Below are 72089 nucleotides of genomic sequence, written 5' to 3'. Positions count from 1 at the left end.
GACTCAGTTTGGACTCCATAATTCCTTACAGTCTGATAACTGACCAGCTTTTATTTCTAAGGTTACTCAACAGGTGGCACAAGCCCTTGGCATTTCTTGGAAGCTCCACATCCCATATTGATCATGGTCATCAGGAAAGGCAACTCCTTAGAGAACATGCTGACTTATATCTTTCCCAACTTGGGACCAAAGAAGCAGCTCCACACCTGGCAGCCAAGGCCCTTAAGCCAGGAAGCCAAGTCCTCCTCAACTCGCTTCAACAAAAACATTTCCAACCACGGTGGACTAGGCCTTTTACAATAATCCTCACCATACCTATTACAGCCAAACTGCTGGGGGACCCGACTGACATCACCTTACTCAGCTAAAAAGGGCTCTGTTACTACAGCCTCATGATAAATTCTCCTGTATAGTGTTGAGGCTCACTAAGTTTTGTTTTTCTCATCATAATTCTCTTTAATGTTTTTATTTCAGCAGGCCCACTTGTTTATTTCTGGAAATTCACTGTGCAAGTGATCTATTTGCCTCCCCTTCATAAAATATTGGACAGATCACAAGGTGGAATCAGTACAGTACTCTCCCTCTCTGGATGCCAGACAGCCATAAGTATGAAACTCTCCAAAATCCATTACTGAATCTCCTGACCCAATAGCATGTTTTTCATTTGACCATACTGACCCATACTTACTCACTCCTGAAAAGGGTGGTGTGTCTTTCTCAGGGAAAATACTGCTATTGCATTAATGAGTCTGGTCTAATGAAGAAAACTGCTGAAAAGGGTGGTATATGTCTTTTTCTCAGAAAAAAATTCTGCTATTATACTAATAAATCTGGTCTAACAGAGGAAAATATCTAAGCTCTGACCACATTAAGCAAGAATCTAAAGACATGATGTTGACAGTCTATCTCATATCTGGAAGTGGTCCAGGGCCAGTAGCTGCTTGGCTCCTACCCCTCCTGGCAATGGCCAGTAGCTGCTGGGCTCCTTCTGCTCCTGGGGCCCATTCTTATCATTTGCCATTCTCATGATTTGCCTTTTCTTTTAATAGCTCCTTGTCTGCTAAAGTTCATTAAAACGTGTATTACAGAGCCATCCAGGGTAACCTCCAATCAACTCCTGCTGTAGCCATACTCCAACCTGCCCACTTTTGAGTGACCCACCCTCTCCTGGCCATGGTGCCCCCTACAACTAAGTAGTTATGGACTTGGTCATTGCCCAATATCACCAGAAGGTCGGGATGATAGGTCGGGTCCCTCACTTCCCCCACAGGACCCCACAGCAAGGACAGGAGGTGGAAAGAGTGAAGTTGCTGTGAAACTCTGAAATTGCAGGGCAGATTCCAGAGGTTGCAAGTCCCCAGATGTTGCAAGAGGACTGACTGACATTCCCATGCTGCTAGCTCCACCCCAAGATGCCAGCTGCAGAAATATCCTCACTTCATCTCTACCGTGTGACTCTACTGACCATGTGACTCTGCTGCTCAGTCATCAGTCCCTTCCTCCACGGTCGGCAGACTTTTTCCAAAGGTGCCAGGTTGATTAAAGAGGCCTTTAATAACTTGGCTGGTGTTTGCCTTTTTTTTTTGAAATGCCCAATTCAATTTCAACATTGCATTTACCTTTCATTATGAAAGCTTGCATCATTTACTATATTGTGAACCAAGATAGCATGCTATAAGAATTTTTTTTTCAGAGACAACAACAGAGGTTTGTTTAGTAAACTAGGGGATACAAGTTGAAGGAAAACTATGGATAATCTCAAGGGAGAGAAAGCAACTTTGGGGTTCTTTACAGTTCTTTTTATAGAAGACCACCATGAGGGGGGTGAATAGGATTACATGGCAGGGTTGGGAGTCTGGTGCCCATTTTTAGAATTCTTAGCTTCCTGACAGTTCATTGGTGAGTGCTAGATGGTGTCTGGACTTGACCAAGGTCAGATATTTTAGGGATACTTTGTTTACCATGCATCTTAGGGATTTCAGATAAGTAAGTAGGCTATTATGACTAAAAGTGTGGGCTTGAGGCAAGCTGTGGTGGCTCACACTTGTAATCCCAGCATTCAGGAGGTAGAGACTGGAAGACAACAGTTCATGGACAGTCTCAACTACTTAGAGAGGTCCTTCACAACTCAGTGAGACCCTGTTGCAAAATAAAGAATAAAAAGTAGGGCTGGAGGTGTAGCTTGGAAGTACAATTCCCCTGGGTTTCTTCCCAGTACCGCAAAAATAAATAAATAAATAAAAAATAAATAAATAGGCCTATTGAAATATGTATGTATGTATATATGTATGTATGTATGTATGCATGTATTTTCCCTAAGAAAGAAGCATGTTTTTTAGGGTAAAGATAAGAATTTTAAAATTTCTACACTTTTATTTTTTTCCCTTTTTTAGTTTGTCTCCTTTCTACCTATTATTTTTATTTTTTCTGCCCTACCTTATTTTTCTCCTCTGAAGCTTGGATCCCTTAATCTTAATGGTTGAAATCCATCTTCTATAACTTTTTCAAAATTGACAAGGGATGAAAGCCCTACCTCGTCAGAGATCAAAAGTCTCATTCTTACTGACCTAAAGGATACAGAAAGAAACTGATCTGTTATTGAGTTGTGTTCTTTAAAATCAGCTCACAAGCTAACATCACTAAAGGACACAGCCTCAGGTACATAATGATGAATAGTTTTTTTTTTCTGTATGTATCTGAAGTTTTTATTGTGCCTATTATACCAAGCCTGCCATTAGGGTTGCTGAGTTGATGTTCATAAGCCTAGTTATCTGGTCAACAAAATCATCAGTCTGCTTTTCAATGATATTGAAATTGCAATGGGTGTTTACATGAAAAATTGGCATGTTAGTACAGGGTACAATAACTCAGATATATTGCTGCAATTTTTAAAATTGACTACCCATTAATTTTTTAAACTGGAGACCAGCTAGCCAACCTATTTAGTTATAGATAACATTGGGAAAAGACCTCATGACCTAAAGATTAAGCACAGCATACAATTTAGCATATCAACTACTATTGCCCTGTCCATTCCATTAGCACAAGAATATCTAATAATCATCAAATTTTAATTTGATCCAGAAAGTTTCAAAATTGGCCTTTGTGCAATACTTAAGGCATCAGGTAATTTATAGTATATTGTACATTATATGTACTTAGTTAGTATTAATTAATATTTGTTGAATATATATTGGCATAAAGTAAACCTATTGACAGGTGTCTGTGTGTGTGTGTGTGTGTGTGTGTGTGTGTGTGTTTGTGTGTTACTCAGAATTGAACACAGGAGCATTCTACCTCCAAGTTATACACCTAGCCCTTTCTATTTTAAACAGGATCTCACTAAGTTTTTGTGATTCTCTTTATACTGCTGAGACTGTGAACCTTTAACCTGCCATCCTCCTGCCTCAGCTTTTCAAGTTTTGGTATTACAGATATACATGATCACATTTAGCTCCCATTGGGATTTAAATAACATTAGCAAGATGTTAGAAAGAAATAGAGTAGAATATAAAATAGCCCGTTCCTTTCTGATTTTACTAGGCAGCCAGTGGCTGATATGTATTATAATGTTCTCAGCCCTAGTTGCCATTCAGAATTCTTGGGAAAACTTTGAAAATATGCAAGTGTTTATATTTATCCCATCCACACCTATTCAATCAGAATAAACATGGAAAGGACCTAGCCTATGCATTTATGAAAACCTCAGAGATTATAATCAAGCATAAGTAGGGTAGAGATAGCTTCATCTGTCTCAAAACTCTTGGTAACAAATGCATTAGGTAACTAAAAGTTTGAATTTTTTAAATTTATTTTTATTGGTGTATTGTAATCATACATCACATTGGAATACAAGACTTGAGAGGATATACAAGCACACATCATCCAATTAGCCCTCATCCATTCCCCATCCCATTCCCTCCCCCTACCTCGATCCCATATTTGTTTGGTGATTAACTTTGATACATTTGTTTACATACCTCCTGAGTTGTAAAGAGGTTGCATCCTCCCCTATCCTATACCCTCTGATTGGTCACCTTAATTGCTTCACTATAGGGCCCTTTCTATAACTCGACCTCTTCCTGTTACCCCTTTCCTCCTAGTTATTACATATTAGGGGAAGCATCTGGTTTTTATTTTCTGCGATATTTCTCTGTGCATGCCACAATTCAAGTACCAATCCCACTCTTGATGGCTCCAGTAGTGGCCTGGCTACCCGGTGGACTGATTGAGACCTTGCTGGCTCAATGAGCCACCTTGCCTCATGGGAGGCCCCGATTCTGGCCTTGCTGGCCCCCGCACCAGCCTCACCCCTCAGCTGACTCTGATCCCGGCCTCGGTGGCCCCAGCACCGGCCTTGCTTCAAGGCAGGCTCTGATCTCAGCCTCGCTGACCCTGGCACTGGCCTAACCTCTTGACAGTCTCCCTCAACAGTCTCCTATCCTGGCCTCAGAGGCCCCAGCACTGGCTTTGCCTCATGGCAGGCTCCGATTCCAATCTTGCTGAACCCAGCACCAGCCGAACCCTTTGCCAGGCTCCATTCCCTGCTGCGGAGGCCTCAGCACCGGCCTTTCCTCAAGGCAGGCTTCAATGCCGGCCACTGGCCCCGGCACCAGCCTACCCCTTGGCAGGCTCTGATCCCGGCCACGGAGGCCCCAGCACCAGCCTTGCCTCATGTCAGGCTTCGCTCCCAGACTTGCTGGCCCCAGCATTGGCCTAAACCCTTGGCAGGCTCCGATCTCAGCTTCAGAGGCCCCGGCCCCGGCCTTGCATCATGGCAGCCTCCAATCCCAGCCTCGCTGGCCCTGGCACTGGCCTACCCTCTCGGCAGTCTCTGATCCTGGCCTCAGAGGCCTTAGTAGCGGCCATGACTCATGCCAAGCTCTGATGCCGGCCTCACTGGCCCCAGCAACAGCCTTACCCTTTGGCAGTCTCCAATCCAGGCCACGGAGGCCCCAGCACTAGCCTTGCCTCATGGCAGGCTCCGCAACTGGACTCACTGGCCCCGGCATCAGCATAACCCCTTGGCAGGCTCCAATCCCAGCCTCAGAGGCCCCAGCACCGGCTTTGCCTCGTGGCAGGCTACGATCTTGGCCTCGCTGGTCCCGGTACCGGCCTACCCTCTCAGCAGGCTCTGATCCCGGCCTCGGAGGCCTTAGTAGCGGCCATGCCTCACTGTAGGCTCTGATCCCAGCCTCGCTGGCCCTGGCACCAGCCATACCCCTCGGCAGGCTCCAATCCAGGCATTGAGGACCACAGCACTGGCCTTGCCTCACGGCAGACTCTGATCCGAGCCTCATTGGCCCTGGCACCAGCCTAACCCCTCAGCAGGCTCTGACCCCGGCCTTGGATGCTTCAGTAGCAGCCTTGTCTCAAGGCAGGCTTCGATGCTGGCCACTGGCCCCGGCACCAGCCTACCCCTTGGCAGGCTCTTATCCCGGCCTTGGAGGCCCTAGCACCTGCCTTGTCTCATGGCAGGCTCCAATTCTGACCTTGCTGACCCCGGCACTGGCCTAACCCTTTGGCAGGCTCCAATACCGGCCTTGGAGGCCCCAGCATGAGCCTTGCCTCATGGCAGGCTCTGATCCCGGCCTCGCTGGCCCCGGCACCGGCTTACCCTCACGGCAGGCTCCAATCCCATCCTCGCTGGCCCTGGCACCTGCCTAACACCTCGGCAGGCTCTGATCCCAGCCTCGGAGGCCTCAGTCGCAGCCTTGCCTCAAGGCAGGCTCCGATACTGTCCATTGGCCCCAGCACCAGCCTTACCCCTCAAGTACTGGCCTTGGAGGCCCCAGAACCTGCCTTGCCTCACGGTAGACTCCATTCCCAGCCTCGCTGGCCCCAGCACTGGCTTAACCCCTCGGCAAGCTCCAATCCCAGCCTCGGAGTCCCCAGCATTGGCCTTGCCTCACAGCATGCTCCGATCCTGGACTCGCTGGCCCCGGCACCAGCCTAACCCCTCAGCAGACTCTGATCCCAGCCTCAGAGGCCTCATTAGCGACCTTGCCTCACAGCAGGCTTCGATGCTGGCCGCTGTCCCCGGCATCGCCCGAACCCCTCAGTGGGCTCCGATCCTGGCCTCAGAGGCCCCAGCATCAGCCTTGCCTCATGCCAGGCTCCAATCCTGGCCTCGATGGCCCCGGCACCAGCCTAACCCCTCAGCAGGCTCCAATCCCGGCCTCGGTGGCCCCAGCACTGGCCTTGCCTCATGGCAGGCTCCAATCCCTGCCTTGCTGGCCCTGTCACTGGTCTCACCCCTTGGCAGGCTCCAATCCGAGCACCCTCTTCGCCCAGCAGGTTGTCCCATGTTCCCGAGGGTGCGTGATGGTAGCATTCTGCCTCTGAGGTTATTACTTCAAAAGTTCCAGGTGTAATGCATCAGATCTCTGCCTCCCCTGAGTACTGGCCACTGCCATTGCCACTGCCTCCACCATTTCAAATCTTTCCCAAGTTCTTTTTCCACTCTGAATGTTGTTCAGTGTTCCTAAGCATGCACAACGGTAGCATTCAACGTTTGGTGTAATTTCTCCAAAAAATAAGGTTGGTAGGATCTGATTTCTGCCTCTCCTGAATACAAGTTTTCACCGCTATCACGGCAACCGCTTCCAACACCGATTTCCTCCTAGGTCTCCGTTAAACTCTCTCCTTACAGGGGATGTTCAGGATTCTTAAGAATGTAGAAAAGAAGCAGTCCTCCTTCACAGGAAATTTTTCCAAAAGTTCCAGTTCATTTGGATAAGTTTTGTCTGCATGTCCAGTATCCTGGCATCTGCCGTGGCTTTCTTGACCCCTCTCCAATATTTTTTTTTCTTTTTTCTTTTTCTTTTCTTTTTATTTTTTTTAAATAAGAGAAGACAGTATGTGTGGTTTGAGGATGTTGTGGGATCAGGCACTCAGTAGCACTGTGGCCCAGGCCTCGGTTCTTCCAGAGGTCCTGTGTGCCCTGCGTGACCCCCGCCCAGGACCCAGAGTCATGCGGCCTGGACCCCGGTTCTTCCAGGGGTCCAGTGTGCCTCACATGACACTGCCCGCAGCCCAGAGTCCTGCGACCCGGGCCCTGGTTTCTCAGGGGGTCCGGTGTGCCCTGCTGACCCCCACCTGGGGCCCAGGGCCTTGTGACCCAGGATCCGGTTTTTCTGGGGGTCTGGTGTGCTCCACATGACTCCGCCCAGGGCCCAGAGTCCTGAAAACCAGGCCCTGGCTCTTCCGGGGGTCCGACGTGCCCCACCTGACATCCACCCAGGGCCCAGGGCCCAGGGCCTTGCATCCTGGGCCCTGGTTTCTCAAGGGGTCTGGCATGCCCTGCCTGACCCCAATTCGCAGCCCAGGGTCCTGCGACCCGGGCTCCGGGTTTCTCAGGGGGTCTGGCATGTCCTGTCTGATCCCCACCCAGGCCCCAGGACCTTGCCTAAAAGTTTGAATTGAAAGAGGAAATCCAAGATGACTTTGCTAAAAGTAATCTCCAGATAGACGGAAGGAAGATGGCGGCAGCTTCTGTCTCAGTGGTGATTGTGGCCACTGAAAAGAACAAGCATTTTTTGGGAAAGCCTTGGACACCAGATTTGGTTTGATATCAGATTGGGACAACTTAAGGAGACACTTCCAGCTGTGACTTCCTGTCTGGAATGCAGGAAAGAGAGTGGATAGCGGCAGAATTAGAAGCAAGAGGACAAGGAGGCACATGCCACGCAGGAAAGCATTTTTTTGAAGAACATCCCAGAAAGGATTGGAGAGAAGAACACTTCGGCTGTGCATGCTGGGGACTCTTAACAACACACCTTGTAAGAAGAATGAGCCAGGTGTGGTGGAGGGAGCCATGTAGTGCCAGGCGGGGAGCCAAGCCATGCGTCCCGGGACCTCAGTGTACCCACTGCTTGCTCCACCATGCTGCGCCAGGGTCCGTGGTGCACCCACAACAGCAGACCCTGCTCTACGCAGTAAGGCTCTGGGGCCCTGCTCTTGGAAGGGAAATGAAATTCATTGCTCAATCTCACAGCCTCTTCAAAACACACATAGAATCTTCTCTTATTAAAAAATATATATATATATATATATATATATATATATATATATATATATATATATATATATATTGGAGAGGGGCCAAGATGGTGATGGCGGCAGCCAGGACTCAGAAGATGCAGACAAACTCTATCCAATTCACTTGGAACTTTTGGAAAAAAAATACCCTTGAAGGGGGACTGCCCCTGCCACACATGCTTAAGAATTCTGGACATCATATCATGTAAGAAAAGTGTTCATCAGAGGACTAGGAGAAAGGCTGTGCCGGCAGAGCGGCAGGCAGCACTGGTGGAGTGGCAGTAAGGCAGCTTAGAGGTGTGGGTGCTAGTGCCGGCAGCAGAGGTGAAGGCTATTATTTTGGAGAGGCAGAGACCAGATTCAACCCACCTTAATCTTCTGAAGAAATTGCCCCAAAGGTAGAAATTGGAGGGGCAGACAGATCCAGTCCAGTCCACCTTGAGCTTTTGAGGAAATCTCCCCAAAAGCAGACTGACTGCACCTGCCACGCATTCTCAAGAAGTCTGGACAAAATGCTAAGTGGCAAAAGGGTTTGGGGGGGTTATCAGAGGGAGCTCCACATAGCTGGGATGGGCCTACATATTGCATGATCTGGGATATTGTCCCCCAAGACTCCGACCCGCAGGGGCTTAGAGAATGACACAGACACCTCTTCAGCTGAAATATGAATTCTTCTTTAATGGATCCTTAATATGTCTCAATAATATGTCTCTTCTTCTTCCTTCTTTATGCGTACAGCAAGCACAATATATATCAGCATCAAAATCCCTCCTTCTATTCCCTACCAACCCCAAGCTTCCCACAGCTAGGGCATGCACACTTCTGACTTTCTAATAGGCAGGCTGGTGGTAGAACGAGGTGCTGCGTCACTGATCATTCTGCAGGCACGTAGCATGGCACACTGCGCATGCTCAAGGAGACGTCCATCTTGTGAGTCTCATGACTTGGCTGCAAGCCTAGGCGCCATCTTGAATCCACGCTGGCAACAAGCCTGGGTGCCATCTCGGTCCAGCCGAGTGGGCCCCCACACTGGGAGTCATCAGCCCTCATGGCCAACACACTCCTCTGCGCAGAGTGGGAGGCCAGGTTGCACATGGAACAGCAGAGCCTGCTTTCCAAAGAAAAGTTGTGGATGTCTGCCTTTGGAGGAAAGACAAAATTTATTGCCACTAGGTATTTGGGGTCCCAGCTTTTGCAAAAGACATGTACTGTTTTCTCATATTAAAAAAAAAAAAAAGGAAGAACTCTGGGAGTGGTGGCATATGCTTGTAATCTCTCTGCTTGGGAGGCGGAGATAGGAGGATCGTGCTGGTTTGAGGCCAGCCTTGCTGGCTTAAGAGACCCTGTTTCCAAATTTATATATATATGAGATGGGTCTCCGGGAGTATAGCCTGGAGATAGAGGGGTTTCCAGGTGCCTCAGTGCCATACCAAAAAAAAAAAAAAAAAATAGAAAGAAAGAAAGGAACATATGTAGATGACCTGCTCATAGTGACAGAGACCAGAGCCTGATGCCAGCAAGGCTGGTGCCAGGGACTCTGAGGCCAGAATAGGAGCCTGCTGGGCGACTAGGCCAGTGCCAACACCAGGGTGGCTGGGATTGTAGCCTGCCGTGAGGTAAGGCAGTTTCTGGGGCCTCTGTCCAAGCGCAGATTGAAGCCCTCCAAGGGGTGAGGCTATTGCTGGGGCCAGCGAGGCCAGGATCTGGGCCTGTTGTGAGGCAAGGCTGGTGATATGGACTCCGAGGCCAAGATCAGAGCCTGCCGAGGGAAGAGGCTGGTGCCGGGGAAAGCCTGGCCAGGATTGGGGCCTGCCATGAAGCAAGGCCAGTGCTGGGGCCTCCGAGGCTGGGGTTAGAACCTGCTGAGCCATGAGGCCAAAGCTGGGGCCAGCGAGGCCAGGATCAGAGCCTGCAGTTAGGCAAGGCTGGTGCTGGGGAGTCCAAGTCCAGGATTGGACCCTGCAGAGGGGTAAGGCTAATGCCGAGGCCAGCGAGGCTGTGATCAGAGCCTGCCATGAGGTAAGGCCAGTGCAGGGGCCTTCGAGGCCAGGATCAGAGCCAGCTGAAGGGTGAGGCCGGTGCTAGGGCCAGAGAGCCTGAGATCAGAACCTGCCAAGGGGTTTGGCCATTGCCGGGGCCAGCGAGGCCGGGATCGGAACTTGCCGAAAGATTAGGCTGATGCCAGGGACAGAGAGGCCAGGATCAGAGCCTGCTGTGAGGCAAGGCTGGTGCTGGGGCCTTTGAGGATGGGATCAGAGCCTACGGAGGGGTGAGTCTGGAGCTGGGGCCAGTGTGGCCGGGATCAGAGCCTTTCAAGGGGTGAGGCCAGAGCTGGGGCCAATGAGGCTGGAATCGCAGACTGCTGTGAGGGAAGGGCAGTTCTTGGGCCTCTGAGGCTAGGATCGGAGCCTGCTGAGAGGTGAGGCCGGTGCCAGGGCCAGTGAGGCCGGGGTCAGAGCCTGCCATTAGGCAAAGCTGGTGTTGGGGCCTCCGAGGCTGGGATTGGAGCCTGCCAGGAGGCAAAGCTGGTGTTGGGGCCTCTGAGCCCAGGATCAGAGCCTGCCAAGGGGTTTGGCCAGTGCCAGGGCCAGCAAGGATGGAATATGAGCCTTCTGTGAGGCAAGCCGGTGCTGGGGCATCTGAGGCCACGATTGGAGCCTGCCACGTGGTGAGGCTGGTGCCGGGGCAAGTGAGGCCAGGATCGGGGCTTGCCATGAGGCAAGGCAGGTGCTGGAGCCAGCAAGGCTGGGATCAGAGTCTGTGTGGTGGCCAGGCTAGTGCTGGGGCCTTCAGAAGTTGGACTGGAATTTGCAATGTGGCATAAACAGAGAAATATTACAGAAAATAAAAAATCAGATGCTTTCCCTCATATGCAAAAACTAGGAAGAAATGAGTAATAGGACATCTAGTTGAAGAAATTGCCCTATGGAGAAGCAATTTAGGTGACCAATCACAGGGGATTGGATGGGGGAAGTTGGAATCTCTTTAAAACACATGATGTACATAAACAAATCTATCAAAGTTAATCACCAAATCAAGTATGGGATCGAGGGAGGGAGAGGAAACAGGATGGGGATAGGATAAAAGCTAATTGGATGATGTGTGCTTGTATATTCTCACAAGTCTTGTATTCCATTATGATGTTTGACTACAAGGCACCAATAAAAATATATAAATTTTTTTTAAATTTAAAAAATTACAAAAGTAATCTCTATGAAGTTACAGGTTTTTCTCTTCTTCACTGATATATTCTGAATACCTAGACTAGTGTTTACCATGGAGTAATAGCTATTCCACAATAATTTATTGAACAGACTAATTATTAAATTCCAAAATGAGATAATGCACACAGAGAATTTAGCACAGTGATCACCACATTATAGCAGGATATCAATTTAATTTATCTTATTCTCTTTTTAACTATAACACATACAAATTATCCAGGCTCTCTGTCTTGGCATTTCTCAGTTTAGTGCTATACCCAAACAAGCAGGCAGAGAGAAATAAAGAATTGTATATACCCAGCCGGAACAGCCAGGGCCCGGGTCGCGGGACTCTGGGCCCTGGGCCGGACCACGTGTAGCACGCCAGACCCCTGGAGAAACCAGGCCCAGTAAGACCCTGGGTCCTGGGCAGGGGTCGTGTGGGGCATGCCGGAACCCCGGAACAGCTGGGGCCCAGGTCGCAGGACTCTGGGCCCTGGGCCGGACCACACGTAGCACGCCAGACCCCTGGAGAAACCGGGCCCAGTAAGACCCTGGGTCCCAGGCAGGGGTAGGGTGGGGCACGCTGGACCCCGGAACAGCTGGGGCCAGGGTTGCAGGACTCTGGGCCCCAGGCAGAGTAGTGCAGAGCACGCTGGACCCATGGGGAAACCGGGCTGGGTCACAGTGCTACTGAGTGCCTGATCCCACTACCTCCTCAAATCACACATACTGTCTTCTCTTACTTAAAAAAAAAAAAGGAAAAGGAAAATAAAAAAGAAAGATATCGGAGAGGGGTCAAGAATGCCGAGGCGGATGCCAGGATACTGGAGATGCAGACAAAACCTATCCAAATGATCTGGAACTTTTGGAAAAATTCCCCGTGAAGGAGAACTGCTTCTTTCTTCTCTACATTGTCAAGAATCTGGATATCACCTGTAAGGAGAGAGTTTAGCAGAGACCAAGGAGAAAGACGGTGTTGAAAGCAGTCTCCGTGATAGCGGTGGAGACTTGTATTCAGGAGAAGCAGAAATCGGATCCTACCAACCTTATTTTTTTGGAGAAATTACACCAAATGTCAAATTCTACCATCGTGCATGCTTAGGAACACTGGACAACATTCAGAGTGGAAAAAGATATTGGGAAAGATTTGAAATGGTGGAGGCAGTGGCAATGGTAGTGGCCAGTACACAGGGGAGGCAGAGATCTGAAGCATTACACCTGGAACCTTTGAAGCAACAACCCCAGAGGCAGAATGCTACCATCACGCACCCTTGAGAACGTGGGACAAATGGCTGGGTGAAGAGGGTGCTCGGATTAGAGTCTGCCGACCTTGGAGGCCTCAGTAGCAGCCTTGCCCCACAGCAGGCTCTGATCCCGGCCATGCTGGCCCTGGCACCAGCCTACCCCCTCAGCAGGCTCTTATCGCAGCCTCAGAGGCTCCAGCACCGGCCTTGCCTCATGGCAGGCTCCGATCCGGCCTTGCTGGCCCTGGCACCAGCTTAACACCTCGGCTGGCTCTGATCCTGGCCTCAGAGGCCCCAGAACCAGCCTTGCCTCATGGCAGGCTCCAATCCTGGCGTCTTTGGCCCTGGCACTGGCCTAACCAATTGGCAGGCTCTGATCCTAGCCTCGGAGGCCCCAGTACCAGCCTTGCCTCATGGCAGGCTCTGATTCTGGCCTCACTGGCCCCGGCACCAGCCTAACCCCTTGGCTGGCTCCAATCCCCACCTTGGAGGCCCCAGCACCAGCCTTGTCTCACAGCAGGCTCCAATCTTGTTCTCGCTGACCCCAGCACCAACCTAACCACTCAGCAGGCTCCTATCCTGGCTTCGGAAGCCGCAGCATCGGCCTTGCCTTATGGCAGGCTCCGATCCAGGCCTCGCTAGCCCCAGCACTATCCTTGCCCCTCGGCAGGCTCCAATCCTGGCTGTGGAGGCCCCAGCACTGGCCTTGCCTCATGGCAGGCTCTGATCCATGCCTCGCTGTCCCCAGAACTGGCCCAACCCCTCGGCTGGCTCCAATCCCCACCTTGGAGGCCCCAGCACCAGCCTTGTCTCACGGCAGGCTCTGATCTCATTCTTGCTGACCCTGGCACCAGCCTAACCCCTCGGCAGGCTCCTATCCTGGCCTTTGAAGCCCAAGAAATGGCCTTGCCTTATGGCAGGCTCCGATCCAGGCCTCACTGTCCCCAGCACCATCCTACCCCTCGGCAGGCTCCAATCCTGGCCTCGGAGGCCCCAGCACTGGCCTTGCCTCACGGCAGGCTCCAATCCCAGACTTGCTGGCCCTGGCACTGTCCTACACCTCGGCAGGCTCGGATCCCGGCCTCAGAAGCCCCAGCACTGGCCTAACCCCTCAGCAGGTTCCAATCCCAGCCTCAGAGGCCCCAGCATTGGCCGTGCCTCACGGTAGGCTCTAATCCCAGCCTCACTGGCCCTAGCACCAGCCTAACCCCTCAGTAGGATCCGATTCCAACTTCGGAGACCTCAGTAGTGGCCTTGCCCCACAGCAGGCTCTGATCCCAGCCTCACTGGCCCCGGCACTTGCCTAACCCCTCGGCAGACTCCTTTCCCAGCCTTGGAGGCCCCAGCACTGGCCTTGCCTCATGGAAGGCTCCGATCCCGGCCTCACTGGCCCCGGCACTGGCATTGCATCAAGTCAGGCTCTGATCCTGTCCTCGCTGACCCTGGCACTGGCTTAACCCCTAGGTAGGCTTCTATCCTGGCCTTGCTGGCCCTGGCACTGGCCTCACCCCTCAGCAGGCTCCTATCCCCACCTTGGAGGCCCCAGCACCGGCCTGCCTCACGGCAGACTCCATTTCTGCCTTTGCTGTCTCCGTCACCAGCCTCACCCCTCGGAAGGCTCAGATCCAAGCACCCTCTACACCCAGCAGGTTGTCCTGCATTCCCAATGGTGTGTGGTGGTAGCATTCTGCCTCTGGAGTTATTTCTTCAAAAGTTCCAGGTGTAGCCGGGCATGGTAGCACATCTTGTAATCCCCGTGCTTGGGAGATGGAAACAGGAGGATCATGCTGGTTCAAAGCTAGCCGCACTGGCTTAAGAGACTCTGTTTCCAAAAATAAAAAAAAAGTATAAAATAGGCTTGGGAGTGTAGCCCGGAGGTAGACGGGCTTCCAGGAACCCCAGCACCACCACCAAAAAAAAAGTTCCAGGTGTGTTGCATCAGATCTCTGCCTCCTCTGAGTACTGGCCACTGCCATTGTCACTGCCTCCACCATTTCAAATCTTTCCCAAGCTCTTTTTCCACACTGCATGTTGTCCAGTGTTCCAAAACATGCATGACAGTAGCATTTGACCTTTGGGGTAATTTCTCCAGAAGATAAGGTTGGTAGGATCAGATTTCTGCCTCTCCAAAATACAAGCTTCCACTGCCATCGCAGCAACCGCTGCCAACACCGTCTTCCTCCTAGGTCTCCACTAAACTCTCTCCTTATGGGTGATATCCAGGGTTCTTAAGGATGTAGAAAAGAAGCAGTCCTCCTTTAAGGGGAATTTTCCCAAAAGTTCCAGTTCAGTTGGATATGTTTTGTCTGCAAATCCAGTATCCTGGCTGCTGCCGCGGCCATCTTGACCCCTCTCCAATATTTTTCTTTTCTTTTTTCTTCTCCTTTTTTTTTTTTTTTTTTATTAAGAGAAGACAGTATGTGTGGTTTGAGGAGGTTGTGGGATCAGGCACTCGGTAGCAATGAATTTTTTCCTTTCCTCCCTTCTAAGAGCAGAGTTCAACAGCCTCAATGTGCAAAGAAGAATCTGCTGTTCTAAGCGCACCATGGCCTGGCGCAGAATAGCAGTGCTGTATTCTTCTGTACCCACGGCTGTGCCTCTTGTTTGGTACTGGGCCTCCCGGAATTGGGCTCGGCCTCCTGCCTGGCACCATGCCTTCCAGGGGGTAGGCCGGGCCGCCCACCCCCAGACCGGGGCACCGGACCTTCTGGTCCAGGCCTCCAGACCTTCCAGGGGCCACTGGGCCCCATGAGACCCCCTGCCCGGGACCCAGGGACTTGAGAACCAGCCTTGGTACTTCCTGGGGGGGCCGGTGTGCCCCACGGGACCCCTGCCTGGGACCCAGGGCCTTGTGGCCCAGGCCCCGGTTCTTCCAGGGGTCCAGCGTGCCCCACGCCATCCCTGCCTGGGGCCCAGGGCCTTGTGGCCAGGCCCTGGTACTTCCTGGTGTGCCGGTGTGCCCCGCGCGCTCCTGCCCGTGACCCAGGGCCTTGTGGCCCAGGCCCCAGTTCTTCCGGGGGGCTGGCATGCCCCATGCCATCCCCACTCGGGGCCCAAGGCCTTGTGGCCCGGGCCTCTGGACCTTCCAGGGGGCTGGCGTGCCCTGTGTGACCCCTGCCCAGGCCCCAGGGCCTTGCGGCCCAGACCTCCAGACCTTCTGGCTGGGCTGGCGTGCCCCGCGCAACTCCCGCCCAGGCCTTATTTTCATTTTATAAGATGAAATATTTGGAACTCAGAGCTGTTAACAAATCTGTGTACAATATAGCATATAGTAAGGAATGATGTTAACGCATAAAAATAGGGTCCCCACATACACCCATGTAAAAAAAATTGCAGTAAATCTTGAGAAAGAAAAAGAAACAGCAGCAAACACATTATTTACATAGTATATATTTAGGAAAAAGGATATATTCACATATGTAGAGTGTGTGGATGTGTACGAGTGTAAGAATATACACACTCAAAAGGTGGGTAACTTTTAAAATTGCTTTTAACTTATGACTACATTGTAATTTTTCAAGAAATATGCATTTGCTATAAACCCCCCAAATGAGGACAAGTATCTATTTACCATCTTTTTAATTCTTTATATAAAGACAAAAGGTATCTTATAAAATATTTTGTGAGCTAGAGGTGTAGGTAAGACTCTCAAATATCCTTTTTCAAGAATATGGTAAATTTGAGATTCCAACATTTCACAAATTACACTGATTTTGATATTTTGGGTTTTTAACATTTTTAAACATTCTGCTTTGTCTTCACATAGAATGAAATCTAAGACAGTCTCTTTCTTTTTATGCTGGATAAAGTTGCTGCAATTTAAAAAGCACAAAGACAGTGTCAGAAAGGCCAGGAAAGATAAAGGAGTAAAACCCCTTTGTTTTAGAGAGGAAGAAAATACACGTGCAGAGAGGTTAAGTATTTTGTCCAAGCTCACACAGCTGACTGCAGAGGGTGAAGGTTTAACATGTCCTCTCTCAACTCCCAGCTCAGCTCTCTTTCTGCCAAATGACAATATGTCCACAAGAAAACTTGATTTGCTTCATAGTACCCACACCGATTGAAAACACTCAAACTCCTTTGCATGGACGAAACTGGTCAGATGGTACCCAGTGGGTTTTTTTGAGATCAAAGCTTTTAGATCTACAAAACCACAAATGTTTTCAGTTGCCCCTCGAGCCCAATAAACACCAGAACAAATGTTTTCAATATTGGCTGTGTGAGGATCATGCCGTGCTAATGTCGTGTCATGTCACTTCGTGCCAGCCACGGAGAGGTTGCTGGCCCCAGTTTCAGTCCTGGACACTAGCTAATACACTTTGGAGTCAGGTTGCAAAACATTCTGTAGCTTAAGATGTCATACACATGGGATTTTCCTCCCTGGAGCTCTGTGATAGGTTTGACCTTCATCAGATGCATGCAAAGGGCTCAGGAAATCCAAAGAAACATGATTCTTTCGAGTTTAGGGATTTTTCTTTTCACAGTTTACTGGTCAGAGTTCAATTAAATAAGCAGAACCACTAGAGTAGATAATGAGGTGACATGGGGAAGAAAGAACAGTCAATAGACCAGCAACTTCCCCCATCCAAATGGATACAATATCCTCTGTTCCGGTTCTTTAACTGCGCTCTGAGCATTTGCAACTACCACAAGGCAAGCCAAACCCAGACCAGAGTCTGTGTCTATTTCTGTTAGGATCCATTTGTACCCCTTCCCTGGGACTAAAGGCATCAATCTGGTTTGCCAGCCAAGGCCCCAGAAAATCTGCCATCTGTAGCCTGTGCCTCTTTTGCTGGCAGACAGAACACTTCTTTTTGGCATTTGGTGCTTTAGCTCATGCTAGAGCAATATGTCTAGATTCAGCCCATCTCTACATCACTGCAGCCTCACTATGACTACCCAATCCACTGACCCAGGTGGCCACCTTAAGAACACAGAAACAGCTGTGTTGGTTAGTTCTAATCAATTTCCACACCTGCAAGGGAGTTGCTCTGATGAGCATCAACATGTCCTATTTCAATGTACCTCTCAAATTCCCATAGGACTGGGTTCCATATGAGCATCGCTACAACAGCCCAGGGCCCATTGCTCTCCTGCCTGACCATATGGCTGGGCCATCAGCCACGACTTGTAAACTGGTGGAAACTAAAACACAGGGACTTCTCCCACTTCAGTGCTCCCATCACTGTTAGGAAACAGCCTGCAGTTCAGCCTTCCTCTCTGGTTTCTTCTTATTGCCTTTTGGTCAGAGCCACAAATGTTCAAACAGCATGTAGCCCACCTTGGAACTGCTGTCTACATACCAAGCAGCACTTTGTTGGTTTGTTTTGAGCTGTTATGAGTGTCCAATAAACAAGCACCCTGCTAATGAGATCTCTTCTTTGCATTCCCAGATGGAATGACCTTGAATATGCCATTTCTACTTTACAATTATGCAATTCTAGGTACTTCTATTTGCTCTAGAATGCTTCTTTGGCATTGATCAGATTGTATGATACTTCAGATTTTAGAGTGATAGACTATTTCAAAGATAGTCTCAACAAATGCCCAATGACATGCTAATAGTTACCTCTCAAATGGAAATTTTGTAGTTCAAAACGTCAGTAGTCATCACTGACATGGGCTCAAAGGTTTTTGTCATAAGCCCCAGCCTCCATTCCACATAGGGACATCACAAAAGGAATCCATCACAATCAGGACTCCAGCTTCCATTCTGTACTCTGTGGGCTCCAGAAGTTTCACTGGGTCTCATTTAGTAGGTTCAACTAATATTGCCTGAAAGATATTTGTGTGCCTTCTGTTTTACTCTGTAGGAGAAATATTTTCCATTCAAATGCAATGTCCATCTGTATCTTCTTTTACAGTTAGGTAAAAAGAGGGTAGACCTCTTCACATAAAACCTGTCCAACTATAGCAATTCTAGAGGTGTTTTACCTTAATTCCATCAGCCCTTATATTCCTAACCACAGCCTCCATCAGGACTTCAGTAACTGGTTTATATTTTGCCTAGAAAGTATTCTCTAGTCAAAGAAAGTAGTCTTTCCCATGACAAATTCATAAAAAGGGGATGCAACTTCTCCATGTATAATGTGTTTACATTTCCTAATTTTTCAAATTCTTCTTTCCCATATTTTTGTTTTCTCAATCTAATAGCTCACATCAAAATTTAACCAATGGGTTTTAGTACCACAATACATAGAGTTTTCATATTAAGGAATCACAGAAACTTCTTTTTTTAACCCTTTGACCTTTTTACCACCTCTCATACAAAATGCTTTGGGTCTCTGGTGAGGTATCAAGTCAAGACACGAGGACCCTCTGTGAATATTTTTCTTGAATGATGTGCCTGCTCACTCTCCTCTGTGATGAGAAGTCAGATTTCTCATTGTAATCTTTACCTTCCAGCTTGTAAAATTTCTCTAGAACTAGGTAAATAGAGCTAACTTGTCTGGAGCTTTTTAATGCTGAGGTACCAGCCAGGTTATTTTTTTTTCTGGCCCCCTCAAATTTTAATAATATTGTATTAAAATCTTTTTTTTTTTGGAATACCATCAGTATCTGTTTTGTTTTGTTTTGTTTTGGGTACTGAGGACTGAACCCAAGGACATTAAACCTCTAGGCTACACATCTATCCCTTTTTATTTTGAAACAAGGAATATCTTGGTTGCAAAATGCCTTGCTACATTACTGATACTGTCCTCAAACCCATGGTCCACTTCTCAGCCTCCTGCATACTGGGATCATATGTGTTTGCCACCATACCTAGCTTAGTATCTTTTTTATTCTTCCCATTTCTTATTAGCCATATAAAAAAATTCAGCCTTCTGTAAGAGTCCTTATAACATTTCATTTTAATTTTCATTTTCCTCTTGTTTTTACATATCAGTAATTGCTTTAGTCACCTTATTTATTGATAGGCCTTTCTACCACGCTAACACAGATCCCTTGACTCTCCTTTCCCCCATTCTTTTGTTAACTAATTTTTTTAACTAGCACCTGTAAGACCCATGAAGGAAAATAAAGAACCATCAGGGCTGTGGATATGACAAGGTCATGGAAGTAACCATGTAAAAGTGGAGGTCTTAATGAAGTATTTACCATGACCAAAATAATAGGCATATTTATTTAAGGGTGAAATCACAGCTATCATAGAGCCAAACTCATGTGATCTATCTATCTATCTATCTATCTATCTATCTATCTATCTATCTATGGGTTATCTGGGTTATTCTACTTGACATTTTTTTTTTTTTTTTACAGGTCTGTGGATGGAACCCAGGGTCATTCGACCTCCGAGCTACACCCCTCTGCCCTATTTTTATTCTTTTTTTTTTTTAAACAGGGTCTCACTGAGTTGCAGAGGGCCTCACTAAGTATCTGAGGCTGTCTGCAAACCACGATCCTCCAGTCTCACCTCTGGAATGCTGGGATTACAAGCGTGAGCCACCACACCTGGCTCCTACTTGACATTTATAAGAAGAGCCGCAGTCTTGAGTTCTTAAGGTAAGTACACTTACAATATCCTTTATTTTTTTTAATCTGTGTGTGTATGCTACTGAGGATTGTACCCAGGGAATTTTACCTGAGTTACATCTCAGGCCTTATGTTACAACTTTATTTAATTTTTTTTTATAAATTTTTACTGGTGCATTGTAATCAAACATCACAATATAACACAAGACTTGTGTGCATATCCAAGTACACATCATCCAATTAGCCTTTATCCAATCCCCATCCCATTCCCTCCCCAACCTTCAATCCCATGCTTGCTTTAGTGTTAAACATTGATATATTTGTTGACATACATCTTATGTTTTAATGAGATTTCATCTTCCCCCTTCCCATCCCCTCTGATTGGTCACCTTAACTGCTCCTCCATAGGGCCCTTTCTTCCACTAGATTCCCTCTATTACCCATTTCTTCCTAGTTTTTGCATTTCTGATCCCACTCGCAAAGGCCCTGGCACCGGCCTAGTCACCCGCAGACTCTGTTCTCAGCCTTGCTGGCTCCAGCACTGGCCTTGCCTCATGGCAGGCTCCAATCCTGGCCTCAGAGGCTCCTACACTGGCCTTGCCTTTAGGCAGGTTCCTATCCCGGCCTCACTGGCTCTGTCTACAGCCTCACCAAATGGCAGGCACTAATCCCGGTCTTGCTGACCCCAGCACCAACCTCGCCACATGACAGGCTCCGATTACAGCCTCCTTGGCCCCGGCAGGAGCTTCCCCCATCAGCAGGCTCCGAACCCAGTCCCCAAGCCCCAGCACCAGCCTTGCCTCACCGTAGGAACTGATCCGGGCCTCCTTGGCTCTGGCACCGGCCTTGCCTCAAGGCAGGTTCTGATCCTGGCCTCCCTGGTCCTGACACTGGCCTCACCCCTTGGCAGGCTCCAATCCCAGCCTCGGAGGCCCCCAAACCGGCCTTCCTTCACAGCAGGACCTGATCCCGGCCTTGCTGACCCCGGCACAACCCTCAACCCTCCACACGCTCTGATCTTGGCCTCGCTGGGACCAACACTAGCCTCAACCTTCGGCAGGCTCCAATCCCAGCCTCGGAGGCACGGGCACCTTGCCTCACGGCAGGCTCTGATCCCAGATTCAATGGCCCTAATATTGGCCTTACATTTCAACAGGTGCCCATTCCAGCCTCGCTGGCCTCAGCACCGGATTCACCCCTTTACAGGCTCTGATCCCGGCCTTGGAGGCCCCAGCACGGGCCTTGCTTCACAGCAGGCCTCGATCTCAGCCTCACTGATCCTGGCACTGGCCTCATACCTCGGCAGGCTCCTATCCCAGCCTTGGAGACCCAACACCAGCCTTGCCTCATGGCAAGCCCCGATCCAGGCCTTGCTGGCCTGAACCCCAGCTTCACCCCTCGGCAGGCTCTGATCATGGCCTCGGAGGCCCCAGCACCAGCCTTGCCTCACGGGAGGCTCCGATCCCAGCCTCAGAGGCACCAGCACTGGCCTTGCCTCACAGCAGGCTCTGATACCGGCCTCACTGGCCCAGGCACCATCCTATCCCCTGGATAGGCTCCCATCCTGGCCTCAGAAGCCCCGGCACTGGCCTTTTTATTTAGCTGTGCATTGGGCTCTGTTCTCTGTCACTATGATCAGGTTGTTTACAGATGTCAGATATTCCCGATTTTCTTCCTTTATTTTTATTTTTTATTTTTTATTTTTTTGTGGTACTGGCGTTCCTGGAAACCCTTCCTTCCACCTCCGGGCACTACCCCAGGGACCCATTTTTTAATTTAAATTTGGAAACAGGGTCTATCATGCTATCAAATCTGGCCACAAACCTGCGCAATCCTCCTGATTTTGCCTCCGAAGTGGGGGACCACAATTGTGCACCCCCACACCCGGTGTTCTTCAATTTTTTTTTTTTAATATGACAGAGCAGTACATATCTTTTGCCAAAACTGGGACCCCAAATTCCTAGTGGCAATGAATTTTGTCCTCCCTCCAAAGGTAGATGTCCACAGCTTCACTGTGGAGACCTGGCTCTGATTCTCCGCATATACCCTGGCTTACCGCTCTGTGTAGAGGAGCACAGTAGCCATGAGGGCTGATGACTCCTAGAACACACAGCATGACGGCCCATCCTGGCCATGCTAGGATCCCTCTGAAACCCCCCAAACCCTTTTACCACTTAGCATGTTGACCAGAATTCCTGAACATGTGTGGCAGGAACAGTCTACTTTTGGGGAGATTTCCTCAAAAGTGCAAGGTGGACTGAACTTGATCTGTCTGCCCCTCCAAACTCTGGTTACCACCACCACTGCTGCTGCCATTGCCATTTCGGTTCTCCCCTGACCACCTTTCACACACGATATGTTTTCCATAGTTCACGAGCATGTGTGGCAGTAGCAGTATACTTTTGAGGATATTTCTTTAAAATTATGGGGTGGATTTGATTGCATCTCTGCCTCTACCAAATACTGACCACTGCTGCTGCTGCCCCTGCCATCTTGGTTCTCCTCTGAGCACCCTATTCACACAGCATGTTGTCCCAAATTCCCGAATGTGTGTGGTAGTAGCATTCTACCTCTGGGGCGATTTCTTCAAAAGATCAAGGTGGGTAGAGTCAGTTCTCTACCTGTTCTGAATACTGACTGCTGCCATTGCTGCTGCCTCCACCATCTCAATTCTCTCACAAACACTTTTCCCACACTGCATGTTGTCCAGAATTCCTGAGCATGTGCAGTGGCAGCATTCCATCTTCGGGGCAATTTATTCAGAAGATCAGGGTGGGTTGGATCACATCCCTGCTTCTCCCAAATGCTAGCCTCCACCGCCGCCATCGCCGCTGCCACCGCCTTCCTCCTAGTTCTCCACTGGTCTCCTTCCTTACAGATACTGTTCAGAATTCTTAAGGATGTGAGGAGAGAGCAGTCCTTCTTCGCAGGGTTTTTTTCCGAAAAGTTCCAGGTGAATTGGATAGCATTTGTCTGCATCTCCTGAATCCTTGCTGCCGCTGCCACCATCCTGAGCCCTCTGCAATATTTTTTTTTAATACAAGAAAACAGTATGTGTGTTTTGAAGGGGTTGTGCGATCAAGCACTGAGCAGCAATGTATTTTATCTTCCTTCCAAGAGCAGAGGCCCACAGCCTCACCATGCCAGGAAGGAACTGCTGTTAGGAGCGCACCACGTGCCGCAGCACAGCACAGAGACACTGGGCTTCCCAGGACATGGGGAGCTCGGCTTCCTGCCTGGTGCCAGGCTGCCTAGGCTGTGCAACTCAGCTCCCCGCCGGGCTCTGGGCTGCCCGGGATGCCATGTGCTGGGCTGCCCAGTACGCACGGATCAGCTTCCCGCTGAGCGCTGGGCTGCCATGAAAGCCAGGCTCGACTTCATGCCAGGAGCTGGGCTGCCCAGGATGCTGTGCACTGAGCTGCCCGGTACATGTGGATCCACTTCTCGCCAGGCGTTGGCGCGCCCAGGATGCTGGGCTCGGCTTCCAGCAGGGCACTGAGCTGCCCACGACGCCATGCTCTGAGCTGCCCGGTACGCGTGGCTCGGCTTCCCACCAGGCACTGGGCTGCTGTGGAACCTGGGCTCGGCTTCCCGTCAGGTGCTGAGTTGCCCAAGATGCCATGCGCTGAGTTGCCTGGTACGGCATGGCTCGGCTTCCCGCCGGGCACTGGCTTGCCTGGGACGCCATGTGCTGAGCTGCCTGGTTTAGCGCTGCTCCTCTTCCTGCCAGGTGCTGCTCAGCTCCCTCCACCACGCCCGGGTCATTTTTTTTTTTTACATGGTCTGTTGTTAAGAGTCCCCAACATGCGTGGCTGAAATGGTCTTTTCTCTAAACTCTTCTGGGGGGCTCTTCAAAAAATCACTTCTTTTGCATGCCGTGCGGCTCCTTGTCATCCTGCTTCCAATTCTGCCATTATTCACTCTTTCTCCTGGTTTCTAGATAGGAAATTATGGCTGGAAATGTCTCCCTGAGTTGTCCTAAGCAGATATTAAACCAAAAACTGGTGTCCAGGGCTTCTCCGAGAAATGCATGCTGTTTTCGATGGCCGCAGTCCCAGCCACCGCCATCTTGAATTTTCTATTTAATTTATTTTTAATAGGGCTTCATTAAATAGATGAAAGCCTCACTAAATTGCTGAGGCTGGACTTGAATCTGCAATTCTACCGTCTCAGGCTCCCAAGTACTGGTTTTTCAGGTGTGTGCCACCCTGTCCAGCTATAATATCCTTTATATAGTAACAGAAACCCTCTTCCCTTGGCAAAAAAAAAAAAAAAAACTGCTTGGGGAAAAAAATGCTATGCTTTTTGAGGTCTCATGTATAGCTATCTGTAGCTGTTTCATTATGAACTATAGGCCCTATACAACCAAACAAGATTTTTTACTCTGTACAATTTAAACTCAAAGGTACTTTTCCCATATTAGTTACTGTACCAATCCGTATTAAACAAGTGTTTCAGAAAACTGATGATAATGATGCACAAAATGAAACCATTCTGTTTCACACTGTTCCCCCTGATTTCAAGAGGTTCCTGGTCATCAGAGGTATTAATTTTCCCTTAGTGAAAACCATTCAGCCTAGTGGCCAAAGCTCAGTCTCACTGAAGTTTGAACTTGATCTAGCATCAAATTCCACCCAAGCATTCTCTTTTAATTTCATTTTAGCTATTACGGATAACAAGAACCAAGAGATTGTATAATTTGCCTTTTTCTTATTGATTTGTATTTTCTTATGCATCCAGTGAACCAGCTTTCTGGGAGTTACATCTATCTTTAAATTCCATCAGTAATCTTCCCTCTAATAAGTGTCCACACAGCACAGCTTCTGCTTTATATCATGGAGGACCAAGTGGCCACACAGAATTCAGAGGTTCTTTGTCCTCTGATTTGCATCTTTTCCCTTCAAAATAGTTGCTCTTATGAACTAGAGTTGTTCTAGTAAATCTTATTTCTCTGACACCAAATGAATAGGGAAAATATGAACATTTTCCTTCTATGCTTACACTATTCTCAATACGCTGACACAAGCAATATTTATTATTCAATAGCCAGGTGTGGTGGCATGAGCTTGTAATCCCACTATTTGGGAGGCTGAGACAGGAGGATTTCAGTTCAAAGACTGTCTCAGCTACTACTTAGCAAGGTGTTTGAAATTCAGTGAGACCCCGTTTTAAAATAAAGAATAAAAAGTAAGGCTGGTGGTGTAGCTTGGAGGTACAATGTCCCTGGGTTTCATCCCCAGTACTGAAAAAAAAAGTTATTCCTGTATCAAACTGTTCTCCACTTCTCTGAAACACCAGCTGGGTGTTCTACAATTCAACTCAACTCCAACATTATCCACATGGAGAGAGCACCAGACTGATAGTTAAGAACTCAGTCCCACAAGACTTTTCCTCCACTTCCACTTAAAACACAGGTTCCAAGTCCAAGTCGTTACTGATTGTCTGACTATAAATTATAAATTCCCATAATCCTCTCTTTGGGCTTGCAAACCTCAGCAATATTAATTTAATCACTAGAGTGATGGCTAATTACAAAGGGATACCGCTCAGGAGTAGTTAAATGAAAGAGATGCGGAGGTGGAGAAATATGGCAGCGGCCATGATTGCAGTGGTGATCACGGCTGCCAAAAAGAACATACATTCCTCAGAGAAGCCCTGGACTCCAGATGTTGGTTTAATATCTGATGAAGACAACTTAAGGAGATATTTCCAGCCATGACTTCCTATCTAGAATTCAGGAGAGAGAGTATATAACGATGGAATTAGAAGCAAGATGACAAGGAGGCACACACCATGCAAGAAAAGTGATTTTTGGAACATCCCAGAAAAGATTAGAGAAAAGAACCTTTCAGCTGTGCATGCTGGGGACTCTTAACAACATACCTTGTAAGAAAAATGACCTGGGCATGGTAGAGGGACCTGAGCAGCACCAGACAGGAAGCTCAGCATGTCTGGCCGCTGCGCTACTCTGTGCTGTGGTGCGGGCTGTGGTGCACTTGGAACAGCAGATCCTGCTCTACATAGTGAGGCTGTGGCCTCTGCTCTTGGAAGGGAGAAAAAATTCATTGCTTCTAAGTGCTTGATCCCACAACCTCTTCAAAATACACATACTGTCTTCTCTTATTAAAAAAAAATATTGAAGAGGGTCAACATGGTGGCGGCGGCAGCCAGGATTAAGATGCAGTCAAATCCTATCCAATTCACCTGGAACTTTTGGAAAAAAATCCCCACAAGGGGGGACTGCTCCTTCCTCACATGCTTAAGAATTCTGGACATCATATACAAGGAAGGAGCTCAGTGGAGGACTAGGAGGAAGGCGGTGGTGGCAGCGGCAGTGGTGGCAGCAGTGGTGGCAGTGGAGGCTAGTATTTGGGAGAGGCAGAGATCTGATCCAACACACCCTGATCTTCTGAAGAAATTGCCCCATTAGAATGCTACCGCTGCACATGCTCAGGAATTCTGGACAACAGGCTGTGTGGGAAAAGTGTTTGGAAAGAATTGAGATGGTGGATTCAGCGGCAATGGCAGCAGCCAGTAATCAGGAGAGGCAGAGATCTGATTCAATCCACCTTGATCTTTTGAAGAAATCACCCCAAAGGTAGAATGTTACCACCATGCACACTCAGGAATTTGAGACAACATGTTGTGTGAGTAAGGTGCTCAGAAAAGAATTGAAATGGTTGTGACAACAGCAGTGGTGGTCAGTATTTGGTAGAGGCAGAGATTCAATCCAATCCACCACATAATTTTAAAGAAATATCCTCAAAGGTATACTGCTACTGCCGCACATGCTTGGGAATCCCAGAAAACAAACTGTGTGGGAAAGGTGTTCAGGAGAGAACCGAGATGGCAGTGGCAGCAGTGGCGGTGGGGGTGACCAGAATTTGAAGGGGCAGACAGATCCAGTCCAGTCCATCTTGAACTTTTGAGGAAATCTCCCCAAAAGTAGACTGTTCCTGCCACACATGATTGGGAATTTTGGACAACATGCTAAGTGTAAAAGGATTTGGGGGGTTTCAGAGGGTGAACTGCATAGCAAGGATGGGCCGCCATGCTGTGTGTTCTGGGAGTCATCAGCCCTCATGGCCACCGCACTCCTCTGCACAGAGCGGTAGGCCAGGGTGTATGCGGAATAGCAGAGCCAGGTCTCCACAGTGAAGCTGTGGACCTTGGCCTTTGGAAGAAAGACAAAATTTATTGCCACTAGGTATTTGGGGTCCCAGCTTTTGCAAAAGACATGTACTCCTCTCTCATATTAAAAAAAAATATATACATATATATATATATATATATATATATATATATATATATATATATAAGAACGCCAGCCTGGTGGCGCATGCTTGTAATTCCCATGCTTGATAAGTGGAGACAGAAGGATCATGCAGGTTCGAGGTCAGACTTCCTGGCTTAAGAGACCCTGTTTCCAAATAAAAATATATAAAAAAATATGTCCCTGAGAGTAGAGCCCGAAGGTAGAATGGTTTCCAGGAATCCCAATACCACAAAAAAAAAAAAAGGAAGAAAATAGGGAACATCTGTAGACGAACTGCTCATAGTGGCAGAGAACAGATCCTGATGCACAGAAAGACTGCAAGGCTGGTTCTGGGGCCTCTGAGGCCAGGATAGGAGCCTGCTGGGTGGCTAGGATGGTGCTGGGGCCAATAAGGCCTGGATTGAAGCCTGTCATGAGGCAAGTCCAGTGCTGGGGCCTCCGACACCAGGATCAGAGCCTGCCAGCCTGCCAAGTGGTGAAGTCGGTGTCGGGGATATTTAGGCCTCGATTAGAGCCTGCCGTGAGGCAAGGCTGGTCAGTGCTTGGGCCAGCAAGGCCTGGATTAGAGCCTGCCAAGGGGTGAGGCCAATGTCAGTGCCAGCAAGGCCGGGATCAGAGCCTGCCATGAGTCAGGGCCAGTGCTTGCGCGAGCGAGGCCGGATTGGAGCCTGCTGTGAGGCAAGGCCGGTGCTGGGGCCTCGGAGGCTGGGATCAGAGCCTGAAGAGGGTAAGTCTGGTGTCGGGGTCAGGGAAGCAGGGATCGGAACCTGCCATAAGGCAAGGCTGTTGCTGGGGCCTCCGAGGCCAGGATTGGAGCCTACTGAGGGGCGAGGCCGGTGCGAGGGCCAGCAAGTCTGGAATTGGACCCTGCCGTGAGGCATGGCCAGAGCTGGGGCCTCCGAGGTCAGGATCTGAGCCTGCCAAGGGGTGAGTCCAGTGCTGGGGTCAGCGAGGCCAGGATCAGAGCCTGCTGTGAGGCAAAGCTGTTGCTGGGACCTCCGAGGCCAGGATCGGATTCTGCCAAGGGGTGAGGCTGGTGTCGCGGCCAGCGAGGCAGGGATTAGAGCCTGCCATGAGGCAAGGCCAGTGCTGGGGCCTCCGAGGCTGGGATCTGAGTATGCCCTGGAGTGACGCCAGTGCCGGGGTCAGCAAGGCTGGGATAAGAGCCTGCCATGAAGCAAGGCTGGTGCTGGGGCCTGGGAGACCAGGATTGGAGCCTGCCAAGGGGTGAGGCCCAGTGCCGGGGCCAGCGAGGCCAGGATCAGAGCCTGCTGTGAATCAAGGCCGGTGCTGGGGCCTCCGAGGCTGGGATTGGAGCCTGCCGCGGGGTGAGGCCGGTGCTGGGGCCTTGGAGGCCAAGATCGAAGCCTGCTGAGGGGAGAAGCCTGTGCTGGGGCCAAGGAGGCCAGGATCAGAGCCTGCCATGTGGTGAGGCCAGTGCTGGGGTCAGAGCCTGCCATTTGGTGAGGCCGTAGCTGGAATCAGCGAGGCTAGGATAGGCACACACTTGTAATCCCTGTTCTTGGGAGGCGGAGACAGGAGGCGCACGCTTGTAATCCCCACGCTTGGGAGGCGAAGACAGGAGGATCGCGCATGTTTGAAGCCAGCCACGCTGGCTTAAAAGACCTTGTTTCCAAATAAAAATATAAAATAGGTCTGGGAGTGTAGCCCTAAGGTGGAAGAGCTTCCAGGAACCCCAGTACCACCAAAAATAAAAAATTAAAAAAAAAATTTAAAAAGGGCTTCCAGGAACCCCAGTATCACACACACACACACACACACAAAAAAAAAAAAAAAAAAAAAAAAAAGAGCTTGCTTAAAAGCAAGGCCGGTGCTGGGGCCTCTGAGGCTGTGATTGTAGCCTGCCATGAGGCAAGGCTGGTGCTGGAGCCAGCAAGGCAGGGATCAGTGTCTGCCAGTTGGCCAGGCCGGGGATCAGAACTTGCAATGTGGCATACACAGAAAATATCAAAGAAAATATAAAATCAGATGCTCACCTTAATATGCAAAAACTAGGAAGAAATGGGTAATAGGGGGGAATCACATGGAAGAAAGGGCCCTATGGAGGAGCAATTAAGGTGACCAATCAGAGGGGATGGGATGGGGGAAGATGGAATCTCTTTAAAACACATGATGTATGTAAACAATGTTAATCATAAAATCAAGCATGGGATTGTGGGAGGAGAAAGGAGTGGGATGGGGATTGGATAAAGGCTAATTGGATGATGTGTACTTGGATATCCTCACAAGTCTTGTATTCCATTTTGATATTTGACTACAATGTACCAATAAAAATATATTAAAAAAAGAAAAACAGTAGCTAGAGATAATAAAAATCATTTTCACAGCTTAGTTACTAAAATTTAACTGACAACTATATATATATATATATATATATATATATATATATATATATAAACTATATATAAAAAAGCCTATATTGGGGACAAGAAAGCAAAACATAATTGATTTTAATCTATGTCCAGCACCTTGCAGAGTGTCAAGCACATAGTAGGATCCAATACATGCTTGGTAAAACAGTGATTTAATGGCATGGGAGAGTTTGCAAATTAAGAAAGCAAACGGTTTGATGGAAATTTAAAAGCAAGTGGTATTATCATGTTTAATGGAAACACCCATTTTTAGCTCTGGAGTCAAAGAAGTCCACTATTTGGCTTTGGACAATTTATTTAACATCTAAAATAAACATATCTGTAATTTATATACTAATGATTCATCTTTATGATTCCATCTCAATCTTCTGTTTAAGCTACTGTTCTACAACTCCAGTTGCATATTTAACTTTGGAAACCTAGAAGACTTAGGAGACTCAACTTGTCCAAAATTAAGCTCCAGGTAAGTTTTCTCCTCTATAAAAATAATTAAATAATTGTTCCATGTTCATTCATTTCAATCCCATTTTTCTAGTTACTTATGCCAAACATTTTTTTTTTTTTTTTTGCAGGTCTGGGGATGGAACCCAGGAGCATTCGACCTTCGAGCTATACCCCTGCCCTATTTTTTATTCTTTATTTTGAAACAGAATCTCACTAAGTTGTGGAGGGCCTAAGTAGCTGAGGCTGTCTGCGAACAGTGATCCTCCGGTCTCAGCCTCCTGAATGGTGGGATTACAAATGTGTGCCATCAAGCCCGGCTTTATGCCAAACATTTGATGGCATCTTTAATCATTCATTATCCAAACTCTACAACTGATTTGTCAGCAAATTGTGTCATCTTTATTTAAAAATATTTTATTTATTTATTTATTTATTTATTTATTTATTTATTTATTGCAGTGGGGATGGAACTCAGGGGATTTCTATTTCAGGCTACACTCCAAGACCTAATTTCTATTTTTTATTTGAAAAAGGGCTTACTAAGCTTCTGAGGGCCTCATTGAGTAGTTGAGGCTGGCTTTGAACCTGCGTAATTCTCCTGTCTTGGCTTCCCAAGTGCTGAGATTATAAGCATGCACCACCATGCCCAGCCAACATATTTATAGCTGGCCATGTCCCACCATCTCTAATGCCGTCATTCTGATCTAAGTCATCTCGCCAGGGTTATTGCAATTAAGTCTTACTATTTTCCTGACTCCTGCCATGACTGTTCGTCAGCATGTCCTCAAAAGAGTAGCCAAAGGTATCTCCTTAAAAACTTGTCATATCTGTATTTCAACTCGAGGTAAAAACCAAAGTCCTTACTTTGAGCTGCACAGCGTTCTGTAGAATCTGCTCCTTCTATTCACTCCTGGATGTACTGTCATGCCCTTATCTGCTGCTATTGTATCCTCATTCACTTTCTCCAGCCACATTGGCCTCCTTAGGGGTTAGTAACAAACTAGGGATAGTGACTATAATACTCATCCTAGGTTTGCTCAAAGGAATTAAATGAGATAATGCATGTAAAGAGTTTAGTCCAAAATCTGACTTCTGGGAAAGATTTAATCTATGTGAATGGTGGCTACAAAAATTTCCCAGCTCATTATTATCATCATCACAATTATTATGGCTTCTCCAAAATGCATTCTTCAAAAAGAATATATTCACCTTGATCATGGACATGTTTAATCATATGACTCAAAATCCTTTTAACCTGATTCCCAAAATAGAGTTTATGCCCCAAGGTTAAAAACTTGGATTAGTGTGTTTTTTTTTCTTTTTTTTTCTTTTGATTTAGACCATAGAGAGACTTCAAAAATGCAACTTAAAAATTATTTTCTGAATTTCAGAAACAGACTTGTAAAACGTTGTTTGGCTGGGTAAATACTCAATTGATTGTGTAAGCCGTAGTCATTTTTTTAAAGCCAGCTCCATTATCATAGTCATGCTTTATACAATAGACAGCACAATACATTTTGATTCAAATTTGAATAATACCATGCACAGCCAGCAATAAATAAGATTTAAATTTAGACTGTGCCTTTGCTTTTCTTTGAGAAGTTTTCAAAGATGTGAGCAAGTGGAAGTTGTGGTTCTGACTAATGTTTTTGCTCTTTATTTGTTTTTAAATTTCCCTTTATGAGCCAGGCAGGTTGGTGCACACTTGGAATCCCAGCACTTTGGAGACTGAGACAGGAGGATTATGGTTCTCGGACAGCCTCAGCTACTTAGTGAGGCCCTTTGCAACTCAGTGAGACCTGTTTCAAAATAAAGAAAAATTGGGCAGGGGCATAGCTCCAAGGTTAAATGCCTCTGGGTTCTGTCCCCACACCCGCAAAAAGAAAATAAATAAATAAATTTCCCTTTATGTTTAGGCTTCAAAACTTGCAAAGGATCTGACATCAGTTTACCCTGCTCTCTAAGGGTAAGCTAAGGAAAGCATGTGTCTTCTCCGTTAATTCATTAGAAGTAAAGATTAACTTATGTGTCTGTGCTTTATGGTACTAATTTAAACTTTGTAAGATATTGGGGAATTTAAATTACTAGGACAAGAAGAAAGCTATAAATTCCTATCAATATATAGTCCTCTTCATCGACAATCTTCTTGTCTTTTTTGTTTCTTTTTTCTTTTTGTGGAATTGGGATGAAACCCAGGGGCCTTCTACCTCTGGGCTACACTCTCAGACCTACTTTTTTATATTTATTTGGAAACAGGGTCTCACTAAATTGCCGAGAGCATCACCAAGTAGCTGAGGCTGGCTTCAAACTTGTGCAATCTTCCTGGCTCAGTTTCTCAAGTACTGGGATTACAAGCGTGTGCCACCACGCCCAGGTTTTTATTTATTTATTTTTTTAATTCTCCCTGTATTACTGGGGATTGAACCCAGACCATTCTATTTCTGAACTATACCCCCGGCCCTCTTTATTTTGAAACAGGGTCTCAATAAGTTACTAACACTGGCCTTGAACTTGTGATACTCCTGTCTTCATTTCCCAGGTACTGGGATTATAGGTCTGTGCCATTGTACCTGATTGCTTATTTCTCTTATATCCTACTTAATAGAAGCTCAATACATATTCATTATTGAATTTTAGTCAATTGAGACTATTTTAGCAGAATTTAGTTTTGATTATTATTATTATTTTTTTGCAATGCTGGGAATGAAACCCAGGGGCATTCTACCTCCAATCCACATCCCCCAGATCTATTTTTTATTATTTATTTTGAAACAGGGTCTCAATGAATTGCAAAGGGCCTAAGTATCTGAAGCTGGCTGCGAACTGCAATCCTCCTGTCTTAGTCTCCCAAATGCTAGGATTACAAGTGTTTGCCACCACAAACGCTTGATTCAGATTATAACACCATAAATAAAATTAGCATGCAGAAAACATTGGGTTTCATTTTGTTTTGTTTTAGAAAGATAGTGGGAAATAGTAAAAAAAAAAAATATATATATATATATATATATATATATATATATATATGTGTGTGTGTGTGTGTGTGTGTCCATATATATATATATATATATATATATATATATATATATGGACACAACTTGATGATAAACCACTTGTAGAGTTTGAGAGAGAATGAAAGATTAAAGATAATATCAACTGTTTGGCATAGGTAACTATAAGATATGTCTTAGGTGGGAGGTGTCCATTGTCTTATAGTTCTCTTTATTAAGTGGGCTTAGTCTCTGTCCCTGCATGCCTAGCAGGAGAACAATCATGTGTCTCACTTGCTAGATGTTTTTTTGATTAGTTATCCACTTTCTTGGCCTGCTACCTTTCTGTTCAGACTGGTGTTTTACACAGAGACAAACAAACTGCTAAGGTTTTTTTTCATGGCCTCAAAAGACTGAGTCCTGGGGACTCTGGGCCCCGGACCGAACTGCGCGTAGCACGCCAGACCCCTGGAGAAACCGGGCCCAGTAAGACGCTGGGTTCTGGGCGGGGGTCGCGCTCGGGGCACGCCAGCCAGGGGCCAGGTCGTGGGACTCTGGGCCCTGGGCCGAAATGCTCGTAACATGCCATACCCCTGGAGAAACCGGGCCCAGTACCCTGGGACCCGGGCGGGGGTCAGGCGGGGAACACCAGCCAGGGCCCGGGTCTCGAGACTCTGGGCCCCAGGCCGAAATACGCATAACACGCCAGACCCCTGGAGAAACTGGGCTCAGTACCCTGGATTCCAGGCAGGGGTCCCGCGGAGCATGCCAGCTGGGGCCTAGGTCATGGGACCCTGGGCCCCAGGTGGAGTAGGGCGGATCACTCTGGACCCATGGGGAAACCGGCAGGGTTACAGTGCTACTGAGTGCCTGATCCCACTACCTCCTCAAACCACATATACTGTCTTCTCTTATTTAAAAAAAAAAAAAAAGGAACAGAAAAAGAAAAAGAAAAATATTGGAGAGGAGGTAAGAAAGCAGCTATGGATGCCAGGACACTGGAGATGAAGACAAAACTTATCTAAATGCACTGGGACTTATGGAAAAATTCCCCGTGAAAGAGGACCCCTATTTCTCTATATTGTTAAGAATCTCGGACATCACCTGTAAGGAGAGAGTTTAGCGGAGACCAAGGAGAAAGGCTGTGTTGAAAGAGTTCTCCGCGATGGTGGAGGAGACTTGTACTCAGGAGAAGCAGAAACCGGATCCTACCAAATTTATTTTTTTGGAGAAATTACACCAAATGTCGAATGCTACCATCATGCATGCTTAGGAACACTGGACAACATTCAGAGTGGAAAAAGAGCCTGGGAAGGATTTGAAGTGGTGAAGGCAGTGGCAATGCCAGTGGCCAGTACTCAGGGGAGGCAGAGATCTGATATATTACACCTGGAACCTTTGAAATAATAACCACAGAGACAGTGATCGGAACCTGATGAGGGGTTAGGCGGGTGCCGGGCCAGTGGCCGACATGGGAGCTTGCTGTGAGGCAAGGCCACTACTGAGGCCTCCGTGGCCGGGATTGGAGCCTGCCGTGGGGTTAGACCGATGCTGGGGCCAGCGAGGCCGGCATTGGAGCCTGCCATGAGGCAAGGCTGGTGCTGGGGCCTCCGAGGTCGGGTCTGGAATCTGCTGAGGAGTTAGGCCAGTGCTGGGGCCAGTGAGGCCGGCATTGGAGCCTGCCTTGAGGCAAGGCCGGTACTGGGGCCTCCGAGGCCAGGATAAGAGCCTGCCGAGGGGTAAGGCCGGTGCTGGGGCCAGTGAGGCCAGCATCGGAGCCTGCCATAAGGCAAGGCCGGTGCTGGGGCCTCCGAGGCCGGGATAAGAGCCTGCCGAGGGGTTAGGCTGGTGCTGGGGTCAGAGAGGCCGGCATCGGAGCCTGCCGTGAGGCAAGGCCAGTGCTGGGGCCTCCGAGGACGGGACCGGAGCCTGCTGAGGGGTTAGGCCGGTGCTGGGGCCAGCGAGGCCAGCATCAGAGCCTGCCATGAGGCAAGGCCGGAACTGGGGCCTCCAAGGCCAGGATAAGAGCCTGCTGAGGGGTTAGGCCGGTGCTGGGGCCAGCGAGGCCGGCACTGGAGCCTGCCCTGAGGCAAGGCCGGTACTGGGGCCTCCGAGGCCAGGATAAGAGCCTGCCGAGGGGTTAGGCCAGTGCTGGGGCCAGCAAGGCTGGCATCAGAGCCTGCCATGAGGCAAGGACGGTACTGGGGCCTCCGAGGCCGGAATTAGACCCTACCGAAGGGTTGAACCGGAGCTGGAGCCAGTGAGGCCGGCATCGGAGCCTGCCTTGAGGCACGGCCGGTACTGGGGCCTCCGAGGCCAGGATAAGAGCCTGCCGAGGGGTTAGGCCGGTGCTGGGGCCAGCGAGGCCAGCATTGGAGCCTGCCGTAAGGCAAGGCCGGTGCTGGGGCCTCCGAGGCCGGGATAAGAGCCTGCCGAGGGGTTAGGCCGGTGCTGGGGCCAGCGAGGCTGGCATCAGAGCCTGCCGTGAGGCAAGGCCGATACTGGGGCCTCCGAGGCCAGGATAAGAGCCTGCCGAGGGTTTAGGCCGGTGCTGGGGCCAGCGAGGCCGGCATAGGAGCCTGCCGAGAGGCATGGCTGGTGCTGGGGCCTCCGAGGCCAGGATCAGAGCCTGCTAAGGGGTTAGGCCGGTGCTGGGGCCAGCAAGGCCAGCATCAGAGCCTGCCTTGAGGCAAGGCCGATGCTGAGGCCTCTGAGGCCGGGATCGGAGCCTTCCTTGAGGCAAGGCCGGTACTGGGGCCTCTGAGGCCAGGATAACAGCCTGCCGAAGGGTTAGACCGGTGCTGGGGCCAGCGAGGCTGGCATCGGAGCCTGCTGTGAGTCGAGGCCAGCATCAGAGCCTGCCATGAGGCATGGCCAGTGCTGGGGCCTCCTAGGCCGGGAACGGAACCTGCCGCGGTGTTAGGCCGGTGCTGGGGCCAACGAGGCCGGCATTGGAGCCTGCCGTGAGGCTAGGCTTGTGCTGGGGCCTCTGAGGCTGAGATTGGAATCCTGCCAAGGGGTTAGGGCAGTGCAGGGGCCAATGGCCAGCATCGGAGCCTGCTGTGAGGCAAGGCCACTCCTGCGGCCTCCAAGGCTGGGACCGAAGCCAGCTTAGGGGTTAGACCGGTGCAGGGGCCAGTGAGACCAGAACTGGGGCCTCCCATGAGGCAAGGCCGCTGCTTGAGCCAGCGAGTTCTGGATCAGTCCATTGAGTAGCCAGGCCACTACTGGGACCATCAAGAGTGGGATCGGTACTTGCAATGCAGCATGCACAGAGAAATATCACAGATAATATAAATCAGATGCTTCTCTTAATCAGCAATAACTAGGAGGAAAGGGGCAACATGAAGAGGTTGAGCTATAGAAAGGGCCCTATAGTGAAGCAACTAATGTGACCAATCAGAGGGTATGTAATACTGGAGGGCGGAGCCTCTTTAAAATGCAGGAGGTACATAAACAAATGTATCAAAGTAAATCACCAAAGAAGTGTGGGATGGAGGGAGGGGGAGGGAATGGGATGGGGGCTGGAGGAGGGCTAACTGGATGATGTGTGCTTGTATATCCTCTCATGTCTTGTACTCCAATGTGATTGATATATGACTACAATGCACCAATTTAAAAAATAAATAAATTAATTAATTAAAAAAAAAAGACTGAGTCCTTGGAAAAAGAATAATTTTGCTAGATATGGTGACACGTGACTGTAGTCTCAGTACTTGGAAGCCTAAGACAGAAGGATTGCAGGCTCGAAGCCAACCTCAGTAACTAAAGGAGGCCCTCAGAAACTTAGTGAAACTGTTTTAAAACAAAATCTAAAAAAGGCTGGGAGTATAGCTCAGAGAAAGGATGCTCCTGGGTTTAATACCCAGTTACATAAGTGAATATTTTTCCTAGATAGCATATCAAATAAATCTTTTATATTTTGAAACAGGATCTTACTAAACTACTGCAGCTGGCCTCCAGCTTGCAATCCTTCTGCCTTAGCCTTCCTAGTACTGGACTATAGGTGTATATAACAATGGCCAGCTCAAATATGTAATAATATTAATCACTGAAAACCAAATGGACCAATGAACTTAGTAATACATTTTCCAGAAAATTATATATATACACATATACATATATATACATATATACATATATACACATATACACATATACACATATACACATACACACACACACACACACACACACACACACACATATATATATATATATATATATATATATATATATATATATATACACATATACATATACATATACATAGTCATACTGGGGGTGAAATCCAGAGGCTTTCGACCTCCGGGCTATACTTCCAGACCTATTTTATACTTTATTTGGAAACAGGGTCTCACTAAGTTGCTGAGAGCCTCACAAAGTTGCTGAGGCTGGCTTTGAACCTGTGCGACCTTCCTGTTTCAGCCTCCCAAGCGTGGGGATTACAAGTTTGTTCCACCACGCCTGGCTCAGAAAATTATTTTATATACAAACGCCCACAAAAAAGTATCTGTCTGGAGTTTGTACATCCAGGGGAGATATTTCTTCTTCTATTGGTAACAGATATAGTCATGGTAAACAAATAATCTTCTGATGCAGCATATATATTTATTTTATGATGCAGAGATTTTGTGGTCCATTTAATAATTCTTTCATTATAGTACAAAGAGTATGTGCTCCAGAATATATGTTATAATTTCCATAATATTGTCAATACTTTATTTGGTAGTGAATTCATTTGTTTGACCTTTCAGTTTTCTCTCCATTAATTTGGTTTTGCCTTCAAAATTTTGGTTTTTTTTGTCCTTTAATTTTCCCTGATCATTTTCTAACATTTTTTCTTTTTATAATTTCTATCTCTGCATTTGTTGCTTCCTTACTTGTGGTTATTATTTTGTTTTCATCTTTTGTTGTGCTATATTCTTGAAGGGAGTTCAGAATTCTCTTCTGTTACACATCCATTTGCTTTTTAAATTTTTTCTGATTTTAACATCAATATGCACAAGTTTTTTGCCTGTATCAAAATTTTTAACTCTTTTTTATATTTTTGGTGGTACTGGGGTTCCCGGAAACCCTTCTACCTCCGAGCTACACTCCCAGACCTATTTTTTAATATTTTTATTTGGAAACAGGGTCTCTTAAGCCAGCGATCCTGGCTGCGAACCTGCAAGATCCTCCTGTCTCTGCTTCCCAAGCGCCGGGATTACAAGCATGCACCACCACACCCAGCTTAATTTTTAACTCTTGAGAAGTTAATCTGAGTTATTATTCTGGTGTGATTTTATATTTTATTCTATTCGCCAAGTTTGCAATTTCTTGTCCATAAACCATGCATGTCCAAGAAACCCCATCTATCCTTTGACTACAGTAAGTTCTTAGGTATTTTTAAAATTCCTGTGTAGATAGCAATCCTGCTGGCCTTCCCTGCCCTTAGTCATAGCCAGAATTATTTTTTCATTTGGCTCTGATTTGCAAAGCTCTCTCTATAAGTATCTCTATTCTTTCTAGACTGAGCTTCTGAGAGCAGGAGGCTGAACTCCAGGTTGGTTGGTTCACTAACATTTAAGGCAAGTAGCAGGGCCTCCAAGCTTGTCATTAAATGCTTCCTCTGCTGCTGCTTCTCGGGGAAAAAAACAGAAAGAAATTCAAATCTACTTTCTACCCTGGTTTCTTGATTTTTTTTTTCTTTATTGAATATTTCCATTTTAAGTACAAAATATTTTAATCATACACAAAAGTACAGAAAAACAATGTCACAATTATTTATGTATCTGCCTGTGAGATTAAAGACTGTTGAATAGTTTACCATAAATGCTTTTAATATCTCATTTTAAAAAATACATGAAACATTACAAATACAACTAAGGCCTCACTCTCCTCTCCTCTCCCTCAACTGTTTTCTCCTTCTTGTCTTTTCAGGGCTAGGTAATAACCTGAAGTCAGAGTGTATCATCTTCGTGTACGCTTCTTTGACAAAGTATCTATAAGTAAAGTTATAAACAATATATATGGCTGTGTTGTGCACTTAAAATTTTCATAAATGAAAGTGAATAGGAAAAATTGTGACAATTTTACCACTGCCTTCCATTTTGAAAATGTCTAATATTTTAGCTGGGCGTGGTGGTGCATACCTGTAATCCCAGTACTCAGGAGGCTGAAGCAGGAGGGTCACAGATTTAAGACGAGCCTTAGCAATTTAGCAAGACTCTCAGCAACCTAATGAGATCTTGTATAAAAAAATAATAATAATGTTGGGGGTATTATTTGGAAGTAGAATGTCCCTGAGTTCAATCCCCAGTCACACACACACACACACACACACACACACACACACACGCGCACACACACATGCACACACACATGCACACACACATGACCTATATTTTAACATGTATGAACAAAAGAAAAAAGAAACCCTTCAATCCTATAACCTTATTAGCTGTATCCAAACTTTTGATGTCATAAAAAATGTTTTGTTTACTTACTTCTTGCATTAGCCAGGCTGCTCCAGAGAAAGAGGACAGATATAGAAAAAGCACTATTCTAATAAATTGGGTAACACAGTTATGGAGGTGGGCAAGTCCAAAGTCTGGAGACAGAGATCCAGGTTCCAGGTTGAGTCTAAAGATCAACTCATCTACTACAGAACTGGGAAGAGCCAATGTTGCAGCTTGCTCTGAGCAGACTTTATTTATTGAAAACAACTAAAACAGGGTGTTCCTTCTTTCAAGAATATTTACTACAGTCATGACCAAGACAGATTCTTTATTCATTAACACTCCACACAAACCTTATACAACTTATGCTAATTTAGAGGAGGGAGTGAGGGAGGGAGGGAGAGAGAGAGAGAGAGAGAGAGAGAGAGAGAGAGAGAGAGAGAATGAATGAACAACCTGGGAAAGCAAGCAGGCTGAGCAATCAGTTTACCAAAAAGCTTAGTTGGCTGTGTCAGGGTCTCGGGTTCAAGTGAAGTCATTTGTAGTTCTATTCTGGATCTTCAGTCTTGATCTTAATCATTGTTCAACCAGAACCAAAGTTGAGGACTGGCCAAATGGCTACAGCACTGCTGGCCGGTTTAGGATTCAGCCTCTTTACTAGTGGTTCAACTCACTGAATGAGTACCACTTTTGTTGTGGAGGTCCTGTACTTTACCCAGAGTCCACCAACTTAAATGCTAACCTCACCCCAAAACAGCTTCTCAGAAACACCCAGGACAATTCTTACTAATATCTATGTACGTTTTTAAATTTTTTCTTACTGGTGCATTGCAGTCATACATTTTAATGGAGTACCAGATGGTAGAGGCATAAGTACATACATCACTCATTTAGCCCTTACCTAATTCCCACCCCATTCCCTCCCTCTCCCTCGTTTTCATGTTTGGCTTAGTGATTGATATGTTTGTGAAAGGATACCATGTACATCAGGGAATATCCCTCTTCTGCCCTCCCATCCTCCTCAGTTAAGTCCCCTTATTTGCTCATCTATAGTTTCTCCTTTGTCTAGAGTTTCTCCTATGACTCGTTTTCTCCCCAGCTTCCGCATATTAGAGAAAGCATCTGATTTCTTAAATTTTATGACTAACCTCACTTAGCATTATGTTTTCTTAGTTCCATCAATTTCCCTGTAAATTATGTAATTTTGTTCTTCTTTATGGCTGAATAAAACTCCATTGTGTACATATCCCATAGTTTTGTAATCTATTCATCTGTTGATGGACATCTTGGCTGGTTCCATAGTTTGGCAAAGGTGAATTATGTGGCTATGAACATAGATACACATGCATTAGTTTGTAAGTTGGTTTCCATTCATTTGGGTTGATACCCAGAAGTGATATTCTGAATTATATGGTAGGTTTGTTTCCATTCTTCTGAGGATCCTTCATACTGTTTTCCAAAGTGGTTTCACTAATTTGCAATCCCACCAACAATGTATTAGAGTTCCCACTTCTAGGTACTTTTTGACCTACCAAATTGATATAAAATTAACTATTGTTATACATGTATCTGAGTCTCAGGGCTCCATATATGTTATCAGGTAGTAGATTTTAAAATTATTCCTCACCACCTCAGTTCTTGATTAACTACTTAGAAAGCACTCCAACAGAAAGCACAGAAGGGGGATATAGGAGGTTTATTTAGAAAAGTAAAGACATCATATAAGAAAGGCCATGAAGAAGATGTGTGGGGGTTATGACAGAGGACACTGTCTGCAATGGACCATTCCCAGGAATAGACAGGCACCCAGGGGGTTTTACTCCAGAAACTAGATTTGGGGCAGCCCATTTTTGAGAAAGGAGAGAAGTGTGGAATGTTCCATGTGTCAAGTTTTATGCTCCTTCTGGACACCTTCTTTATACATATTGCATTTCAGGATGACTGACTGCCCGTTGCACATTGCACCTTAGTGATCCTGCATTGTTTCTCTCCCGTTTCCCACAGAGGAGGGGGTCAAGGTGAGCAAAGCTCACCTTACAGGTAAACTTCCAGTCCAACGCAGCAGACTTCATCTGCTAACATCTAGCTAGATACTACAGTTGCCAAAATAATTTTCATTTCAGAAAAGGTTTTGTGTGTGTGTGTGGGGAGGTCAGGGGCAGATATTCAGGAGAGAGGTGGCAAGGCTAAAATATATTTCCCTTAACATTTCTTTTGAAAGATGGTCACAGCCGGGCGTGGTGGCGCATGCATGTAATCCCCGCACTTGGGAGGCGGAGACAGGAGGATCGCGCTGGTTCAATGCCAGCCTCGCTAGCTTAAGAGACCTTGTTTCCAAATAAAAATATAAAAATATGTCTGGGAGTGTGGCCCAGATGTAGAAGGGCTTCCAGGAACCCCAGTACCACCAAAAAAAAAAAAAAAAAGAAAGAAAAAAGAAAGAAAGAAAGATGGTCACAGCCTCTGACTTAACTGTTTCCCTATTCACGATATCATTTCCCAATCTCCTATCTTCCCATGCACAGTTATGCGTGATGAAGAATTTATCTTGACCCGTCCATCTTCATTTGAGTAACAGGAAGAACTCACAGGGAACACGCCGTCCTTTTACATGACATAATTACCCTTCTGCACACTGCTCTTTGTTTCATGCATAAATGTTCCTCGTGATTCTTTTCTCCTAGTGTGCCTGAGGCTGAGGCCCCAGCTTCTACACACACCCCAGTAATCTCTGCCATTCATTCCTAATTGAAGTTATGCTTAACCCAGTTTGTGAGATCCTTAATTAATCCTCCCAGCTTTCCTTCAAGCTGAAGTTTGACTTCACTTATGTTTCTAAGATTTTAATTAGTCCTTCAAGCTGCTTCTTTTGAACTTTCTCTTTGACTCCGCAACTTTTGCTGCGATTTTTCTTACCTTCCTAGACACCCAGTATTGCAAGATGTGCTGTTGATTAATCGTGTCTTTCCTTTTGTGTCTGGGGGAGTTGACAGTTCTGAATTGAATGTACATATTTTCTTTTAATGAAATTAACTAACTGCCAAAGGAATGTGTTTATCCAAATAATTATACGGCACTTTCTTTTTCCCATAACACAATTAAAATAAATAAAAAAAAGAAAGAAAACCTCCTCAGCCAAGGTTCAGTCTGACTCTGCTAGCCACTAACTGGCAGTTAGTCATAACATAGCAGTAACAAGCTTCTTTTCATAATCTCTGCTTGTGTCAAACTGGAAACTTCCTTCCTCTGATTTTTTTTGTGTATATTCTAACCATGCCTGCTTCAGCGATGTGCACAATAGAACCTGGAGTAGATACTTTTAGGAGCTTTACTTCTTTTCTTCTGCCTTTTAATTATTTCATCATAAAAATCCACAGATCCTTCTAGGCTTGATAGAAACGTACCAATAGAACTATGCATAGAGAGGTATTTAATATTTGAATTTTCCAGTTTTGTTTCCTTGTGGTGAGCCATTAAGGTTTTCCCCTTATCTTTACTAAAAGAATACTCCTGACTGTCCTTTGCTCAGCTGACTGTCCTTCACCTAGAGTCAACAAGGTTTGGGGTCATGGAAGGTTCAAAGTAATTAAGGTCTGAGAGAAGATCAGGTGGTGATGGCACGAGGGTATTAATTGACCTGCCCATGATGTAAGGTACTTTGGATTTGTCATTACTGTATTCTGGTGTAAGAAACTGTATAAATACTTCAAGAGAAATAAACCTGGGGTCGGCTCAATAGAGGTTGGTGACCCTCCCATGCTTCAAGAAAAATACACCCTGGATTGGCCAGTAGAGATATTGACCTGGGAGTGGACTGGCTATCCTTCCATGCTTGAATTAAAAATTTTTGAATTAAATTTTTGGAATTGAATTCTTTCATCCTCACTCCTCTCTTCGGAACCCATACTTTTGCTGGCTGGCTTTGGCATTTCCCGGCTATTGATTTCATCAAATGTCTTGAGTAGTTTTATTTAATTTTAGTTTCTCTTTAATTGATCATTTAATATAGATGTCTAAATTTATTGGTGTATAATGTGGGTTAGGTGGCATATGCCTGTAATCTCAGTCTTTGAAGACTGAGACTAGAGGATCATAGGTTTGAAGCCAGTCTCAAGTTGTCAGATTCTCAGCAACCTAGCCAGACCTGTTTCAAAACAAAATAAAAAAATGGTCTGGGGTTATAGCTTAGAGGCAGGATCTCCCTGAGTTCAATCCCCAAATCCACTAAAAAAAAGAAAATAATTCTATTGGTATAAGTTGACATAAATATTATTTAGTCTCATTGCCAAACAAGCACTTTGTCTTATTTTTCAATATTGATTTTTTTCCTAGATATTGTTTTCTTTTTCTTTGCAAATGCTTTTATTTTAATCTACATTTCTTCTTTATCTATATTACTGTGTGGACTACTTAGTTTACTTAAATTTATGTTTATTTGTGGTAAGAGAAATTGGTAATGTCTCTCTCTCTCTTACACACACACACACACACACACACACACACACACACACACACACACACACTTTATCAGAAAGTGACTGCTGAATCTAAGGATTAAGACTGAAACATGTTATCAGAAATAACAGTATTTTTTTTGTGGTACTGGGGATGGAAACCAGGGGAATTCTACCTCTGAGCTATACCCTCACCCCCAACTTTGTGTGTGTGTGTGTGTGTGTGTATGTGTGTGTGTGTGTGTGTGTGGTACTGGAGTTCCTGGAAGCCCTTCTACCTCTGGGCTACACTCCCAGACCAATTTTTTTTTTTTAAACAGTGTCTCTTAAGCCAGCGCGGCTGGCTTCGAACCTGCGCAATCCTCCTGTCTCTGCCTCCCAAGCGTGGGGATTACAAGTGTGCACCACCACGCCTGGCATCAGCCCAACTTTTTTATTCTTTATTTTGAAACAGGGTCTCACTGAGTTGCAAAGGGCCTCACTAAGTAGTTGAGGCTGTCTGCAAAACCGGATCCTCCTGTTTCAGCTTCCCAAATCCTGAAATTACAAATGTTTGCCACCATGCCTAGTTAACAATAGATATTTTAAAAATAGTGTATAGAGCACTGTTTTTTTTTAAATGGCCTTCATTAAATCCAAAGGGGGACTAAGCCCCCAAAGCACACCTGGACATACATAACTCTTGTGGCACACACAGGCATGGCACAACATAGCCAGGCTATCAGGGGCAACACACACGCTCCTGGCATAAGGAGCAAATCCAGGAGCTGATGAGCAATACACAAATGCAATGCCTGCCATTCAGCTATAATGTCTTGACAACCAAGTGCAATCCTTAGCAACTGGATGATTATAATTGCCAATGCATGGGGCTGAAAAGTCCCATCTTCTTCTGCTAAGAAGACTTGCCACCTTGCTATTCCCACCTCTTAATAATGAGGCTAACGCCAGGCCCCTGGAGAAACCGGACCCAGTAAGATGCTGGGTTCTGGGCGGGGGTCGCGGGCTGGGCACGCCAGATGGGGCCCGGGTCGCGGGACTCTGGGCCCCAGGCCGAACTGTGCATAGCACGCCAGACCCCTGGAGAAACCAGGCCAAGTAAGACGCTGGGTTCTGGGCTGGGGTCGCGGGCTGGGCACGCCAGATGGGGCCCGGGTCGCGGGACTCTGGGCCCCAGGCCGAACTGCGAGTAGCACGCCAGACCCCTGGAGAAACCAGGCCCAGTAAGACGCTGGGTTCTGGGCAGGGGTCGCGCGCGGCGCACAAAAGCCGGGGCCTGGGTCGCGGGACCCTGAGCCCCGGGCCGAACTGCGCGTAGCACGCCAGACCCCTGGAGAAACCAGGCCCAGTAAGACGCTGGGTTCTGGGCGGGGGTCGCGGGCGGGGCACGCCAGATGGGGCCCGGGTCGCGGGACACTGGGCCCCTGCCTAACTGCGCGTAGCACGCCAGACCCCTGGAGAAACCAGACCCAGTAAGACGCTGGGTTCTGGGCGGGGGTCGCGGGCTGGGCACGCCAGATGGGGCCCGGGTCGCGGGACTCTGGGCCCCAGGCCGAACTGTGCATAGCACGCCAGACCCCTGGAGAAACCAGGCCAAGTAAGACGCTGGGTTCTGGGCTGGGGTCGCGGGCTGGGCACGCCAGATGGGGCCCGGGTCGCGGGACTCTGGGCCCCAGGCCGAACTGCGCGTAGCACGCCAGACACCTGGAGAAACCAGGCCCAGTAAGACTCTGGGTTCTGGGCGGGGGTCGCGGGCGGGGCACGCCTAATGGGGCCCGGGTCGCGGGACTCTGGGCCCCGGCCAAACTGCTCGTAGCACGCCAGGCCCCTGGAGAAACCGGACCCAGTAAGACGCTGGGTTCTGGGCGGGGGTCGCGGGCTGGGCACGCCAGATGGGGCCCGGGTCGCGGGACTCTGGGCCCCTGCCGAACTGCGCGTAGCACGCCAGACCCCTGGAGAAACCAGACCCAGTAAGATGCTGGGTTCTGGGCGGGGGTCGCGGGCTGGGCACGCCAGATGGGGCCCGGGTCGCGGGACTCTGGGCCCCAGGCCGAACTGCGAGTAGCACGCCAGACCCCTGGAGAAACCAGGCCCAGTAAGACGCTGGGTTCTGGGCAGGGGTCGCGCGCGGCGCACAAAAGCCGGGGCCTGGGTCGCGGGACCCTGAGCCCCGGGCCGAACTGCGCGTAGCACGCCAGACCCCTGGAGAAACCAGGCCCAGTAAGACGCTGGGTTCTGGGCGGGGGTCGAGCACAGGGCACGCCAGCTGGGGCCCGGATCGTGGGACTCTGGGTCCCGGCTGAACTGCGAGTAGCACGCCAGACCCCTGGAGAAACCGGGCCCAGAACAGAAAAAGATAAAGAAAAATATAGGAGAGGTGGTAAGAAAGCCGTTATGGATGCCAGGACACTGGAGATGCAGACAAAACTTATCTAAATGCACTGGAACTTATGGAAAAATTCTCCGTGAAAGAGGACTGCTATTTCTCTATATTGTTAAGAATCTCAGACATCACATATAAGGAGAGAGTTTAGCGGAGACCAAGGAGAAATGCGGTGTTGAAAGAGTTCTTCGCGATGGTGGTGGAGACTTGTATTCAGGAGAAGCAGAAACCGGATCTTACCAACTTTATATTTTTTTGGAGAAATTACACCAAATGTCGAATGCTACCATCACGCATGCTTAGGAACACTGGACAACATTCAGAGTGGAAAAAGAGCCTGGGAAGGATTTGAAACGGTGGAGGCAGTGGCAATGCCAGTGGCCAATATTCGGGGGAGGCAGAGATCTGATACACTACAACTGGAACCTTTGAAATAATAACCACAGAGACAGTGATCGGAACCTGCTGAGGGGTTAGGCGGGCGCCGGGGCCAGTGGCCGACATCGGAGCTTGCTGTGAGGCAAGGCCACTACTGAGGCCTCCGTGGCCGGGATTGGAACCTGCAGAGGGGTTAGACCGATGCTGGGGCCAGCGAGGCCGGCATCGGAGCCTGCCTTGAGGCAAGGCCGGTACTGGGGCCTCGAGGCCAGGATAAGAGCCTGCCGAGGGATTAGGCCGGTGCTGGGGCCAGCGAGGCCGGCATCGGAGCCTGCCGTGAGGCAAGGCCGGTACTGGGGCCTCCGAGGCCAGGATAAGAGCTTGCCGAGGGGTTAGGCCGGTGCTGGGGCCAACGAGGCCGGCAGCGGAGCCTGCCGTGAGGCATGACCAGTGCTGGGGCCTCCGAGGCCGGGATCGGAGCATGCCGAGGGGTTAGGCCGGTGCTGGGGCCAGCGAGGCCGGCATCGGAGCCTGCCGTGAGGCAAGGCCGGTACTGGGGCCTCTGAGGCCGGGATCGGAGCCTGCCGAGGGGTTAGGCCGCTGCTGGGGCCAGTGAGGCTGGCATCGGAGCCTGCCGTGAGGCAAGGCCGGTACTGGGGCCTCCGAGGCCAGGATAAGAGCCTGCTGAGGGGTTAGGCCAGTTCTGGGGCCAGCGAGGCCAGCATCGGAGCCTGCCTTGAGGCAAGGCCGGTACTGGGGCCTCGAGGCCAGGATAAGAGCCTGCCGAGGGGTTAGGCCGGTGCTGGGGCCAGCGAGGCCGGCATCGGAGCCTGCCGTGAGGCAAGGCCGGTACTGGGGCCTCCGAGGCCAGGATAAGAGCTTGCCGAGGGGTTAGGCCGGTGCTGGGGCCAACGAGGCCGGCAGCGGAGCCTGCCGTGAGGCATGACCAGTGCTGGGGCCTCCGAGGCCGGGATCGGAGCATGCCGAGGGATTAGGCCGGTGCTGGGGCCAGCGAGGCCGGCATCGGAGCCTGCCGTGAGGCAAGGCCGGTACTGGGGCCTCTGAGGCCAGGATAAGAGCCTGCCAAGGGGTTAGGCCGGTGCTGGGGCCAGCGAGGCCGGCATCGGAGCCTGCCGTGAGGCAAGGCCGGTACTGGGGCCTCCGAGGCCAGGATAAGAGCTTGCCAAGGGTTTGGCCGGTGCTGGGGCCAGCGAGGCCGGCAGCGGAGCCTGCCGTGAGGCAAGGCCGGTACTGGGGCCTCCGAGGCCAGGATAAGAGCTTGCCAAGGGGTTAGGCCGGTGCTGGGGCCAACGAGGCCGGCAGCGGACCCTGCCGTGAGGCGTGACCAGCGCTGGGGCCTCCGAGGCCGGGATCGGAGCCTGCCAAGGGGTTAGGCCGGTGCTGGGGCCAGCGAGGCCGGCATCGGAGCCTGCCTTGAGGCATGACCAGTGCTGGGGCCTCCGAGGCCGGGATCGGAGCCTGTCAAGGGGTTAGGCCGGTGCTGGGGCCAGCGAGGCCGGCATCGGAGCCTGCCTTGAGGCATGACCAGTGCTGGGACCTCCGAGGCCGGGATCGGAGCCTGCCGAAGTGTTAGGCCGCTGCTGGGGCCAGCGAGGCCGGCATCGGAGCCTGCCGTGGGGCAAGGCCGGTACTGGGGCCTCTGAGGCCGGGATCGGAGCCTGTCGAGGGGTTAGGCCGCTGCTGGGCCAGTGAGGCCGGCATCGGAGCCTGCCGTGAGGCAAGGCCGGTACTGGGGCCTCCGAGGCCAGGATAAGAGCCTGCCGAGGGGTTAGGCCGGTGCTGGGGCCAGCGAGGCCGGCATCGGAGCCTGCCGTGAGGCAAGGCCGGTACTGGGGCCTCCGAGGCCAGGATAAGAGCTTGCCAAGGGGTTAGGCCGGTGCTGGGGCCAGCGAGGCCGGCAGCGGAGCCTGCCGTGAGACAAGGCCGGTACTAGGGCCTCCGAGGCCAGGATAAGAGCTTGCCAAGGGGTTAGGCCGGTGCTGGGGCTAACGAGGCCGGCAGCGGACCCTGCCGTGAGGCATGACCAGCGCTGGGGCCTCCGAGGCTGGGATCGGAGCCTGCCTTGAGGCATGACCAGTGCTGGGGCCTCCGAGGCCGGGATCGGAGCCTGTCAAGGGGTTAGGCCGGTGCTGGGGCCAGCGAGGCCGGCATCGGAGCCTGCCTTGAGGCAAGGCCGGTACTGGGGCCTCTGAGGCCAGGATAAGAGCCTGTCAAGGGGTTAGGCCGGTGCTGGGGCCAGTGAGGCCGGCATCGGAGCCTGCCATGAGGCATTACCAGTGTTGGGGCCTCCGAGGCCGGGATTGGAATCCTGCCAAGGGGTTAGACCGGTGCAGGGGCCAATGGCCAGCATCGGAGCCTGGCGTGAGGCAAGTTCACTCCTGCGGCCTCCAAGGTCGGGACCAAAGCCAGCTTAGGGGTTTGACCGGTTCAGGGGCCAGCGAGACCAGAACTGGGTCCTCCCATGAGGCAAGGCCGCTGCGTGAGCCAGCGAGGTCTGGATCAGTCCACTGAGTAGCCAGGCCACTACTGGGACCATCAAGAGTGAGATTGGTACTTGCAACGCAGCATGCACAGAGAAATATCGCAGAAAATATAAATCAGACGCTTCTCTTAATCAGCAATAACTAGGAGGAAAAGGGCAACAGGAAGAGGTTGAGCTATAGAAAGGGCCCTATAGTGAAGCAACTAATGTGACCAATCAGAGGGTATGTAATACTGGAGGACGGAGCCTCTTTAAAATGCAGGAGGTACATAAACAAATGTATCAAAGTAAATCACCAAAGAAGTGTGGGATGGAGGGAGGGGGAGGGAATGGGACGGGGGCTGGAGGAGGGCTAATTGGATGATGTGTGCTTGTATATCCTCTCAAGTCTTGTACTCCAATGTGATTGATATATGACTACAATGCACCAATTTAAAAAAATAAATTAATTTAAAAAATATACTATGCACATTAGGAGAAATTCAGGTAAATTAGATGCATAAATAAGTTCTCAGAAAGATATTTATAATGCAATAAACTGGAAACAAGTTGTCTAGTATAAGTTATATCAATACCACAAACTGTCATTAAAATTATAATTATAAAACCTGGAAAAAGCTAATTAATGTTGGAGGGGAATACACTAATAATTTTACTTATTGTGGATATTGGGCAAACATAAAGGGACAAAAATAAAAATCTACTGACATAGGATAGTTGAGTAATAAATATTTCTTTGTAAGTAAAACTGGAGTGAAAGAAGGAAACAGCTATACTAGTTGTTGAACTTTCCAGATTTTGACATCTATCATATTTTGTAACATATATGAGAGCAAAGTGTTAAACAAAATAAATAAAGAATATTAGAATGAAACAGTGACTGCTTTCCTAGAGATGGGACCTTTCACACATCAGACCATACAGAGAACATTCATGTTTCCTGGGAGTGCTGGAAGGTGACCACATCAAGTGTTTGCAATGACTGTCCGTGAAGCTTTATCCTAGATTGTCGTGTCATCAGTGTATCTTCCTCCTTCCACCTTACTTAATAAAGTCAAATTCCCTTAAAAAAAAAATGAGGCTAAACATTGACCTTCCCAGCTCTGCTGACAGATGTTGGGCAAGTCTTCTCCTTCTGCTCTGGTTGAGCCACTGGTTAAAGTCATGCCTGAAGACCCAGAACAGACTCACAACTAACACAGACCTGAGGACTGCCCAACCTGCCTTTCAGGTTGCACTAATTTACCCTCTGTCTGTATGCCAAAATATCAATATCAGAAGTTGGTGTGAAATACCAAAATTGTGTGGAGTGTCTTGGTCAGTATGGCAATAAACATTCTTGATAGAACCAAAACCATGCTTTGGTTGTTTTGTTGTTGTTGTTGTTGTTGTTGTTGTTGTTTTTTACAAAGTAAGTCTGACTAGAGGACAAGCAAATGAGTTTCTTTATTATATTAGTTGGCTACAGTTGGAGGAGATAATAAAACAAAACCATCATAGTTCTGTGGAGGACCTGCTGAGTCTGAATATCTGGGCAGGTCTCACCAAGCACTCTTTCCTCAGTATAGATAAAGAATGTATGGCTGGGCGTCGTGGCACATGCTTCTAATCTCAGCATTTGGGAAGCTGAGATAGAAGGATCACGGTTTGTGGACAGCCTCAGCTACTTAATGAGAGCTTTTGCAACTCAGTGAGACTCTGTTTCAAAATAAAGAATACAAAATAGGGTTAGGAGTGTCACTCAGAGGTAAAAATGTCCCTGGGTTCCATCCCCAGTACCACAAAAAAAAGCATGTATGGCACCCAAAATTATCTTTCTCATTAATTAGAATCCATGCTCCTTATCCATCTCCAAAATGTGCACAACTAGGGGTACCCTGCAAGGCTGAAATTACTCCACTAAATTTCAAGAGTACAATGCATGGAGAAAAAAATGAGGAAAAGTGAAATACAGCCACTTCATCTTAAAGGCATGAAGATCTTCTATAAGACACAGATATGCATTAAGAAATTATGTGAACAAGAGAGTGCCCAGAACTTCACCCTCAGGGGCTGGGGCAGGAGTGGAGTTTACTTAAAGGATACCCAGCCTAAGACTATAAAGTGCTTCCTTATTGAGAGAAGCAACTGTGGTTGTCTTTTTTTTTCCCACAAAAGATAACATCACCAGAAAATAACATGTATTAGTTAATACTGGATGCTGGGATCTTAAGAATTTTTTAAAAGTAATGATATTGAAGCTGACATATTAAAAATTAAGAATGCTTATTAATGTTGGTAAAGTAAAAATATAAGAAAAGACAAAAATGTTGTCACCAAGACTGAATCTAACTGATAGTAATACTTAGAGACAGGCGGATGCAGAAAAAAAATGTTTATTTGCTTCCTGCTGAAGGCCCTGCTGGAGAAAGTGGCGTAAAGGCGGCCAGCCATGAGGCTCTATGAAATGCTTCCCAGTGGGACCGGTACGCTCCAGTATAACCTTGGGATTCTCACGGTTTGTAACACCCTCTCTTTGAATATAAACTGAGCCTAGAGACTTTTCAATAATGGAAAGAACACAAGTCAGGTGTGGTGGCACACACTTGTAATCCTAGTAGCCTAGGAGGCTGAGACAGGAGCATCTCAGGTTTGAGGACAGCCTCAGCAACTTAGCGAGGCTCTCAGCAACTTAATGAGACCCTGTTTCCAAATAAGAAAAAAAAAATATCAGTCTGGGGGTATAGCTTGGAAGTAGAATGCCTCTGGGATTAATTTCCAGTAACGCACGTGTGTGCACGCGTGCGCGTGTGTGCACACACACACACACACACACTCACACACATGCACAATAACACAGAAAGAGGTAAAGAGTTATAGAATGTCATTTCTAAGACTTGAGAATAAAAAAGCTCTGACTTGTGTTTTGTTTTGCTCCTTCCTTCCTTCCTTCCTTCCTTCCTTCCTTCCTTCCTTCCTTTCTTTTTTTCTTTCTTTCTTTTCTTCCCTTCTTTTTTCTTTCATGGAGCTAGAAATTGAACCCAGGGACATTCTACCTCTGAGTTACAACCCAGTTTTTTTTTTTTTAGTTTTTATTTTGAAAGAGGGTCTCACTGTGTTGCTGAGGGTCTCACTAAGTTGTTGAGACTGTCCTGAAACCTTCAATCGTCCCGTCTTAAGTACTGGAATTACAAGTGTGTTCCACCACATCCAGCTCCATCTCATTCTTTTTCCAGTCTTTCCCAGGTAGCAGGCTCAGATGAAGCAAACTGCTTTGTTGAGAGCTGTCTCTAGAGAGCCCTGCATGAACAGCAGACAGAGGTGGCCTCTGAAAAGCAGCCAACAGCCACATGAGTGAGCTACAAATTGAATCTTTCCAAGCCTTGAGATCTCTACAGTTCTGGCTAATATTGAAATTTTAGCCCTTGAGAGACCATGAAGCATGAGATGAACCAGATAAGCCTAACTGGGATTGTTGACCCTGAACCTATAAGCTAATAAATGTTGTTTTAAGTCATTAACTTTTGGGGTCATTTGTTATGCTGCAGTAGATAACTAATAAAGCTCTCCTAGGGAGCATAATCTCATTTGAAAAATAAAGTGCTCAGTTGAAGACAGAATCCCTCTTGCCAAGGAGAGATAAGGTCTATAGAAAAATGAAAGACAAAAGATACTTAGTTGCTCATCACTAAAACCTTGTTCTCCCCAAATTCCCCAATAACAAAAATATTTCCTCTTCCTCTGGGGAATGCTATTTAAGGAGAACTGTCCCAACGTGACCCTGTGTTGCTTAGACCTGGAAGCTCAGCATGCTTCCAGTTGAAGGGCAGCCTGAAATTCTCACTGGATTGGAATTTCATCTCCAGGACAGCATGTGCATGCCCTACAGACCTCAAGTCCGTGGTACAAAGCAGCAAGCTATTCCCAACAATACTGTATATAGCAAGTACTACCAATTCACTGCGCTCAGTACCTAGTAACCTGTGTGCTTCCCTAAGGGCCAGGCCACTTTCCCATTCTTATCCTATCAGAAGGGGCATCAGTGGGGAGGGGGGGCAGAATCTGTTTTGTGTTAGCACATCCCAAGTCTAACATACTTTTCCTCAGGAAAATAAAGTTTGAAAACTGTATGCATCTGCATCTCATCATCTTTATGAGACTTCCTCTTCTTCGCAGTATAGTCTGTTTCATGATCTGTGCTGCACTAAATTGCAGAATTCATTCTGATGACTAAAATGATACCTCCTTAACCCCAGCAAGACAGGAAGGAGTGAACAAGAGACTAAAGAGATGTCAGGGTGGTTGTTTTCTTGTTTATATTTTCCCTCTATTAAAAACATCAATGTGAAGAGTTCAGCATTGCTCCCAACCTACTGAATACTTGCATGGGTGCATGCACACACAGTCGCGTACATGACAATGAAAGGAAGACAAATATGAAAACATAGGGCAAATATGTGAAATGCAAATGGGTCTGAGTGGGAAGAGGAGAAGGTAAGTTCAAGGACATGTTGCGGCAAAGTAGTGGAATACCATATCAGTAACGCCATCTGATTACCCAACCCAGTAGGAATGGTTCCCCTGGAAACCTGCAATGCAGTGGTCCTTGCAGAGGCCCTAAATGACAAGAGTCACTCCTATCTCCTTTTTTTCCCTTGACCTTTCTTTTAGGAATGACAGTTTTATAGGCACAAGTAAAAAAAAAAAAAAGTCTGAAGTCGAAATCAGTCCAAGACCTGCCACCGTGGCACTGAATTGCCTCTTACCTTCCTGTTGTATATTTGTGGGACTGCTCAAAATAAGTAGCAGGATGATTAACCGTAGCCTCTGGAAGTTGTCTGAAAGAACTCTATTCCAGTGTCTGACCGAAGCTACTTATATCTTGTGTCACTTTCTGCAGTGACTCAGTTCCAGGCGGAGATGAATGCAGCTAGAGCATTTTGCAGAAATAGTAAATCACCGTCACCACTGATTGCAACTCTGGAGCTGCCTCACTGGCAAGTTATTCCTGTCACTCTGCAGTGTGGCTTTCATAAATAGATATTGTTTCACTGGTGGCTAATCATTTCTACTGAAGTTAGAGTCAACTCAAGGCCAGGGCTAGAGCAAGGTTTTAGTCAAAGGAGCAGAAAGTTTGCAAAGGATAAAAAATAATGTTAAGGTACCGATACCTACCCCCCATACCCCATTCAACCCCTTGCCCCATTTCAAATTGTTCTTACATTAATGGGCACTGAATATTTAAGAAGAGTTTGTATTCAGAGTCTGAATATCAAATCTTATTAGAGCTAGCCTTTTTGGTAATGAAACCACTGAATTATTTCATTTTCCACAAAACTTTTTTTTAACACATCGGCCGTATTTAGGAATGATATTTCTCTTTGTCAAAATAAATGATGCTGGGCATGGCGGCGCACACTTGTAAGACAGGAGGATCACACAGGTTCAAAGACACCCTCAGCTACTGAGTGAGGCTCTCAGCAACTTAGTGAGACCCTGTTTCTAAATAATATATAAAATAGGTCTGGGAGTATAGCCCAGAGGTAGGAAGCCTCTGGATTACACCCCCAGTACCACCAAAAACTAACTAACTGAATATAAAAATAAATAACAGACACACAAGTAAATACCATCAGGAAATTTTCCATAAAGATGAATATCTCCTTGGTTCTTTTATTGTCTATTTCAAAAAGGTAATATTGGTACAATAATATTTTTAATTTATAATATTGCAGTTAATGTTTTGCTATTTTTCTTTGTTTGAATCATTGAAACAGTCTTTCAGGGATGAGATGACATACTAGGCCAGAGTTATTAAGCATGGAAATGCTAGAAACATCGCAGCATACTGTCCAGCCTCAGAAGCCTATTGAATAATAGAGTTCGACAGTCTTGCAGGACCACATGTCTTTCTTGGGCTTTCCCATGATGCTTATTTAGATGTGAAAAACTTTACCTAATGGTAATAGATAAAGAAGTCATTTCATCTGCAGTCCTCATTGCTCTCTTTCCCAGAACCAGACTATTTTGAATTTCAGCTTCTTTATTAGATTCAGTGGTCTCAAGAAAATTTATATTTCATGTGCTCCACCAATCTCTGAAATAAAGTTGAGAGAAATCATCCTTGGAAACATCAACCTAAAAACAGACTGTGCATCGGACACCCTTTCCTGCTTAGTTTTGCAGAGTTAAGATCCTAACACATCATTCCCAGTCAGAGGAAATGTCTTCAGCATCCCTTCCTTTACTTACTGACTAAGGAGATTTGATGGTTAATTGTCAACAGTAGCATACTAAATAGGTGGTGTAAGAGGAATTTCCTTGGGTAAAATACAGGAAAAGAACTTTAGAGAAATATTTAACTTTTCATAATCCCACTGATAACATGCCCTACCATTCAGTTGCTTTAGTCATGCCATTCAACCATTATGGGTCGTCAAATCAGTAATCTCAAAGTTTGTTTCCAATGCTGACATTCAGGTTTCTTGCAAAAGTTAGTTCTATATCTCCTTTGTTCTGCCTGTCTTCACTATAGTTGTAGATACTGAATAATATTTTTCATTCATTTCTCATGTCAAAGAGGAGCTAGAAGTAGAATAGAAAAGGCTGGACTATATCTCACCAATTTTGTCAAATAGTAACTAGTAATACATGAATTTTCTTTCCAAGGTAACGAATTTGAGTCAAGTATAGGTACCAATGTAGAGGGTGCAGCCATTAGGATCCACCTACTAGGAAAGCTTGGGGACAGAAAAGAAAAAAGCATTTGAAACATCATTTGAAATAATTTTTTTTGGTGGTACTGGGGTTCCTGGAAGCCCTTCTACCTCCGGGCTACACTCCCAGACCTATTTTTACATTTTTATTTGGAAACAGGGTCTCCTAAGCCAGCGTGCGCAGCTGGCTTCAAACCTGCGTGATCCTCCTGTCTCTGATTTCTTTGTAATTTTGTATGGTATCCTTTTGAATGTCGTGTGTGTGTGTGTGTGTGTGTGTGTGTTTGTGTGTGTGTGTGTGTATTTATGTGTATGTGGTACTGAGGACTGAACCCAGGAGAATTCTCCCTCTGAGCTACACCCATCCCTACTTTAATTTTTATTTAGGAATGGGATCTCACTAAGTTCCTGAGAGCCTTGCTAAGTTACTGAGGCTGGCTTTGAGCCTGTGATTCTCCTGTCTCAGCTTGTGAAGTACTGGGATTCTAGAAATGTACCAAAACACTCAGCAGTTTGTAGTTTTCATTTAAGGACATGATTTGAAACAGATAAATTGTTCTATGTTGTCATATTACAACTTTTAATAATTCTTACTTGATATATTGAAGAGAAGCTAGAGGTCTTTAATATTTCTTTAATATTTTGTTTGTCAATTGGTTGGTTGGATTTTAGAGTTGGAAATAGCAAAGTTGAAACCGAATCATTCTTGATAATCGCAAAAGCTGATTGATTATCATGTTGCACCTCCACTTTTACACTGTCCGAGAATGAGCCACTGCTCCAATATTACCCCCCTGCGACTACCAATAAGAAGCTGATGTGCTTACTGCTTAAAGTCTCAACAATTAATAGGAGCATAGTCCAAGAGAACCTTGTGCAATGTGGAAAGTATTCTATACCCACACTAGCCAATATGTGGATATTCTGGTTTTATAATAGGACTGGTTCAACTAAGAAAATGTGTTCTAAAATTTTATGTAACTTTCTGTTAATGTAAATGTACACAACTGCTTGTAGCTACTGGCCACCATATTGAACAAAACAGTTCCAAGGTATCAACATCTTCAGCCTGTATCTCTTAATGGAGATTTTTAAATTATTTGAGTCAAATTAAGTATGCTCCAGGCCAGTACTTTATCATTGTTTTGCTTATGAACCCAAAGTAGGATATCAAATAATACAGCTTTATTTCACCTTTAATTCTTAATTGAAAAAAATCTACTTTAAAATCACACACACACACACACACACACACACACACACACACACACACACCCCTACCCTATACCCCAATGTACACATATAAAAACACAGTTTTAAGCTAGGTGGTGGTACATGCCTGTAATTCTCATCATTGGGAGGTTAAAATGGGAGAATTAAAGGCTCAAGTCCAGCCTCAGAAAATTAGCAAGGCCCTCAGCAACATAGTGAGACCCTGTTTCATAATAAAAAGAAAACTTAAATAAGGCTGGAGGTTTAGCTCAGGAGTAGAATGTCCCTGTATGTAATCCCCAGAGTAGTGTGCATGTGTGCACACACACGTGCACACACACACACACACATATGCACACAGTTTTAGAGTTAATGTTGAAAATATTTATATAGTTTAGTATATGTCTCCTAGTATCTATCCAGCTAAGGCTTTTACTATTGTCCATTGTGACTGAAGCCATTAAAATCAGGACCAAGATTTATTCAGCCTTGTCTTCTGAAATACCTATCAATACTAGCAAACTATATGGGAAATTAAACTTGTAAGAAAAGCTGCAGAAGGAAAATTAAGACACAAGGCTTTAGAAAATGCATATTTATGGCTCATCGTGCATGTAGTCATAGAAAGACATCCTAGCTGAGGGAATTGGTGCGTTTATCAGGAGCATACATTTATGGATCACAGTCCTGGTTCTACTACTTAAAAGTGCTGTGAAGCTGGATGTGGTGGCGCACGCTTGTAATCCCTGCGCTTGGGAGGCGGAGACAGGAGGATTGCACTGGTTCAATGCCACCCTCACTGGCTTAAGAGACCCTGTTTCCAAATAAAAATATAAAATAGGTCTGGGAGTGTAGCCTGGAAAAGGGCTTCCAGTAACCCCAGTCCCACCAAAAAAAAAAAAAAAAAAAAAAAAAGTGCTGTGAAGACACTGGTCAGTTTCATGAACCTCTCTGAGTCTGGGATCACTTATCTGCTAAAAATCTGGCTTTTAAAATCATATAAAGCTGATAGTGGTGGCAAACAGCTATAATCCCAGTACTTGAGAGACTGAGACAAGAAGGTGGGTTCAAAACAATCCTCAGCAAGTTAGCGAGATCTTGTTTTCAAATAAAAATTAAAATAAGGCTGGGGTTGTATCTCTGAGGTAGAATTCACCCTGGGTTAAATCTCCAGCACCACAAAAATAGTTAAAGAAGATAATATATGCAAATAGCTTTGGTAGTCATTACAGTTACACTTGTTAATTCCTTGCCTTTTGATTTTTAAGGCAAATATTTTAAAACAGGAAAATTCATTGAAGCCATGTATGCTCCAGAAATAGCCAATCAATCAGACTTTTCTGTGAAATAAGGGTTCAGTATGACTTTGTAAGTAGGTTCTATAAAACCAGGGTATCTCCAGGCCCCAGGCAGATGGTCACATTCTGAAGGGGGGATAAAAAAGCTTCTTTATCAGAGAATCCTCTTTGGTTGGTTCCTTCATGATGATTGGGCAAAATGCCACTTAAAACAGATGGCAAGGAATATAAGCAACCAGAGAGTCTCTGCTTGTACCCCAAGTCTTGGCATATGGTGCCAGGCTCCCTCACCAGGCTGTCAAAACAGCTGCTGTGTGTTCCTCCACCTGCAGTTAGGAGGCTCTGCCAAGACTGCCCAGGCTGAGAAAAGAACCTGCAGCTTAGAGGTGGTTCTGGCTTGGAAGCCACACCTATTGCTATCTGAGCCCTAGGGGGTTATTTGCAAATTCTTTTTTGTAAAATCCCTAGGAAAAAATGATGATGTTTATCTATTCAAATGCATCTATCCTCTCCTTAACATTGAGAAGACAGCAGGAATGGGAGAAAAAAATTGGATGGAGATGTATCCAAATCTCAGCTAGACAATTTACTTGCAGTTAAATAAATTTAATTTAATATTGTAGACCCTGAGGTCTTTCTTCTCCAGATAGAAATAAACAATACTTAGGAGAATAATAGTGATGATTAGGAATAATGATGCAAAGGAGAGGGACCAGATAGCTGGAGAGTTTATGATAGAATTAACAATTATAGTATCTAACATTTATTTTCTGTTTATTAAACATCCACCATAGTCAAACATGATGGAGCATGCCTGCAATCCCAGTATTTTGGAAGTTGAGACAAGAGGATTGCAGGATCAAGGCCAGTTCAGAAAGTTAGTGAGATCCTGTTTTATAATAAAAAATAAAAAGAGGTATGGGTTAAGCTCAAAGTTAAGAGTGTCCCTGGGTTCAATCCATGGTAACACACGCACACACACACACACACACACACAGAATCTACCATGAAGCTAAATGCTTCACAAGTATCAGATGTTTAATCTATATAGTCACCCCACAAATGTATGTGTATGTGTGTGTACCTATACATTTATGTAAAATTGTTGAAGAAACTGAGGTTAGATGAGCTTAAATAACTTGCCCAAGATGACAAAGCTAAAAAGGTATGATATGGACAATAAAACTCGGGCAGCCTGGCTTCAGAGTCTGGCTTCTTAACCATTATTATAGGTATTAAGGGAATGGTAACTTTTTTATGGGAGAAGAAAAGGTTCAGAGGAAATCGAGTATGTTAATGAAATCTTCATTGGTGAAAAGCAAATGATGGCCACAGAGTCTGTGAATGATTTCTGACTGGCACTTCTTGCTTAGGTAGGAAAAATCTGCAAAGGGAAGGATAATTCAAAGTCACTCTTCTTTATGGGAAAACAGACATGGTGTTACAAAAGTCAAAATCATTCCATGCATATTATAAAAAAACAGTATAATTTAAGTAATTGAGCAAATCCTGAAAGAATTGTTTTTGCACCTTAATTGCTGACAGAATAAATTTAGTTAATAGATTTTATGTTCTTAAATTTACATTTGCTATCAACCTCAGTCTGAATTTATATGTGGTTGTACATACAGCACATTAGATACAGCCCGACCCAATGAAATTGATCTTATTAAATATAGAAAAAATTAACTACTTGTTGAAACTAGATTGGTCTCACTTGTATATTTGAAACCTGTTTTACCAAGTAAATGTCTTCTTTTTTCTTCCATTGGGGATCACAGACCTAAGGAGAGAAATGCCAATTGAGGGCTACACAAAGTTGAAAAGTAGACTCATTTAGATTGAATTTTAGACTTAGAGAAATAAAAAGTATCCGATTTTCTTACTCTGGAAATGTATAAGTACTGTGATGCTTTATATGATAAATACCACAATTCTTCAAAATTTTTTGTTCCATATAAAATTTGAGTGACCAGAGGGTTGAGTTAGAGAGAGTTGATAACAATCTCTTTTATATGTTAATCATAGCATTTGATATGTGATTCTATGTAGTGATTAAAACTTATAGGATTATATAGTAAAGAGGATAAATTTTGTTGTATTTAAATTGTTTAAGCCAGGCATGGCGGCAAGTACTGTGATTCCAGTACTTAGGCTGAGACAGGAGTATCAGCATGTTTAAAGCCAGCCTTCTCAATTTAGCAAGGCTCTTAACACCCTAGTGAGTCACTGTTTCTAAATAAGAAATAAATAAAGCTGAGAGTGTAGCTTGGAAGTAGAATTCCTTTGGATTTAATTCCCAATACTACACACACACACTCACACACACACACACACACACACACACACACAAAAGTATTTAATTTATATCTCAATAAAAGCAAGTAAGCAAAAAAAGGAAACTCTCATCTAAAATACAGGGCTAACCAAGGCAGACAAGATCCCTGTTATTTTGGAATACAAATTGTACTGAGGAAAGCAGACAATAATCAAGTAAACACATAAATACCTAATGTAATTTCATTTGGCTGATTGATATAATTTCATTTGGCTGAGTCTTTTATACTAATGAGTCCAATAAGAAAGAAATAGAGAAGAATAAAATAGTGTGCTTCCCAGACTCATTTATGTAATGACAAATAATAAATAATAGCACTTAATATTTAAACAGCATATTATGTTAAGCCAACTTAGGCTGTTTCTAATCAAAGGGGACTGGAATGTTGGAGGACAAGGACACAACCTTTCCAGGCCATGTCTGGCTATCCTATGGGGAAAGGGATTGATGTGTGGCAGTTCATGATACAAGAACTGGAAAATTCTGGGATATGGGAGTTGAGAGATGACTTATATTTTAGGAAAGAAAATCAAATAAAATGTCTGGATACATACATTTGAATAGAGATCTTGAGAAGCAGAGTCAGACCTGCAAAAATCTAATGGGTGATTATTGCAAATGAAGGAAGAGCAACCACAAGAAACTTGCCCCTGTGAAAGGAGTACGCTTTGCAAGACAGAGGGAAAAGGACCACCAGGTGGAGAATATGAGGCCATTAGGGATTTTGAGAAGGGGCATGGTGTGATTTATTAGTTTAAAACATTAACAAGTTTTTTTGGGGGGTCATTACTAGTTTTAAGGAGCCAGAAGTAAAATCAAAGAGATGAGTTATGGGCCTAGTATATTAGTCCCAGAGAAGGAAGAGAAAGGCATAGTTTAGTGTATTCATTAGGAAATAGGTGAAAACTAGCCAGATTAGAAAAATAATCTAAAAGGAAACCCTAAAGACATGCAGTTTAAATATAGAAAAAAGAAAAGAAAAGCATTAAATGTTTCTTAAAATTTTCATCTTAAAAATTGGGGTGAATGGTGACGCCATTTAGTAAAATGGAGAGTCTTGGAAGTCAGGAGATTAGCTTTTGGATATGCTACTTGGATATGACTATTGTCACAATATTCCATACCCAGTATATGGAATCAACCTAAATATACATCAATAGACAAAAGAGAAATTTGTGTGTGTGTGTGTGTGTGTGTGTGCATGTGTGTATGTGTGTGTGTGTGCACACACACATGCACATGCAGGTGGGTACACTGATAAGTTGAGAGTAGAATAGCAGCAGTTACCAGGGACTGGGGAGAGTGGAGTGGGGCTCATTCAATGGGTAGAATATCATAGTTTGATAGAAAGAATAAGGTCTAGTGTTCTAAGGCATAGCAGGGTAAATATATTTGGTTATAATGTATTATGTACCTTGAAATAGAAGAAAAGAAAGTAAATGCACTAATAAATAAACGATAAGAATGAGAGTGTAAGATCATGGGTCTGCCAGTTACCCTGAGTTGATCACTATGTAGTATGTAAATGAATCAAAACATCCCATCCTGTCTCAAAAATATGCACAAATATTATCTATCAAAAATACTTTTTAAGCCAGGCATGGTGGCACATGCTTGTAATCCCCATGCTTGGGAGGCAGAGACAGGAGGATTGCACTGGTTCGAAGCCAGCCTTGCTGGCTTAAGAGACCCTGTTTCCAAATAAAAATAGGTCTGTGAATGTAGCCCGGAGGTAGAAGGATTTCCAGAAACCCCAGTACCACCCCCCAAAAAAACCCACAACTTTTTTAAAAAGCAATTTATACAGGGATTTGAAATAGAATGATGGACATAGAAATTCAAATTTGGACATCATCAGTATATGGATATGTATTTGCTCATGTACTTAAGCCATGAGAGTAATGAGAGAGAGGGTTGAGTATATACTCTTCTATACTTCCACAAAATGGAGTAAAAACCAGCAGAAAAAATGTAAAAATAATGGATGGTGGGGTAAAAAGGAAACCAAGAAAGGTAGAAATACAGGAGTCAAATGAACAAAATGGTTTTCAAAGGTTTCGAATGATCAATTAATAACATTCTGGAAAGAGTTCAAGCCTAACCTAGGATGGTAGCACATACCTGTAATCTCAGTAACTAGGAAGCTGAGACAGGAAGGTTACAGGTTTATAGTCAGCCTCCGCTACTTAGTGAAACACTTAGCAACTTAGTGTGACCTTGTTCCAGAATAAAAAATGAAAAGGTCTGGTGGTGTATCTTGGAAGTAGAATGATTCTCAGTATGAGAGAGAGAGAGAGAGAGAGAGAGAGAGAGAGAGAGAGAGAGAGAGAGAGAGAGAGAGAAGAAAGAAGAGAAGAAAAGGAAGAGAGGAGAGGAGAGGAGAGGAGAGAAGAGGAGAGGAGAGGAGAGGAGAGGGGAGGGGTTTTACCATAATGGAGAATTGAGCAGTGGATTCAACAAGATATAGGGCATAATGACTATCATACTTTGTGGAAAGATGGGTAAAAGCTAACTGGAGTGGACTACTATGACAACAGTCAGTGAGGAGGCACTTGAGACATTTCTTCTCAAGGGAAGCAAAGAATAACAAGGCAAGATGGGACACTGCATCACATCATCATATCTAACAGTCATTAAATAAGCCCACAAAAATGGGGGAAAACAATTATGCAAGAAAGAGTAGGAATAATTGTAAAGAATGTCCTGAGTGTGGACAAGGGAGATAAAATTATGTAAGTGTATGTGCAAAGACAGCTCACATATTATTTAGAAGAAAAAAACAAGAGTAGGAGAAACCAAAGTGTGGATGAGTAACCAAGAGACTAATCAAAGACAAGAAGCTCAAGGTCAACCCTTTGCCTGAGAATGAGAGAATATCTAATTGGGATGCTCGTTGACCAGTGAACACAGTCCAGCGGAGCCGAACTGGTACATTTCTTCTTCATTCTTTTTCTTTTTTGGTACCAGGAATTGAACCTAGGGACAATCTACCTTTGAGTCACACTTCCAGGCCTATTTTATTTTGAAATATGATCTTTCTCAGTTTCTGAGGGCCTTGCTATGTTGATGAGACCTTGAACCTGTGATTTTCCTGTCTTAGCCTCCCAAGTACTGGGATTACAGGTATGTTTCAGGTGTTATACTTCACTTTTACAGGAACACTTCAGAGTAAATTCAGTAACACTTTTTGTATCTGTTTTTGAATCAGAAAATTTTGGAGAAATTTTAAAATTATTTTGCATAAACAGCAAAAATTTTCCAAGTACTTCCTAAAATATACAAGTGGAAATGTTTTATGTAATTGTCATAAATTGTACTATATTCTTAATCCATTTGTTTCATTAGTTTTTGAACTAGGTAAAAGGATAAAGTCACAGAAGAGATTTTAGACATGAGTTTACAACAAACACACCCTTTTTCATACATTTGGAGAAGATGCATCCCTTTTCCCATTAAAAAATGTATGGATTTAGTCATAGAAGAATTTGTGATGGATATGAGTCAAACTTCATCAAGCAGAGTATTTTCTAAGGAATTTCAAATTAAAATAAATAAATAAAATTTTTTCTACAGCTAGAGAGTAGGAAAACATGAACCCTGGAATTGATAGAATTTTTGAAAGAACTGAATATAACAAGGCTGATTAAGAGGGAGAAGCAAAGATGAAGAATAAAGATAGAGAGTGGAGTTGCTTACTGTAATTTCAGTACTCTGCAGGCTGAGACAGGAAGATTACAGGTCCAAAGTCTGTCTCAGAAACGGAGTAAGATATTGTTTCAAATTTAAAAAAAATATATCTGGTGGTGTAGCTCAGAGTTAGAATGCCCCTGGGTCAATTTCTAGTATCCTAGCACCACAAAAAATGGAGGGATGTAAGGAAGAAAGGAATAAAGGAAGAATGGGAGAAAGAGAAAAGGAAAGAATGAAAGAGAAAAAGAAAGAAAGAGAAGAGAGAAAGAAAGGGAGGAAGAAAGAAAGACACAGAAGCATTCAGTTCATGATCTGAGGATCTCTACTTTCTATGAGCTATGTTTATAACAAAGAACAGATTTTTTTAGTGGTGCATTTTAGGCATACATCCTAATGGGATACAAGATTGTAGAGGCATACATTCACACATCACTCATTTAGTCCTTCCTCAATTTCCACCTCATTTCCTTCCCCCTCCCTCCTTCTCATGTTTAGCTTAGTGACTGACTTTTATATGTTTCTGAAAGAATAGATCTTAATGTTCATCTTAGTCAACAATATTCTGTTCTTCATTTCATCAGCAAAATGTCCTGGCTTGTCCAAAAATGCCTAACTGAAAAAAGAAGTGTGTCAAGTAATACATACACCTGGGAGAATTTATGGTCTGAAATTTAAAAGAGTAATTATCAAGACTATCATCTGTTATTTCAAGAACTAAGTTACTAAGTCCATTGTAGCTTAAAATTTAGAAGATTTGGTGGAACAAAATTAGATATTGAAATGTGCTGACTCCTTCTTTCAAAGGAGGGAACACAAACCAGTAGTACTGAATGCAAATATGGAAGAGCAAGAGAACCATTTGTTTGGTTTTCAGGCTGCAGTAAGTGTGCCTGGAACAACCAAAGTCTAAAAAGCAAATGCTTATTAAATGCATAAGCTAAATTGTCTTCTACATCAAAATAAATGCGCCACTCAGAAATATAGATAGGGGTGGCTGAGGTCGCAGTGGCAATTGCAGCTGCTGAAAAGAACATGCATTCCTCGGAGAAGCCCTGGACACCAGATTTTGGTTTAATATCTGACTGGGACAACTTAAGGAGACATTTCCAGCCATGACTTTCTCTCTAGAATACAGGAAAGAGAGTGGATAATGGTAGAATTAGAAGCAAGATGACAATGAGGCACCCACAACGCGAAAAAAGTGATTTTTGGAAGAACATCTCAGAAGAGATTAAAGACCACTTCAGCTGTGCATGCAGGGTAGCTCTTAACAACATACCTTGTAAGAAAAATGATCTGGGTGTGTTGGATGGAGCCCAGCAGTGCTGAGCAGGAAGCCCAGCCTCGTATCCTGGGGAACTCAATGTACCTGACTGCCGAGCTCCTCTGTGCTGTGCAGGGGACCATGGTGTACTCGGAACAGTAGATCCTGCTCTAAGCAGTGAGGCTATGGCCTCCGCTCTTGGAGGGGAGATAATTCATTGCTGCTGAGTGCTTGATCTCACAATCTCATCAAAACCCACATACCGTCTTCTTTTATTAAAAACATTGGAGAGGAGTGGGCAAGGTAAATAGTGGCAATCACAGTTGCAGTGACGATCGCAGCCACCGAAAAGAAGATGCATTCCTCAGAGAAGCCCTGGACAGCAGACTTTGGGTTAATATCTGATTGGGACAACTTAAGGAGAGACATTTTCAGCCATGACTTCCTATCTAAAATACAGGAGAGAGAGTGGATAATGGTGGAATTAGAAGCAAGTTGACAATGAGGTGCCCGCCAAGCAAGAAAAGTGACTTTTGGAAGAACATCCCAGAAGAGATTAGAGAAAAGACTGCTTCAGCCACACATGCTGGGTAGCTCTTAACAAGATACCTCATAAGAAAAATAAACCAGGCATGTCTGAAGGAGCCCAGCAGTGCCAGGCAGGAAGCCCAGTCATGTCTCCTGGGGGACTCAGTGCCCCTGGCTGCCATGCTCCTCTACGCTGTGCTTGGGGCTGTGATGTGCTCAGAACAACAGATCCTTCTCTATGTGGTGGGGGTGGAGGGGAGAGGAAATTCATTGCTGCTGAGTACTCGATCTCATCTCTTCAAAATATACATACTGTCTTCTCTTATTATTAAAAATATTGGAGAGGGGCCAAGATGGTGGTGGCAGCAGCGAGGATTCAGGAGATGCAGACAAATCCTATGCAATCCACCTTGAACTTTTGGAAAAAAAATCTCTGCAAAGGGGGACTGCTCCTGCTGCCCATGCTTAGGAATTTGGGACATCATACCATGTAAGGAAGGTACTCAGTGGAGAACCAGGAGGAAGGCAGTGGCAGCAGGGGCGGCAGCAGCCATTATTTGGGAGAAGCAGAGATCCAATCCAATCCACCTTGAACTTTCAAAGAAATCGCCCCAAAGGTAGGCTACTATGGCCGCACATGCTCAGGAATTCTAGACAACTTGCTGTGTGGGAAAAGTGTTTGGGAGAGAACTGAAACAGTGGTAGTGGTGGCAGCAATGGCGGCGGAGGCCAGTATTTGGGAGAGGCAGAGTTCTGATCCAATCCACCTGGATCTTTTCAAGAAATTCGCCAAACATAAAATACTGCCGCTGCATATGCTCAAGATTTTGGGACAGCATGCTGTGTGAAAAAGGTGCTTGGAAGAGAACTGAAATGGCAGTGACAGCAGCAGCAGCAGTGGCCAGTATTTGGGAGGGGCAGAGATCCAATCCAATCCACCTTAAAATTTTAAAGAAATCTACCCAAAGGTAGACTGCTACTGAGGCACATGCTCAGGAATTCTGGAAAACATGCCATGTGGGAAAGGTGTTCAGGAGAGAAGTGAGATGGTAGTGGCAGCAGCAGCAGTGGTGGTGACCAGTATTTGGAGGGGCAGACAGATCCAGTCCAATCCACCTTGAACTTTTGAGGAAATCTCCCCAAAAGTGTACTGCTCCTGCCACACATGCCCAAAAATTCTGGACAACATGCTAAGTGGTAAAAGGGTTTGGGGTGTATCAGAGGGATCCCCACATAGCCAGGTGGGGCCACCATGCTGTGTGTTCTGGGAGATATAAGCCCTCTTGGCCACAGTCCTCCTCTGCACAGTGCTGGAGGCCAGGGTGCAGGTGGAGCAGCAGAGCCTGCTCTCTGAAGTGAAGCTGTGGACTTCTGCCTTCAGAGGGGAGACAAAATTCATAGCCACTAGGTATTCAGGGACCCAGCTTTTACAAAAGACATGTACTTATTTCTCATATTTAAAAAAACAAAATGGAAGAACACCGAGCACGGTAGTGCATGCTTGTAATTTCTGTGCTTGGGAGGCAGAGACAGGAAGATTTTTCAGGTTTGAAGCCAGCCTCACTGGCTTAAGGGACCTTGTTTCCAAATAAAAATATAAAAAACATAAGTCTCTGGGAGCACAGCCAGAGGTAGAAGGGTTTCCAGGAACCCCAATACCACCAAAAAAAAGGAAGAAAAAAGGGAACATCTGTAGATGACCTGCTCACAGTGACAGAGACCAGAGCCTTTTGCACACCAAGGCTGGTGCCAGGGCTTCTGAGGCCAAGATAGGAACTTGCTGAGGGGTGAGGCCAGAGCCAGGGCGAGCGAGGCCAGGATCAGAGCCTGCCATGGGGCAAGGCTGGTGCCTCTGAGCCTAGGATCGAAGCCTGCCAAGGGCTGAGGCCAGGGCCCAGGGCCTCTCCGGCTGGGATCAGAACCAGCCTTGAGGCAAGGCCTGTTCTGGGGCCTCCAAGGCCGAGATCAGAGCCTGCTAAGGGGTGAGGCTGGTGCTGGGGCCAGTGAGGCCAGGATTGAAGCCTGCCATGAGACAAGACCAGTGATAGGGCTTCTGAGGCCACAATCAGAGCCTGCCATGAGGCAAGGTCTGTGCTGGGTCCTCCGAGGCAGGGATCTGATCCTGCAGAGGCGTGAGATCTGGGCTGGGTTCAGCAAGGCTGGGATCAGAGCCTGCCATGAGGCAAGGCTGGTGCCTCTGAGACTAGGATCAAAGCCTGCCAAGGGCTGAGGCCAGGGCCGGGGCCTCTGCGGCTGGGATCAGAGCCAGCCTTGAGGCAAGGCCTGTGCTGGGACCTCCAAGGCCAAGATCAGAGGCTGCTGAGGGGTGAGGCTGGTGCTGGGGCCAGCGAGGCCAGGATCGAAGCCTGCTATGAGGCAAGACCTGTGATGGAGCTTCTGAGGCCAGGATCAGAGCCTGCCATAAGGCAAGGCCTGTGCTGGGTCCTCCGAGGCAGGAATCTGAGCATGTGAGGGATGAGTCTGGGCCTGGGGCCAGCAAGGCTGGGATAAGAGCCTGTCATGAGGCAAGGCTGGTGCTGGGGCCTCGAAAGCTGGGATTGGAGCCTCCTGTGAGGCAAGGCTGGTGCTGGGGCTAGCGAGGCCGGGATCAGAGTCTGCCGAGTACCGGGGCCAGTCTTGGAGCCAGAGATGCCAGGATCAGAACCTGCCATGAGGCAAGGCTGGTGCTGGGGCCACCAAGGCCAGGATCAAAACCTGCTGAGAGGTGAGGCCAGCGCCGGAGCCAGTGAGGCCGGGATTGGAGCCTGCCATGTGTGCTAGGGCCTCCAAGGCCAGGATCAGTGCCTGCCATGTGGCGAGGTTTGTGCTAGGGTCAGCGAGGCCGGGATCAGAGCTTGCCATGTGGTGAGGCCATTTCTGGAGCTAGCAAGGCTGGGATAGGAGCTTGCCTTAAGGCAAGGCAAATGCTGGGGCCTACAAGGCTCAGATTGGAGCTTGCCATGAGGCAAAGCTGGTACTGGAGCCAGTGAGGCCAGGATTAGAGTCTGCTGAGGGGCGAGGCTGGTGCTGGGGCCAGGGAGGCAGGGATCAGAGCCTGCAATGTGGCATCCACAGAGAAATATCACAGAAAAAAAAATCAGATGCTTTTCCTAATATACAAAAACTATTAAGAAATGGGTAATAGGTAGAAATCTAGTTAATGAAAGGGTGCTATGGAGGAGCAATTAAGGTCACCTATCAGAAAAGATAGGATGGGGGAAGATGGAATCTCTTTAAAGCACATGATGTACTTAAACAAATATATCAAATCAATCACTAAATCAAGCATGGATCGAGGGAGGGGGAGGGAATGGGATGGGGATTTGATAAAGGCTAAATGGATGATGTGTGCTTATATATTCTCACAGTCGTGTATGCCATTGAGATGTTTGACTACAATACAGCAATAAAAATATATTAAAAAAGAAAAGCCAGGAGTGGTGGTGCACACTTGTAATCCCCGAGCTTGGGAGGTGGAGACAGGAGGATTGCGCTGGTTCAAAGCAAGCTTTGCTGGCTTAAGAGACCCTGTTTCCAATTAAAAAATATAAAATAGGTCTGGGAGTGTAGCCCGGAGGTAGAAGGGTTTCCAGGAACCCCAGTACCACAAAAAAAAGAAAAAAAAAAGAAATGAAAGAACCTGTAGACACTCTGCTAGTCACAGAGTGAAGGGTCATATGTTTTCTCTAATATGTGCAGGATAGGAAGTAACTGGGATGCAAGAGAGATTCCAGATGATGAGAAGAAACCTCAGGGGAGCCAAGGAGGAGATATAAGGTTAGGGGAGGAGGAAGACTTAGGTTCATTAATACAAATACTACCATAGACTATGTGTATACATATGAATATATACCAATGTCAATCTGGGTACTCTGTATTGGGAAAAAGTAAAATGGGGAGCGGAAGTACCAAGAGCATGTGCATGTGCGTCATTGTCAACATGATTTACATTATGATGTGAGACTATCCTAGACCAATAAAAGAAGGCATAAGAGAAAAAAAAAAGAAATATAGATACCAAGAAAACTGGAAGAATTAGCAAAGCCTGATCTAAACAGACATCTCCTGAGCATTTCCCACCAGGCAGAGGTAATAATGTTCACTGAACTTGCACTGATAGATTTGAATGCAGCCTAGGGGAAGAGAGCTGATTAACTGTTAACTCTCCAACCAAGGTAGAAACAGAAGCTGAGGCCCAAAGGAAAGCTTTTAAACTAAGGCCTTCAGGCTCCAGGTAGGGTGGCTGGGCCTGCCACAACTTTAACTAGTAAATGAGGTAAGCAGAATCAAGATTTAAAAATTATGGATGTGCATTATTTTGTAATGTATCATCAGTCAAAACCAACACCTATAATTAAATTATTTCATATTTCAGTTCTGTTTAAGAGAGATAGGTTGACCGAACGCTTTAAATCTGCCAAAGAAAACCATGTGATTGATTTTCCCTATCCCAAAACATGCTTCACACTTTTCTGTGCCCACTAAAGTAACTGTGCTGATAATCCCATAAAGTATGCCTGAGACTGTGCTATCATGGTAGCTACTAACTACTTGTGACTACTTAAAATTACTAAAATTTAAGATATTAATCATTCTATTTTTTTGCACTACCATCATTTCCAGTATGTATATGGCTACTAGCTAACACATGGATAAGTGCCACAGAGCATTTCTATCATTGCTACCATCTCTAACATTCCAATCTTCTATCAAATATTGCTTTAGAAAGTAATTACTAAGCATACTAATTAATGAAAACAATAAGAGGAAGAGGCAGTAGGCACAATTTTCCACCTAGCAGGCAGAATCTGGGGTAGCCACATTGGGTTAACTAAAAACCCTGTTTCCATGATAGAAAAGGCAACCAGCAGTGTTTCCATCCTCTGTCAACTTCTCTAGATTAAGAAGATGATCCTAGGACTTCTGGGAAGATGGCAACTGAATAAAAAGCAGTGTTTATGAGTCCCGCTAATACTTGATCTCTATTGCCATAAAATCAGCACTTTTCATAGCCATAAAACACCATCAGCAGAGAAATAAAAACTGTAAATACAAGACACAGAGAAAAAGAAGACTAGAAGAACAACTAGAGACCAGAAAGAAAGAAGCCCGCATTGTGGTGGCCGAGCCGTGCCAGCGCCATCTTGTCTCACAGCACCAGGCTCCAGAGAAGAAAGGGACTCAGAATGGAGCTCACAACCAGAAAATAAACATGCCAGCCTCATGGTTGAGGGCGCGGCAGCAGTGCCATATTGCCAGCAGTGGCGGCGAATTCACTGCACCCACGACAACTCCAGATCAGCACACTCAACAACCCACCAAGCTCCAGAGAAGAAAGGTAAACAAGGAGCTGAAGTGAGCAGCTGTGGATCATTCGGGTGTAATTCAGCAGTTTTTTCAGTGCAAAGAATGTCTAAAATTCCCAGTGGCCAAGTTCACCATGCCCTCCTGAGACTCACAAGGGAGCTCAAAACCACAAAAGAAATATGCCAGCCTCACACCTGCCAAGGGCATGGGAACAGCGCCATATTGCCAGAGGCGGCTGCGAGTTCACTGCACCTGTGATAAATCCAGATCAGTGCACTCAATAATAGAAGGGATATATGTTTCCTCTAATATGCCCAAAGTAGGGAACACAGGGAATACCAGAGGGACTCCAGGTAATGGAAAAGAAAATGCAGCAAAGTTTGAATGGAAAGATAGGAGAGGAGGAAGGATGAACTTGATTAATGAGGGTCCACATCCGAAAATGTGTAAAAGTATGAATATGGCATGGTTACCCTGGACAATCATTTGTGGGAGGGGGAAGGGAAAACAGGAGTTGGGGGAAAGGACCCCAA

The sequence above is a fragment of the Muscardinus avellanarius genome (assembly GCF_963383645.1).
Source record: "Muscardinus avellanarius genome assembly, chromosome: 16".
NCBI lineage: Eukaryota > Metazoa > Chordata > Mammalia > Rodentia > Gliridae > Muscardinus > Muscardinus avellanarius.
Note: the sequence above shows the minus strand (reverse complement) of the source record.